A 71,400-nucleotide genomic window follows, 5' to 3' on the forward strand; every position below is an offset into this window, starting at 1 on the left:
AGAGGTAATACTTCATCAAGTTCTACTTTCCTCCCACTTACTTCTTTCGAGAGAAACTCTTTCTCTAGAAAGGATCCATTCTTGGCAACAAAGATCTTGCCTTCGGATCTGAGGTAGAAGATATACCCAATAGTTTCTTTAGGGTATCCTATGAAGACGCATTTTTCCGATTTGGGTTCGAGCTTTTCAGGTTGAAGTTTCCTGACATAAGCATCGCATCCCCAAACTTTTAGAAACGACAGCTTAGGTTTCTTCCCAAACCATAATTCAAACGGTGTCGTCTCAACGGATTTCGACGGTGCCCTATTTAAAGTGAATGCGGCAGTCTCTAAAGCATAGCCCCAAAAAGATAGTGGTAAACCGGCAAGAGACATCATAGATCGCACCATATCTAATAGAGTGCGATTACGACGTTCGGACACACCATTACGCTGAGGTGTTCCAGGCGGCGTGAGTTGTGAAACTATTCCACATTTTCTTAAGTGTGTACCAAACTCGTGATCAAGTATTCTCCTCCACGATCTGATCGTAGAAACTTGATTTTCCTGTCATGTTGATTCTCAACTTCACTCTGAAATTCCTTGAACTTTTCAAAGGTCTCAGACTTGTGTTTCATCAAGTAGACATACCCATATCTACTCAAGTCATCAGTAAGGGTGAGAACATAACGATAGCCACCGCGAGCCTCAACACTCATTGGACCGCACACATCAGTATATATGATTTCCAATAAGTTGGTTGCTCGCTCCATTGTTCCTGAGAACGGAGTCTTGGTCATTTTACCCATGAGGCATGGTTCGCACGTGTCAAATGATTCATAATCAAGAGACTCTAAAAGTCCATCAGCATGGAGCTTCTTCATGCGTTTGACACCTATGTGACCAAGGCGGCAGTGCCACAAGTATGTGGGACTATCATTATCAATCTTACATCTTTTGGTACTTACACTATGAATATGTGTAGCATTACGCTCGAGATTCATAAAGAATAAACCATTCACCATCGGAGCATGACCATAAAACATATCTCTCATATAAATAGAACAACCATTATTCTCGGATTTAAATGAGTAGCCATCTCGAATTAAACGAGATCCTGATACAATGTTCATGCTCAAACTTGGCACTAAATAACAATTATTGAGGTTCAAAACTAATCCCGTAGGTAAATGTAGAGGTAGCGTGCCGACGGCGATCACATCGACCTTGGAACCATTCCCGACGCGCATCGTCACCTCGTCCTTCGCCAGTCTCCGTTTATTCCGCAGCTCCTGCTGTGAGTTACAAATATGAGCAACGGCACCGGTATCAAATACCCAGGAGTTACTACGAGTACTGGTAAGGTACACATCAATTACATGTATATCAAATATACCTTTGGTGTTGCCGGCCTTCTTGTCCGCTAAGTATTTGGGGCAGTTCCGTTTCCAGTGACCCTTCCCTTTGCAATAAAAGCACTCCGTCTCAGGCTTGGGTCCATGCTTTGACTTCTTCCCGGCAGCTTGCTTGTCGGGCGCGGCAACTTCCTTGCCGTCCTTCTTGAAGTTCTTTTTACCCTTGCCCTTCTTGAACTTAGTGGTTTTATTGACCATCAACACTTGATGTTCCTTCTTGACTTCTACCTCTGCTGATTTCAGCATAGCAAATACTTCAGGAATGGTCTTTTCCATCCCCTGCATATTGAAGTTCATCACAAAGCTCTTGTAGCTCGGTGGAAGCGACTGGAGGATTCTGTCAATGACCGCGTCATCCGGGAGATTAACTCCTAGCGGAGTCAAGCGGTTATATAACCCAGACATAGTGAGTATGTGCTCACTGACAGAACTATTTTCCTCCATCTTACAGCTGAAGAATTTGTCGGAGACTTCATATCTCTCGACCCGGGCATGAGCTTGAAAAACCATTTTCAGCTCTTCGAACATCTCATATGCTCCATGTCTCTCAAAACGCTTTTGGAGCCCCGGCTCTAAGCTGTAAAGCATGCCGCACTGAACGAGGGAGTAGTCATCGGTACGTGCCTGCCAAGCGTTCATAACGTCTTGTTCTGCAGGGAGAACAGGTGCATCACCTAGAGGTGCTTGTAGGACATAATCTTTCTTGGCAACTATGAGGATGATCCTCAGGTTCCGGACCCAGTCCGTGTAGTTGCTGCCATCGTCTTTCAGCTTGGTTTTCTCTAGGAACGCGTTGAAGTTGAGGACTACGTTGGCCATTTGATCTACAAGACACATTGTAAATATTTTAGACTAAGTTCATGATAATTAAGTTCATCTAATCAAATTATAATGAACTCCCACTTAGATAGACATCCCTCTTCTAGTCATCTAAGTATAACATGATCCGAGTTGGCTAGGCCGTGTCCGATCATCACGTGAGACGGACTAGTCAACGTCGGTGAACATCTTCATGTTGATCGTATCTTCTATACGACTCATGCTCGACCTTTCGGTCTTCTGTGTTCCGAGGCCATGTCTATGCACATGCTAGGCTCGTCAAGTCAACCTAAGTGTATTGCGTGTGTAAATCTGTCTTACACCCGTTGTATGTGAACGTAAGGATCTATCACACCCGATCATCACGTGGTGCTTCGAAACGACGAACTTTAGCAACGGTGCACAGTTAGGGGGAACACTTTCTTGAAATTATTATGAGGGATCATCTTATTTACTACCGTTGTTCTAAGCAAACAAGATGCAAAACATGATAAACATCACATGCAATCAAATAATAATAGTGACATGATATGGCCAATATCACATAGCTCCTTTGATCTCCATCTTGGGGCTCCATGATCATCTTGTCACCGTCATACTCATCGACATGTAAGTTGTGATTCCTTTTACAATAGCATGAACATCTCATACATCACATATAGATCATTCATCATTCATCACAACTTTGGCCATATCATATCACAAAGCACTTGCTGCAAAAACAAGTTAGACGTCTTCTAATTGTTGTTGCAAGTTTTACGTGGCTGAAGTAGGGTTCTAGCAAGAACGTTTTCTTACCTACGTGAAAGCCACAACGTGATTTGTCAACTTCTATTTACCCTTCATAAGGACCCTTTTCATCGAATCCGCTCCAACTAAAGTAGGAGAGACAGACACCCGCCAGCCACCTTATGCAACTTGTGCATGTTAGTCGGTGGAACCGGTCTCACATGAGCGTACGTGTAAGGTTGGTCCGGGCCGCTTCATCCCACAATACCGTTGAAGCAAGATAAGACTAGTAGCGGCAAGAAATTTGACAACATCTACGCCCACAACAAATTGTGTTCTACTCGCGTAAGAAGAACTACGCATAGACCTAGCTCATGATGCCACTGTTGGGGAACGTTGCAGAAAAACAAAAAATTTCCTACGGTTTCACCAAGATCCATCTAGGAGTTCATCTAGCAACGAGTGATTAGATGCATCTACGTACTTTGTAGATCGCGAGCGGAAGCGTTCAAAGAACGTGGATGAGGGTGTCGTACTCGACGTGATTCGAATCACCGAAGATCCTAGCACCGAACGGACGGCACCTCCGCGTTCAACACACGTACGGAACAGCCACGTCTCCTTCTTCTTGATCCATCAAGGGGGAAGGAGAGGTTGAGGGAGATGGCACCAGCAGCAGCACGACAGTGTGGTGATGATGGAGCTGCAGAACTCCGTCAGGGCTTTGCCAAGCGCTATGGAGGAGGAGGAGGTGTTGGAGAGGGAGAAGGAGGCAACCAAAGGCGTGTTCTGAAAGCCCTCCTTCCCCCACTATATATAGGAGGGCCAAGGGGGGGCGCTGGCCCTAGGAGATCCAATCTCCTAGGGGGTGCGGCCAAGGAGGAGGAATCCCTCCTCCCCAAGGCACCTAGGAGGTGCCTTCCCCTCCTAGGACTCTTCCTCCTTGAAACCCTAGGCGCATGGGCCTCTTGGGGCTGGTGCCCTTGGCCCATGTAGGCCAAGGCGCACCCCCTACAGCCCATGTGGCCCCCCGGGACAGGTGGCCCCACCCGGTGGTCCCGGTACAATACCGATAACCCCGAAACTTGTCCCGATGGCTGAAATAGTACTTCCTATATATAATTCTTTACCTCCGAACCATTCCGGAACTCCTCGTGACGTCCGGGATCTCATCCGGGACTCCGATCAACATTCGGGTTACTGCATATACATATCCCTACAACCCTAGCGTCACCGAACCTTAAGTGTGTAGACCCTACGGGTTCGGGAGACATGTAGACATGACCGAGATTGCTCTCCGGTCAATAACCAACAGCGGGATCTGGATACCCATGTTGGCTCCCACATGCTCCTCAATGATCTCATCGGATGAACCACTATGTCGAGGATTCAAACAACCCCGTATACAATTCCCTTTGTCAATCGGTATGTTACTTGCTCGAGATCCGATCGTCGGTATCCCAATACCTCGTTCAATCTCGTTACCAGCAAGTCACTTTACTCGTACCGTAATGCACGATCCCGTGACCAAACACTTGGTCACTTTGAGTTCATTATGATGATGCATTACTGAGTGGGCCCAGTGATACCTCTCCGTCATACGGAGTGACAAATCCCCGTCTTGATCCATGTCAACCCAACAGACACTTTCGGAGATACCCGTAGTATACCTTTATAGTCACCCAGTTACGTTGTGATGTTTGGCACACCCAAAGCACTCCTACGGTATCCGGGAGTTACACGATCTCATGGTCTAAGGAAAAGATACTTGACATTGGAAAATTCTAGCAAACGAACTATACGATCTTGTGCTATGTTTAGGATTGGGTCTTGTCCATCACATCATTCTCCTAATGATGTGATCTCGTTATCAATGACATCCAATGTCCATAGTCAGGAAACCATGACTATCTGTTGATCAACGAGCTAGTCAACTAGAGGCTTACTAGGGACATGTTGGTGTCTATTATTCACACGTGTATTACGATTTCCGGATAATACAGTTATAGCATGAATAAAGACAATTATCATGAACAAAGAAATATAATAATAATAATACTTTTATTATTGCCTCTAGGGCATATTTTCAACACAACGAACAAGGCAATCGGACTATAATGCGTGAACACTCTCACTTAGCCATAGAATTCTATAATTTTAAATTTCAGCGAAGCCCCTGGTATTCGGAAGACCGAGTTTGGGGCGCTATCCACGCCTTGGCCAGACAGAGCCGACTCCTTGCTCTGAGCGGCATAAGTCTTTAGGGACTCGAAAAACCTCTCGAACAGCGACCGGCTCTCGCTTCATCATGACAGTCAGTTTTAGCTTTCTCTACTGAGGTGCTCGACCTAGCTCAACTGGGGCACAATCGCAGTAGTTCTCCCAGTGCTACCTTAGCCGATATAGCGGAACGTAAGGCACCAAAACATAGGAGCCGAGCAAACCCAACTATTGACCCAAGACATGATTCGGAGCCGATGCATATAATGCTATAAGTTCGGGGTGCCGCACTTGTTAAAGTGTTCGGACTTCTCACACCATATTGAGGGGTACTAAAGCCCCTGGCGCATTTTGGCCATACCAAAGTGTACGGGTGCAACATGTCGTTAAGGAACATATATTTGTAAAAAAAAGAGTAATGCAAAAATAGACAAAAGCTATGCATTATTTATTAAAAAGGGCTGCGATCAAAGCAGAACGATGCGAAATAATGCGATAAGCAAAAGGTTGGACTATTTAACATGTCCGTTCCAGGGGCAGGCTGCGGAATGGTATGCGAAACAGGTATACTGCTCGTGATAGAGACCACCTGGGAGTTCCGTAATGCGGCATGGCTTGTCTGCTTCCCTGGTTCTTGCATCGTTTGTGCGGCAATTGAACTGCCAAACAGGCCTTCCGAAGAATGGAGTCCTGAAAGTAAGAGAAAATTAAAAAATCAGCAGCCCCTGGTGCGGTTTAAGCCGTGTTTCGGGCGTGTCGTGATGGTGCCCCTCCCCCTGTACCCATGGTATTTCTAGAGCGTAGTTATGTACGCGAAGCACTGGCGTCGCATTTTTGCGAGGGCTGGGGTTGGGGCCGCATTGCTACGCCTACTCGGAACATGCCAGGCGGTCTTGTTGTAGGTTACTCCGGGCACGCTTGACGATGTCCGGACGTTTAATGGCCAGACTGGAGAACTGCCTGGAGAGGCCGCTTTGTACTTCCGCTGCAAGGGTCGCCGTGTGCTCCTCCGTTCAGAGAGAGCGTTCGGTGTTTCCATTGACCGTAATTACTCCTCAAGGGCCTGCCATCTTGAGCTTAAGGTATGCGTAGTGCGGTACCGCATTGAACTTGGCGAATGCGGTTCGCCCGAGCAGTGCATGATAGCCACTGCGGAATGGGACTATGTCGAAGATTAACTCCTCGCTTCGGAAATTATCCGGAGATCCGAAGACCACTTCAAGTGTGACTGAGCCTGTACAGTTGGCCTCTACACCTGGTATTACGCCTTTAAAGGTCGTTTTGGTGGGCTTAATCCTCGAGGGATCTATGCCCATTTTCCGCACTGTATCCTGGTAAAGCAGGTTCAGGCTGCTGCCGCCGTCCATAAGGACTCTAGTGAGATGAAATCCGTCAATAATTGGGTCTAGAACCAATGCGGCGAATCCGCCATGACGGGTGCTAGTGGGATGGTCCCTTCGATCAACGGTGATCGGGCAGGAGGACCATGGGTTGAACTTTGGGGCGACTGGCTGTACCGCGTATACGTCCCTTAACGCGCGCTTCCGCTCCCTCTTGGGGATGTGGGTTGCGTATATCATGTTCACCGTCCGCACTTGTGGGGGAAAACCCTTCTGTCCACTGTTGTTCGGCGGCCGGGGCTCTTCATCGTCATCACTATGCAGCCCCGTCTCTCTATTTTCGGCATTTAACTTGCCTGCCTGCTTGAACACCCAACAATCCCTGTTGGTGTGTGTCGGTGTCAAAACCGGCGGATCTCGGGTAGGGGGTCCCGAACTGTGCGTCTAGGCCAGATGGTAACAGGAGGCAAGGAACACGATGATTTACCCAGGTTCGGGCCCTCTTGATGGAGGTAAAACCCTACATCCTGCTTGATTAATATTGATGATATGGATAGTACAAGAGTAGATCTACCACGAGATCAAGGAGGCTAAACCCTAGAAGCTAGCCTATGGTATGATTGTTATATGATGAAGTTGTGCTACGGACTAAAACCCTCCGGTTTATATAGACACCGGAGAGGGTTAGGGTTACACAAAGTCGGTTACAATGGTAGGAGATCTTGAATATCCGCATCGCCAAGCTTGCCTTCCACGCCAAGGAAAGTCCCATCCGTACACGGGACGAAGTCTTCAATCTTGTATCTTCATAGTCCTGGAGTCCGGCTGAAGGTATAGTTCGGCTACCCGAACACCCCCCAATCCAGGACTCCCTTAGTAGCCCCTGAACCAGGCTTCAATGACGACGAGTCCGGCACGTAGATTGTCTTCGGCATTGCAAGGCGGGTTCCTCCTCCAAATTCTTCATAAAAGTTTGTAAACACCAAGAGTAGTGTCCGGCTCTGCAAAATAAGTTTCCACGTATTGCCACAGAGAGAATAATATTAACACAAATCTAATCCGCTGACGTATTCCGCAGCGTGACATCACACTACGGCCAAGCCTTTATTCGAATCGTTTTCACTTTTCCACCTCAGCGTGTTTTGCGAGGCGGTTTCCTTGGCACGTCTTGTCAAAGCAGAGATCGTGTCCCCTTTATTTACGGGATTCTCATCAATACAGACGTGGGTAACCCAATCATGCCCGTTAGCATGTCTTCTCGATTAAAGGCGAGTCCCAAACGGTTACGGGGAGGGCTCCTGGTATTCAATCTCTTATAAAGAGACCAAGGCCTTACTCCTTTTCTCCAATCTCAAAACAAGTTCGCCCGTCGCCTCGAGTTCCAACACCCTAGGCTCCAGATTCCAGGCGCTTCGGACCTTCGACAATGTCCGATTCCGACCTTCAAGGCCGATGGATGCCCTCCTCCGTCACGGAGGAGGACGTGCTAAAGTTGAGAGAGGCTAAGTTCTTGACCGCCGAAATTTTGCATAGGTTGCCTGCTCAAAGGCAGGCTATTCCCAGTCCCCAGCCCAGTGAGAGCGTAGTGTTCATGTCTCACTTCCTTCGGGGGTTAGGCTTCCCGATGGATCCCTTCGTGAGGGGGCTGATGTTCTATTATGGGCTGGAATTTCATGACTTAGCTCCGGAGTCCATCCTCCACATTTCCTCATTCATCGTTGTGTGCGAAGCGTTCCTCCATGTTACTCCTCACTTCGGATTATGGCTCAAGAATTTTGGAGTGGAGCCGAAGATGATCGAGGGACGGCACGCAGAGTGCGGAGGCGCTGTCATAAGTAAGAATGCTGATGCTCTATGGCCCGAGGGCTCCTTTCAAGAGGAGCTCGGCTTGTGGCAACGAGAGTGGTTCTATATCACTGCTCCTAGGAGCACCAAGTGGGTGGCGCCTCCTGCCTTTCGCTCGGGTCCCCCACCAGGGCTAGCGTCATGGGTCAACAAAGGATTAGATTGGGGGTTATCCAAAGATGTGCCCTTGTTGCAGGGCCGCATTAAGGATCTCTTAGAAAGAGACCTCAACCTGGTCAAGGTGACGCAGGTCATGCTGATTCGCCGAACACTGCCCGGCAAACGTCGCTCCCTTCGTCTGTGGGAGTTTAATCCGGAGGGACCACGAGCTCTCCAGCATTTTATGGGCGGAACGCCCGTGGAGATGTATAAAATGTTCTTCGGATCATGATCAATGTGTCCGGATTTGACCGAGGACGCAGGTTTAAGCTGCAATCACCCGGATACTCAAGTAAGTAACCTCGTGCCCGGACTCGCTATCCGTAAAATTGTCATAAACTCGCCCCTAAAAGAGTTGTCCTTTTAAACAGGAGTGGATAGCGAAGGCAAAGCTGATCCGGTGTCCGGCTCCCCTTCCTGAGACCAGGCCGGATCCCGTGCTAGTCAGGATGTTGAAGATCGTGCCTTTGGAGGGAAGTGAGGGGGAGGACAAGGAAACTATGGCCTCCTCGAAGGAGGCTGCTCCGAAGGGAAGAATCGACAATTCCTCTCCTAAGGGGAAGAAGAGGGCCGCCTCTGATGACCCGGAGACCATGGCCTCAAAGCGGGGGAAAAAGTCCTCATCAGAGGATCCGACGCCGGGGAGATCCTCGTCCGAACTACGCCCTCAAAGGGATCAGCCCTCCAGCGAGCCGTAAGTAGAGAAAGATTTTCCTTTAGAGGGATGAGAGAAATCCTTGCTTTTTATCTGAGAAGATTAACCAAAATTTTACTTTGTAGCTCGGACCTCAGCCCTTCTCAGCAGAGCTCGTCTTCGGGGGATCTACTTCCGGAGATGATGGAGAGTGGAACGCCTCCCCCTGCCATCGCGGAGGGTTTCTCCGAATCCAGCAGGGGTGGAAGGTAGCCATATGTCCCCCCAAGGTTCTCCGTGTCCGGCCTTTGATGGAGGTCATAGGACGAGTCCGGCACCATCCGATGCGCGGTCGGAGGAGCTGATGATTCTGCTGGGGCGAGCTTCTATCTCAAAGGAGCACCGTGCATTGATGGGTACGGTGATTGGAAGGATTTCGTCCGCGGAAAGCGGATTGCATGAGGCCGTCCGAAGTTTACTGACGGGTTTTGAGGTACGTTTGATAATGTACTTCTTTGTCAGTTGCGCATAAACAAGATGCACCCTGTGTAGATAGTAGCCCCTGAGACTCTGTGCGCTGTCAAAATTGACGGTGCGCAGAGGATCATAATCCTAGGTCTAAAATGTCGCCTTTGTATACAGGTGGCGAAGTGTCCGGAATCGAGCCGAACTGATGATTTTGCCAAACTAAAGCGGCAACTTGACATGGCAGATGCCAACATCGCGCTCGTCAACGAGCGGCTTGATGAGGCTCAGGGTATGCAATTCCTTGGGCGGCATCTGGTAAGAGGAGCTTTATGCCAGTATCTTACAATGTGTGTGCTCGACGCAGATGGTGCGGCCGCCGTGGAGAGTCTTCGGGCGGAACTTGCCCGAGCTAAGGAACAAGCCAGGAAAAGTGATGCGGCTGCCGAGAAGGCCCTTGGAGAGCTGACAGCCGAACAGGCTGCTCACTGCTGAAGCAAGAAGGAGATGGCCATGATGGCCGTGAAGTTAAAAAGTGCTGCTGACCGTTGCAAGTTTCTTGAGAAAGAAGACCGGGCGAGACAGACGGACTTAGAGAAGGCCATTGTTGATGCCAAGGACGCTCGCGCTGCGATGAGAGCTGCGAAGGAGGAGCTGCGTCAGGCCGGACATATTGCGGCTGGAAAGCCCTTTATGCTGCGGAGGAAGTTTTGCGATCCGAAGTTTGCTCCGTTGGACCGGATGTGGAGTGCGGAGGACACCTATATGGATTTGGCAGCGAGTGCTGCTGATGCGACCGAATACTTTCGAGATCAAGAAGATCGCGAAGTGGAAAGGCTTTTCTGGTCGCAGTTCCAGAATCCAAAGCATCCGCTGGCAGTGGACGATCGTCTAGCTCAATGGGTCGAACTGAATAGATTGTGCGGGCTCGCCATGAAGTACGTCATGGGTTATCTGTGGCCGGGGAGATCGGAGCCGAAGAGTTATTTCAGCTTGGTGCAACAATTCCTTGACGCGGTGCCACGTATCAATGCGATGAAGAAGTCAGCATGCATAGAGGGCGCACGGATGGATCTTGCCCGTATCAAGACATACTGGGCAGAGATGGAGACCACCGTTGTTGCATCCCGAGATTCAGACAAAAGCCGAGTACCCTCCGAGCACTATTTTCAGGAAGTCCTTGAAGGCGCTCGTGTAATAGAGACGCAGTGCTCGAAGGATGCTATGTTCTGATAGCATATGTAATTATAAAGCAATATTTTGATCAATTGTAGTAGCCTTTTATACTTGTGCCTTCAAGTATTTGGAACACCTCCTGTGCGGCCGTTTTAAGATATGTATACAAAATCTGAAAGATTGCAGTCGTTGGCTTCAGCCCCCACACACATAGTGCGGGGGTGCTCGCAGAAGGCGCATTTTCACATTTAATCCAACGTCTTGGTCCTACAAAGGAGGTGATAGCGCAGCGAGCTAGGCTACCGGACTATAATGCTTTAACACTTTCACTTAGCCATAGGAGCTTGACAATGGGACTATTTAGGTGGCCCCTGGTGGCGACTGCGCTCTCCCGAATTCGGGGCGCGTATGTGCCTGGTCGGGAAACGGCCCTTCGTTAATGCGGAGGAATCCTACAGATTCCGGAGAGTCATCGAGTGGTTGACCAGTCTCACGCCATATCATGACAGTCGATTTTCGGCTTTCTCTACTAAGGTGCTCGCCTGGCGGAACCAGGGCACAATCGCAGTAGTTCTCCTGGTGCCGCCTTAGCCGATAGAGCGGAACATAAGGTGGCCGAACACAGGAGCCGGGCAACCCAACATTTGACCAAAATCATGACTCGGAGTTGATGCATATAAGGCCAAACTCGCGACGCCGAACACTCCCTAAGGTATTCGGTCCTTATGAGAGCGGGCGAGGTAACGCTCTGAGGTATATGCCCCTAGTGTCCAGGTATGCGCAAGAATTCTGACGTGGCCACATGCCAAGACGCCAGCCTCCTCCTTGGTCATAGAACCAGGGGATGTGTATCAACAAGAGACAGTAAAAAAGGTTTACGCAGGGTCTTAATCTGAAAAGAATCCTTGGAACGGGTCCCTACTGCATGTCTACGCCTGTGTCTCCGTTGTGCCGTATCCTGGACAGGCGCAGCACGACGTTCATCTGTAAAAAGAGAGCAACTAAGTTGAAAAAAGGGGCGTGCCGAACAAAAGTTATATGAAATAAACAAAGTGTAAAGTAAAATATGAAAAATTGAGCTTTATTGTCTCTTATTTTATACGTGTGAAGCCCCTAGTGCAGGGTATATGGCCACTAAGCCTTTATCAACGATACTTTTGTGCCAGACTCGTCTATCCGTGTCCGTGGTCTTAATGACCTGTTCCGATGTTCTGGCTGGTGAAGCCATTGTATTGTGGGGCTGTTAAAGCGGCCACACAATCCTCCGCTTGGGGGAGGTGTTCTCACCGCTTCCCCTTTAAGGAGATGATGTCGCGTGGACCGGGCATCTTAAGCGTAAGAGATGCATAATCCGGTATTGCGTTAAAGCGGGTGAAAGCTTCGCGTCCCAGTAGTGCTTGATAGCGACTTGAGAATGGGACGATGTGGAAAGTCAGCTTTTCACGACGGAAGTTATCGGCAGAGCCGAAAATAACCTCGAGCCAGAGAAAACCCATGCAATGGGTGTCCGGACCTGGCGTTACTCCTTGAAAGGAGGTTTTGCTATGACGAATTCTTTTTGGGTCGATCCCCATGTGGCGGATTGAGTCCTGATATATCAGGTTGAGTCCGCTGCCACCGTCCATAAGGACATTTGAAAACTGGAGTCCGCCAATTATTGGATCGAGTACCAGGGCAGTCCAGCCTGGGTTCCTGACACTTCTAGAATAATCTAGATGATCGAAGATGATTGGTTTTGACAACTAGTGGCGGGATTCCTTTGGGATAGGCCGTGGGGCGCGTACCTTTATGGGCGCCGCACGTTTTGTTATGTGGAGTAAGTTTACTGTTTTTACTTCTTGTGGGAAATTCTTTTGTTTCCTGGTACTCTGCTTTTGGGGTTCGTCCTCGTCTTCGCTTGGTGTGTCGAGCCCCTTGTGTTCGGCGTTGAGTCTGCCGGATTGTTTGAAAACCCAACAATCTCTATGGGTATGGTTAGCAGGCTTTCCGGGAGTGCTGTGTATTTGACATATCCTATCCAAGATTTTGTTTAGGTTGGATAGGTCGTCCCTGTTATCTTGGAGGGGCGGCTTTTTCTGATTCTGTCGTGAGCTTTTGAATCCGGCGTTGACTGCCGCGCTCTTCAGATTTTTTTCCTTAGTCCGGCGACGGTCCTTATTGCGTCACGGTTTTCCGTTTCCATCCCTAGTTTCGGATGTACTTGGGTCACTGGTGCTGCATCTTGCCAACCAGATGTCCTCTCCTATGCAAAAGCGGGTCATGAGACTTGTTAGTGTGGCCATTGTTCTTGGCTTTTCTTGGCCGAGGTGTCTGGCGAGCCATTCGTCTCGGACATTATGCCTGAAAGCCGCTAAGGCTTCAGCGTCCGGACAGTCGACTATCTGATTCTTTTTAGTAAGAAATCTATTCTAGAATTGCCGAGCTGACTCTCCGGGCTGTTGAGTTATGTGACTAAGATCGTCTGCATTCGGAGGGCGGACATAGGTCCCTTGAAAATTTGCTCGGAAAGCGTCCTCGAGCTCTTCCCAACTTCCGATTGTGTTTTTAGGAAGGCTTTTGAGCCAATGCCGGGCTGGCCCTTTAAGCTTGAGGGGTAAGTATTTTATGGCATGGAGGTCATCTCCTCTAGCCATATGTATGTGGAGGATATAATCCTCGATCCAGACTCCAGGGTCTGTTGTTCCATCATATGCCTCTATGTTTACGGGTTTGAATCCCGCTGGAAATTCATAATCCAGGACCTCATCGGTGAAACATAGGGGGTGTGCGGCACCCCTGTATTTGGGTGTGCCGGATTCTGATAATGGCTTTATTGCATTGCTTACGAGAGCTTGCTTTCTTGGCCCGTAAATGGACCTGGCTGGGCCATGATGTGAATCCTTAAGTGGGTCGCATGCCGGCTTAAGTGCGGCGCTGCTTGCCGCTTTATGCTGGCCATGGGGTCGTCTATGCGACCGTGTGGCTTTCTCACTTTTGGAATGCGAGGGCTCTAAGCCCTCCTTGTCGAATTCAAGCAGTAGCTTTCTCTTCGGATAGCTTTCAGTGCGGCGACTGTCGCCGTATTTGTCTGCGGTATTGATTACTTTACTCCATCTGATCCTGAGTGCATCTTCTGCAGTTTTTAGCTTCCGCTTCTACTTTTTCAGGCTGCGAGCGGTTGCAACGAGCCGTTTGTGGAGGTTCTTCTGCTTCTTGGGCTTGTCCGGCGTAGGGTCGTCCACATTTTTCGAGAGATCGATTCCTCTTTCCATCCCCGTTTTCCTCGTTGTTGCTTCCTTTAGGGGTATCCACCATGTACACATCGTGAGATGAGGTGACTGTCCAATGCCCTATAGGCGTTGGATCTTGGTTGTCTCCTGCATCGTCGTCCATACCGTCGATGTCTTCGGAGTCGAAGTCGAGCATGTCGGTTAAGTCGTCGACAGTGGCTACGAAGTGGGTGGTGGGTGGGTTTTGAATTTCTTCATCATCCGAATCCCATCCTTGCTGATCGTAGTCCGGCCAGGGCTCTCCTGATAAAGAGAGAGACTTTAGCGAATTCAGGATGTCGCCGAAGGGCGAGTGCTGAAAGATGTCTGCGGAGGTGAACTCCATTATCGGTGCCCAATCGGATTTGATCGGCAGGGGCGCGGGGGGCTCGGAGTTCGGAAAGGAATCCGGCTCCTCGGAGTCACGGGCCATGCGGAGTGCGGGGCTGGAGTTCGGCTCGATCGCCTCTGAGATCGCAGCCCCTGAGGCAGCGTCCAACCGCTGATCCTCGATCGGCGCAGTAGGCTCCGTATCAATGGTCGGAACCGACGCGTGTGCGGCCTCCAAGGCGTTGTTCGGCGACAGAGCTATATCATGCCCATCGAGATAGTGCGGCGCGCTTGGCTGTGGCTCAAATCCGTCGAAGACCAAGTCCCCGCGGATGTCAGCCGTGTAGTTTAGGCTTCCAAACCTGACCTGATGGCCAGGGGCATAGCTTTCAATCTGCTCAAGGTGGCCAAGCGACTTGGCCCGCAGTGCGAAGCCGCCGAAGACGAAGATCTGTCCGGGGAGAAAAGTCACACCCTGGACTGCATCATTGTTGATGATCGAAGGAGCCATCGGGCCTAAAGGCGACGACACAGAGGAACTCTCAATGAAAGCACCAATGTCGGTGTCAAAACCGGCGGATCTCGGGTAGGGGGTCCCGAACTGTGCGTCTAGGCCGGATGGTAACAGGAGGCAAGGAACACGATGTTTTACCCAGGTTCGGGCCCTCTTGATGGAGGTAAAACCCTACGTCCTGCTTGATTAATATTGATGATATGGATAGTACAAGAGTAGATCTACCACGAGATCAAGGAGGCTAAACCCTAGAAGCTAGCCTATGGTATGATTGTTATATGATGAAGTTGTCCTACGGACTAAAACCCTCCGGTTTATATAGACACCGGAGAGGGTTAGGATTACACAAAGTCGGTTACAATGGTAGGAGATCTTGAATATCCGCATCTCCAAGCTTGCCTTCCACGCCAAGGAAAGTCCCATCCGGACACGGGACGAAGTCTTCAATTTTGTATCTTCATAGTCTTGGAGTCCGGCTGAAGGTATAGTCTGGCTACCCGAACACCCCCCAATCCAGGACTCCCTCAGTGTGATTGCTCGGCTTTTCGGGGGTGCCATGTATCTGGCACAAGTGGTCGAGTATTCGGTCCAAACTGGATGGCCCCCTAGGATTTCCTTTGAATGGCTTTTTCCGCTGACCGGATTTATAGCCTCTGAATCCGGCATTAACTGCCGTATCCTCAGCATTGTCGCCGTTAATGCAGCGCTTCTGCTTGTTGTGACGCGATCTGCCACTACTGTCCCTGGTATCCGAATTACCAGGGTTCTTGGTCATATTGTTGCTACGAGCAAGCCAGCTGTCTTCTCCCGTGCAAAAGCGGGTCATGAGTGTCGTGAGTGCTGCCATAGATTTCGGCTTTTCCTGTCCAAGGTGCCGGGCAAGCCACTCGTCACGGATATTGTGCTTGAAGGCTGCTAGGGCCTCTGCGTCCGGACAGTCGACTATTTGATTTTTCTTTGTTAGGAACCGTGTCCAGAATTGTCTGGCCGATTCCTCTGGCTGCTGAATTACGTGGCTTAGGTCATCGGCGTCTGGTGGTCGCACATAGGTGCCCTGGAAATTGTCGAGGAATGCGACTTCCAGGTCCTCCCAACAACCGATTGATCCTGCTGGCAAGCTGTTAAGCCAATGCCGGGTTGGTCCTTTAAGCTTGAGTGGGAGGTATTTGATGGCGTGGAGATCATCGCCGCGGGCCATGTGGATATGAAGGAGATAATCCTCGTTCCATACCGCAGGATCTGTTGTGCCATCATATGATTCGATGTTTACGGGTTTGAAACCGTCGGGGATTTGATGATCCATTACTTTGTTTGTGAAGCATAGTGGGTGTGCGGCGCCTCTGTACTGGGCTATATCACGACGTAGCTCCAATGAGCTTTGTCTACTGTGTTCGGCCCTACCGGATTTGTGTCTGGCGTGACGGTTACCATCTCGAGTTGTGGGGCGCCCACGCGATCCGTAGATCGATCTTGTTTGCCTTGCTTTGTCCTCCAACATATCTCGCAGGTCTGGCGCATTTTCCCGTGCCTTGGTACGGGGTGTGGCTTGAGTGGAGGGCCGAGAGGCCTCTCTATCGCGGCCATGAGGTGGCCGGTCAGCCGTATCAAGTGCTGGTGATGTAGGTTTAAGTGCTTCCTCCTCTAATCAGGGTAGCACCCTGCGCTTTGGGTAGCTCTTGGAGGAGCGTTCGAGTTTATGCTCTTCGGCCGCAAGGACTTCAGTCCACCTGTCGACTAGCAAATCTTGATCAGCTCTAAGTTGTTGCTGTTTTTTCTTGAGGCTTCTTGTCGTGGCCATAAGCCTGCGTTGAAAACGCTCTTACTCGACGGGATCCTCTGGCACGATGAATTCGTCGTCGTCGAGGCTTGCCTCGTCTTCGGAGGGAGGCATACAATTATCGTCCTCGACCTCTCTGTCTACCGCTCTTTCATGGGGGCTGGCTTCTCCATCCTCCTGTGCTGAATCTTGCTGGAGGTGGTTTTCTTCGGCACTCTCCGGAGTATTATTATCTCCCGTGCTGGAATCACCGTATTTGCTTTGGCGGGATTTTGAGCGACGCCGCTGACGCCAGCGCTTAGGCTGTTTCTTGGAGGGGTCATCCTCCGCTGTTCCATCGCCATCTTCTTCTTTTGGGGTGTCCACCATGTATATGTCATATGACGAGGTGGCTTTCCAGGGCCCAATAGGCGCTGGTTCTTCATCGTCTCCTGCATCGGCGTCCATACCGTCTATGTCTTCGGAGTCGAAGTCGAGCATGTCGGTTAAATCGTCGACAGTGGCTACAAAGTGGGTGGTGGGTGGGCTTTGAATTTCTTCATCGTCCGTATCCCAACCTTGCTGACCGTAGTCCGGCCAGGGCTCTCTTGATAAAGAGAGAGACTTTAGTGTCTTCAAAATATCACGGAAAGGCGAGTGCTGAAAGATGTCCGCGGCAGTAAACTCCATGATCGGCGCCCAATCGGATTTGATTGGCAGGGGCGCGGAGGGTTCGGAGTCCGGAGAGGAGTCCGGCTCCTTGGAGTTACGAGTCTCGCGGAGTGCGGGGCTGGTGTTCGGCTCGATCGCCGTTGGGATCGCAGCCCCCGAGGCGGCGTCCAACCACCCATCCTCCATCGGCGCAGTTGGCTCCGAATTAGGGGTCGAAGCCGATGCGGGTGCGGCCTCCAGGGCACTGTTCGGCGGCAGAGCTAGATCATGCTCGTCGTGACAGTGCGGCGCGCTCGGCAGTGGCTCGAATCCATCGAAGATCAAGTCCCCGCGGATGTCAGCCGTGTAGTTTAAACTTCCAAATCTGACCTGACGGCCAGGGGCATAGCTTTCGATCTGCTCCAGATGGCCAAGTGAATTGGCCCGCAGTGCGAAGTCGCCGAAGACGAAGATCTGTTCAGGGAGGAGGGTCTCACCCTGGACTGCATCGCTATTGATGATCGTAGGAGCCATCAAGCCTAACGGCGACGACACAGAGGAACTCTCAATGAAAGCACCAATGTCGGTGTCAAAACCGGCGGATCTCGGGTAGGGAGTCCCGAACTGTGCGTCTAGGCCGGATGGTAACAGGAGGCAAGGGACACGAAGTTTTACCCAGGTTCGGGCCCTCTTGATGGAGGTAAAACCCTACGTCCTGCTTGATTAATATTGATGATATGGGTAGTACAAGAGTAGATCTACCACGAGATCGGAGAGGCTAAACCCTAGAAGCTAGCCTATGGTATGATTGTTGTTCTGTATGTTGTCCTACGGACTAAAACCCTCCGGTTTATATAGACACCGGAGAGGGTTAGGGTTACACAAAGTCGGTTACAATGGTAGGAGATCTATCTATCCGTATCGCCAAGCTTGCCTTCCACGCCAAGGAAAGTCCCTTCCGGATACGGGACGAAGTCTTCAATCTTGTATCTTCATAGTCCAGGAGTCCGGCTGAAGGTATAGTCCGGCCATCCGGACACCCCCTAATCCAGGACTCCCTCAGGTAGCTTTTTGTTGGGCACTCGAAGCTGTATTCTTCGGCAGCCAGGACCTTGGTCCATCTGTCATTCAGTGTATCCTGTTCAGCTTGAAACTGTTGATGTTTCTTTTTCAGGCTCCTCACAATGGCGATAAGTTGTCGCTTGAAGCGTTCTTGCTCAAGGGGTTCCTCTGGTATGATAAAATCTTCGTTACCGAGGCTAACATCTTCCTCAGAGATCTGTAGATAGTTACTATCTTCCAAATCCTCGCGATCGACAGGTTCGTCTGGGTTGACTTGTCCTTCTTCCCATTCATCTCGCTCGAGGGCAGGCTCGATGGGGTGGTCAGAGTCTTCAGCGTTGTCCGGGGTGTTATTGTCTCCGGTGCCGGTATTACTGTCCTTTTCCCGACGTGATCGTGAGCGGCGCTGCTGACGTCGGTGCTTTGGTGGTTCTTTGATGGGCTTGTCCTCGATCGGCTCCTGAGTGCCATCGTCGTCCTTCTTTTTGGGCGTATCCACCATGTACACGTCGTATGTAGAAGTGGTCGTCCAACGTCCAGTGATGGGTCGGTTTTGGCCTGATTCAACTCCGGCATCGTCCACCATGCCTTCGATGTCCTCGGAGGCGTAATCCAGCATGTCGGTTAGGTCCTCGATAGTGGATATCAAGTGGGTGGTGGGTGGGACATAAAATTCCCCGCTCTCAGCCCCTAGTTCGGGCTAGGCGTAGTTCGGAGGTGATACTTCCGTAATGGCGAGAGATCGCATTAAGTCTAGAGCCTAGCGAAGCCTGGACGGGTGACTGAGGATCTACGGAGCTGGGCATGGCAAACGCCACCTGACTGTGCTCAATGGACGTAGACCTCGAGAGTTCGGAGTTAGCATTCGGAGGTGAGTCCGATTTCCTGATGACAGGGAGAGTCCTATTTGATTTCGGGCCTGCCGAAAATATGGTCACCTCTGGGTCTCCGACAAGGAGCTCCGTAGTAGGAGAGGGTCCGGCGGGGTTCATACTCCCGTCTTCGGACAGGGTGGTCCGCTCTGGATCTAAGGCCAGGGCAGGAACCGTAGTTGATCCTTGAACGGAGCTTGATGGTGGATCCGACGGGTTTCCTTCTTGCAGATGAGGAATAGCGATCGAGGTCGAGAACCCTTTGAAGATCAAGTCTCCTCGGATATCAGCGATATAATTCAGGCTTCCGAACCTGATCTGATGACCAGGGGCATAGCTGTCGATCTGTTCAAGGTGACCGGTTGAATTGGCACGCAGAGCGAAGCCGCCAAACACAAAGAGTTGATCAGGGAGAAAAGTTTCCCCGGAAACAGCATCGTTGTCGATGATCAAACGAGCCATCTAACCTTCTGCCGATGACACAGTGGAACTCTCAATGAAAGCACCAATGTCGGTCTCAAAATCGGCCGATCTCGGGTAGGGGGTCCCGAACTATGCGTCTGAGGATCGAAGGTAACAAGGGAACACGATGTTTACTCAGGTTCAGGCCCTCTTAATGGAGGTAAAAACCATACGTCCTGCTTGATTATATTTGATGAGTATAGGGGTTACAAGAGTTGATCTACCACGGGATCATAATGGCTAAACCCTAGATGTCTAGCCTATATGAATTCTGATAGCCTCCGCGGACTAAACCCTTCGGTTTATATACACATCGGAGGGGCCTAGGGTTGTATAGAGTTGGTTTGTAGAGGAAGGAAATTACATATCCGGACACCAATCTTGCCATCCACGCATAGGAGAGTCTTACCCGGATACGGGAAAAAGTCTTCCGCTTTGTATCTTCACGGTCCACCAATCCGGCCTATATCAAATAGCCCGGACACCCGAGGACCCCCTAATCTAGGACTCCCTCACACTGACATCAAATTGTCATGGTCCATTGTTCAATGCATGCTTCCAGCCCCCCTCACTCCCAAAATGAACAACGAAGATGTTGCCTCCTATATCCTTGAATTAGGCTTTATTTGTGTAGTCCCCATGCTTTTTGCATCACTATCTCGAAAGCACAAATATTCAATGGGCAGAAATAGAAAACTTTCCATACAACAGACCACTCCTTCGCCATAGGCGTTGCTGGACCTGAATCCATGAACACCAACCATCAAGATCGGCCCTTCCGACCTTGTTGAGAGCATCATAGCTTCCTCCAATTGTTTGCCTTCTACAGGAGATCTAGAAGGGGCCCTGTTGCAAGATCCAAACCCTTCAGGACCTCTTTGATTCACGGGATTCTCAAAACACGGGAATAGAAAAAATAAAGGGTTGGAGTGGCATGTCCACTTGAATCCCATAGGATTATCACAAAGTGTTTGATGCCAGAGGAAAAACAAAGAAAGTGAAAAAAGAGGTTGGAGTGGATGCTAGATTCCAATGAAATATAGTACACATGATTCCATAGGAAAAATTCCTATAGGGTTCAATCTTATGAATCAAACGACCAATGTAGGAAAAATTCCTAAGGATTCTAACCCTCCAAACATCCTATGAAATTCCTTTAAATCAAAGGAGCCCTCAGTCTTTTCGGGTTTTCACTTGGGGAAATGCTGCATGAACCTGTCGGTAACGACCAACAATGGTACGGGCCACTTGCCCGTGCGCAACGCGACAAAGCGCGCTCCAAAGCCAGACAAAATCCATGCGCAGCAGCAACCACCGTTCTGTTTTGGTCGGCAGGACAAGGATGGCGTTGAAAAAACCTCGGCCGTGAGACTAGCCACAATGGAGAGTAACATACACTAGTAACATACACATATCCCTAGACTATGTTACTACCTTCATATTGGGTAGTAACATAAGTGTGGTAACATATAAAGCTTCATTTATTAGGTTATAGACTCATATTGCATTAGAATATGTGATGTTACAGTAACTAGCTAGGTTACTGAGACTACCTTTCTCCTCATTAACTCATTGCTACATAAACAAATTTGCTGAATTAGACGCGATGTTACTGCTGAAGTTACTCCCATTGTAGCTAGTCTGATGGAGAAGCAGCAACCTACCTCTCTACCTGGATCAGCTGCACCTTGTCCCTCCCTCCCCGTCCCACCACCCCGGACAACCACGACGTCGTGCATCCGAATCGAGCCGAATCCTCCCGATATGTAGCTCATCACATCCACATTATCTCGCTTCCTCGAGAAGATGCGGCGCACGTCGCGGCGCCGCGCGTGGAGGGAATGTCCGGCGGGTACGTCAGGGGAGGGAACACCTGTCGTGCATGGCATGGCTTGGCGTGGACTCGGAGGCAGGCATCATCGTCACGTTGTCCGGCCTTTTGACCCAACTCCGTCGATCTCGTCAAACAATCCTTCGAATCTAGCGCTACCTTAACAACAAAACGATCGAGCACGACACCACCAGCTTTTAGTGCCAAGCAACGTACGGCACGTAGGACATGGTAAAAAAGTCACGGTGAAAAAACTTTCTTCTCAATCGCGTTCACGCGTTGTACAGTGTTTTCAAGGAAAATGGCGAAATGCTGGGAGGAAAAAAAACGATGTTTCTTGTTCTGCTAGGGCGGCGATCGCCGGGTTCGATGAGCATTTACCCGCTGTGCATGGCCGCCCTGGCGGTGCGGCGGCCGAAGTGCGACGTGGAGGACACGTTGAGGCCCTTGGCGAGCCGGTGCAGCCCGGGGTTCAGCCGGACGCACCCCATCAGGCTCAGCCCGGGCCGCGCTGCGCCGTCTTCTGCCCCGGCCGTTGCCCCGTACTTGCCCTGCTTCTTCTGCTTCCCGCCCGCCGAGGCGTCGCCATTGGCAGTGGCACCCACGGGTTCCGTCTTCTTGACCGGCGTGCCCAGATGTTGCACCGGCGAGTACTTGAACACCGGCTCCCTGCTGATGGTGCTGCCGCCGGCGCGTCCTTTGGCCGATAGCCTCCGGAACAGGAGCAGGTCGCTGAGCCGCCATTTCTTCCTGCCGCCATTGTTCGCGGTCGGTGGGACGGAGCGTGGCGACGCGACGGAGTCGGGATTCATCGGCGCGGTGTCTGCTGCGGTGTCGGGGGCTGCGTCCTTGACGCTGGGGCCGAGGGGGGATGGCGCGGCCGCCTTGGACGCGTTCGCCATGGCTGTGGCGAACGGGTCGAAGTCCGGACCGGGCCCGGCCAGGCCCCGAAGCCGGGGAGACCACATCGCGGACCTGGCCGACCGTGGCGACGAGCCGACGCTGCCACCGTCCAGCAGGCGAGGCGGCGGCTTCAGCGGGCGGATCTTGCCTTCGTCGAAGAGCTCGTCGGCCGTCGTCAGCTGATCCGGCTCCTGCGCGCTCCGGTCCAGCAGGACGCCGAAGTCGAAGTCTGCGTTCTCACCATCCCCGGTCGCCGTCGCCGTCGCACCAGAGCCGACCCCGGGCTTGGGTGTTCCCGGCTTCTCCTCCCAGTCGAACGGCACGGCGGATTCGACCGTGCGGCGCGTGGAGAATGACGCGCGGGGCTGGAAGCCGTCGCCACCGTCGCCCGCGCCGGAGAACTGCGCGTATATGGCGGCCGCGCGCTCCGGGCTGGCGGGGGCGCTGGCGAAGTGCTGGAAGAGGTCGAAGGGGTCGGCGCCGTCGGAGAGGCCGTCGGCGGAGACGTCGGGCGGGAGGAGCCCGAACGGGTTGGGCGACGGGGGCGCGGTCATCGCCGTGGTGGCCAGGAACGGGTTGCCGGTCTCCAGTTCATCGGCGTAGCCAAACGGGTTCCTGATGCTCGAGGAGCCCACGGGGTAGGCGTCGTCGTCGAGGACCGCGCCATCGAAGCGGAACTCCGGCGGCGGCGTGGCGATCTCCATCGATCACGTCCGGCCGGCTAGCTCTGGGTCCCGGCGTTTGCTGGTACGTGTGCGCGGCGTGGTGGCGAGGAGCGAGGTTGGGATCGAGAGACCGGCCGGGAAGTAAGTATAAGGAAGGAAGGGAGGGAAGGAGGGAGGGAGAGGAGGCGAGAAATGATGAAAATGACGAACGTGGCGGGGACTTAAAAGGAAGGACGGCGGGATCGTCGCCCGCCATGTTTTGGTTCAGCTCCCCGCAACCATCTCAACACTTGTCGCCTCGATCGGGGGGACAAAAATCAATTGCAAGTAGGTGGGGGCGGCACAATTCAGCGTGTTGCACTACTCGGTTCACGCTCTAATGATCTCCCATTTAAACGAGTTTACCCATCGAGGTGGATCTTGAATGCTGATCAGTATTTTTTTCTGATGAACCAAACTTTATTGTTGGAAAAGTTCAGGGCCTCTTTGATTCACATGAGTATTTTGAAAGCGCGAGAATAGAAAAGGTATTTAGGATTGGAGTGGCATGTTAAATCCAATAGGATTAGCAAGGAGTATTTGATGCCACAGAAAAAACAAAAAAAAATTTGTAAACAGAGGTTTGAGTGGATGTTAGATTTCCTACGAAATGTAGTACTCCAAGCATGCAAAAGATTCCACAGGAAAACCAAAAAAATTGTAAAAAAAGGTTTGAGTGAAGCTCAAAGAGGGTGAAGAGTACAAAATATTTCATAGAAATAAATTTCTATGGGATCCAATCCTATGAATCAAAAGGCCAATGTAGGAAAAAAATCCTATGGATATCAATCCTCCAAAAATCCTACATAATTCCTTTGAATCAAAGGAGCCCTCGGATGGTGTGGGATACAAAACGAATCATGGAGTTCGACCAACCAAACATGTCGACCCAGATCCAGAGAATGGGAAAACTTGCCTAAACTATCAGCATCGCCATTAACAAATTCTGCCTTCGAAACTAAAAATATATTTTAAAGAAGATCTCTGTCTAATCTCACTAATAATAGCTCCATGCCTTCCTTGACCAACTATTTCAATGTCATTGATCACCTGCTTGGAGTTCGAGGCAATGATAACGTTCCGAAGCATCAAATCCTCTGCAAGAGATAAACCTTCGCGGCAAGCTATTGCCTCGAGTGTCGTCACATCTATTATGCACATGCCACCAAAGCTGAGTTGCCCATATAATTTCCAGGAGCATCACGACAGACTGCAACAACAGATCCTCTTGCAAGCGATCATGAAATTCATGCATCAACGTGGATCTCAGCAAACCCGGGCGGGGCGCGCTTTAGGTCTAACTGTTACAACTTTGGGTACAACTAGAGCCTTACTCAACTTCGTCGACAATCCCTCGAGCATGCTGATCAGTAGAGGACATGTTTGATTACCTGCATCCCCAACCAGGCCCGAGATGTGTTTTGGCCCGCTTGTTTAGCTAAGCTGCATCCCGACCCTCCCGTTAAAGGAATTGCATCTTGACCCACATGAACCTCAAAGCACCTCACAGTCATGTCTGATAGAAACGTCTGAATCGACAGTTTTCACTCAATTCACTCGTCTTGTGAAGGCAGGGAAACGCGGCGCCGAGTTCGTGCGAGCAGCAAGATGTCGTGAGCTCGCACGTGTCCCAAAAAATTGGCGGGCGTAACCCAGTCACCTCCCGCCGACTGCCTCCACCTATTTAGCTCCCTTCAGGTCACCATCCAAACCCGTGCAATCACCCCCCTTTGAGCTCTCTGTGACCAGGTTGCTTCTTCACCAACAAGCATTTAAGCGATGACATCTCCCTGACTAGTTGTGGTTGGTGGCGGCGATCCTTCTTTCCCCTCTTCTCCAAGTTGTTTCCTGCCTCCTCCCTGCTACTCTGATGGTTGTAATTAACATCACTCCTATTTGTTTAGTTGTTGTCCTAATGCAACTTGCATTTTTTAGGCAACCAAACAACATAAACAACATGGCCTATAACCTATATTAGCTCAAACAGGGCCTACTGGGTCACTGATGTAAGCAAGAAAAATATGTGCATATAACCAAACATGCCCAGTGAGTACTACAAAAGGTGAAAGAATTCCCGTAATCACATACAGGAGGTCATATTGCCTAAAAAACATACGGGAGGTCATATACCTAGCTTTTAGCGATTCATAAGGGCACATACAATTGTGCTATCTTTAGAAGTGTCACATAGGATAAATGTTGAGGCGAAAGACAAAGAAGTCAGAATAAAAGACAACTTTTCTTATTTAAGAGATGAACTTTTAAAAAAATCAAATAGACTTCATTTCTCAGATAATAGCTAGATCATTTAAAAGGGGATGAGAAAAAAGTCAGGGAACATAGAGTCCTAGAAACCAGAATTTTTCTCACTACAAAGGTTCTTTGCTAACTCATTGGCTACTTCATTTGCTTTTCGGAGGCAGTGAGTGTATAAAACCTTTGCGAAGTCCAGGGCTTGCTCCTTATATTCAAGCACAATAGCCACATCAGAGCCCACATGATCTTCTGCGTGTTGCACTGCCTCCACTTCAAAGTTGATGTCTGATTCTATCAAGGTATTGCTCCCGATTCGTCCTTCTAGATATAGCCCGTTTAAGAGACGATCTCCTAGAAACAATACTATAATCACATATCTAGGGATATCTAGTTACCAGATATGACACTAAAAGATATCTCATCGTATACCATTTTTTGCTGCCACTTATACATTACGTGGCAACCTTACGATAAGACAGTCTTACCAAGGCAAGACCAACATCGATCAAACATGCACGCCTCCTTTCATTGACAAGCAACGAGCTTTGACAAAAGAAAAAAAAAGAGCGGCAAGCAAAATGCATATTTTTTTCTATTTCATCGTTTTCTACTTTTGTTTATATTTCAAAATTTAATTAATTTATCTTTAGCTCACATAATATTTATCAATGTTATGTAAAAACTTTGTTTGCGCTTTTTTTAAATCTTTGTACCATTCAAAATAATATCCGTGACATCTAAAGATGTTCAGACATTTAATTATTTTTTGCATGACATTGTTTTAAAAATGTTTATGAAATCATATAAAAATCATGTAATTTTAAAAAAAATGTTGATACGTTTACAAGTATGTTTTGTTTCATTTAAAACGAATGTGCCTGAATTGTAAAAAAATGTTCATAACATACAAAAAATGTTTGTGACATTTTAGAAAAATGTTCAATTTGTACACTGAAAATATTCAATGCGTGTTAAAAAAGTTAGCATGTATTTTTAAAAATAAAAAATAAATAAAAAAGAAAAAAATAGTCCGTCCCAAAGTTATTTTTCTTGAGGCGAGAGCAAATTTCATCTCAGGGATGTATGGCATCAGGATGAGACAGAAGGTCAATCCGCCTTCTAGTGGGCCGTAATGAGACAGGCAAGTCAGGCAGTCATTCCACAATAGGCTCAATGTATCCAAAAGTTCGACCCAAAGTGATTTTCATACTTTTCCCAAACCATTTCTTGGTGTTTTCACCAAGTGGCGCGCACCGCCAAAATGCTGCATTTACGCCACTTGCCGCAACTAGGAGCTTTTTTTTTTCTCATAGATTCGTTTATTCAAAATATTTTATCTTTTAAACCATGCGTTCAAATTCGGAACTATTTTTATCATTGGATTTCTCGCGTTGGGCTTCAAAACTACATCTCATGTTAATAGGTTTCGACGAACCTTTTTTCTCATGGAAAAAAACTAAAAGAAAAAACCGGAGCCGGTAGCATATTTGTTCCTACATTTTCTCCTTTCCGAGAGGCACAACTACGCCTCTCGCGGAAGCAAATCTGCGCCTCTTGCGGAAGCAAAAAAACATATTTTCCCTTTGCGAGAGGTACAACTGTGTCTCTCGGGGAAGAAAATACGTGCCTCCACGAGAAGCAAATATATGCCTCTCACAAAAGCAAAATAATAATAATTTTTTTCCTTTTCTGAGAAGCACAACTCTGCGTCCATGAGAAGCAAATATGTGCCTCTCATTGAAAATAATAATAATAGAAAACATGTTTTTTTCCTTTCCCGTGCCTCTCAGGAAAGCAAACATGTGCCTCACGAGAAGCAAATATGTTCTCCAAAAGTAAAATAAAACACATTTTTTCAATTTCCGATGCCTCTCGCAGAAGTAAATTTGTGCTTTTTCGCGCATTTTTTCCCCATTTTTTCATCAAAAACCTAGGAAAAACCAGGCAGAAACTGAAAATCCCCCGAAAACAACCCATCTAAAACCTAAAAACGCGTACATAAAAATAAAGCCCCGCAAGGGGTAACCATTGATTAGTTGCTCCGGGACACCCGTCCTACGCAAATGGGTCGTCCCATCTTATATCGCTAGTATGGCTGTAATGGCACCATAACATAATTTGTGGCACACTTCAGGTTTTGTGAAGCTTCTAGAAGCTTTTGAACTGATTTTTCCTTTCTTATGCCATTTGTCGTTTTATGTTTGCGTTTTTTTCTTTTTCGTTTTCCCTTGTTTTTATTTTTCTCCTTTTCTAAATTAGAGATTTTTTTTAAATTGGTGAACCTTTTGAATTGGTGAATATTATTCAAATGCGGGGTTTTTCAAATATATCAAAAAATGCCTAATTATTTTAAAAATCAGAATTTTTTTATTCTTTATATTTTTAAAATTAAGATCATTTTTCTGAAATTTGTGAACTTTTTTCAAGTCCATACACTTTCTCCAATTAATGAACAATTTTCAAATTTATGGCCTTTTTCCAAATTAGTGAACATTTTTGAATTCATGAACCTTTTCAAATTCACTTTTTACTTGTATTTTTCCAATTTCACATTTTTAAAAATCCCCGATCATTTTCCAATTTTGTTATATATTTTTTTTCAAAATTAAGTTTCCTTGTGGCCCGCTTTAGGCGCGTGTGAGCGCCAATTGTGTTTAGACCAGGAAACTTGAGTTTTGTAGTCTAGCATCTACAGAGTCGAGACTGGACTAGATATCGAATGGACACATTACAACGAGAATTCAACCAAGAGTTGCAAAGCTCCAGACTTCTCCAGTGTACACGCTACAAACACGTCCGTAAAACGCCAAAACTTCAAACGGGTGCACCATAGCTCACTCTCACACACCCCACGCCCTCCCAACCACACGATTTTTCCCCCGTCGAAAATCGATCCAGAGCTAAAAAAACCAAGGATTTTCCTCCTCGCCTCCCTTCTTCTTCCAGCCCAAGCAAGCAGGCAAAACCCCAGAGAAAAAGCCCAGCAGCAGGGAGAGCCTAGCCGCATCCATCGATCGAATCGAGCCGAGCTACCACGCACGCACGCACGCCGCCACGTCTGCCTTGTGCGGCCCTGCCCCCTCCCCCAATCCACCCCACCACAGGCAGAAGCAAATCCCAGCCAGAGCCGACGGCAAGCTGGACACCCACGCCATGGAGCGGGTGGCGCTGCTCCGCACCTCCGGCCGCCGCCTCCTCCAGCGCTGCGGCAGGCCCAGGCCCCTCGTGCCCGCCGCCTCCTCCTCCGCGCCGCGTCGCCGGTTGACCTCCTCCTCGTCGGCGGCGTCGTCCTGCTCCTCCTCGTCGCGCGGCGGCTCGTCCTGCCTCCTGGCCGCGGCCGCGCCGCTGCACCTGCACGCCGCGGGGCGGTACTGGCCGCTCACCGCGCCCGGCTTCGCGAGGCGCCTCTCCGTCCCCGCCGTCTCCACCTCGCCCTCCCCTGTGCCCAGTGGTGAGCTTTTGCCCCAACCCGTCTATCTGCTTATGGACTGTTTTACCTGCAGTTTCCATGTCTCTAGTAGCGTCTAGGTTGCATTGCGTTGAGTCTCGGATCTCTGCATCTGTATGCTGCTCTGCTCGTTTATTTGTTATGGGATAGCTGGAGATACACTGCTTGTTATTCAAGTAACCTCTGTTGGGAATATGATAAAAAGTTGTAGCTCGAGAATGAATGTGCCAGCGCATGACCTTTTTTCATTATTCCGTAAGCAGACACCGATGATGTCCATGAGTATGCGGCAAAGCTAGGCTTCGAAAAGGTATCTGAACAAGTCATAGACGAGTGCAAATCAGCTGCTGTTCTCTACAAGCACAAGAAGACAGGCGCAGAAGTGATGTCCGTGGCAAACGATGATGAGAATAAAGTGTTCGGCATTGTATTCCGTACCCCTCCGTAAGTGCATCTAGTCCTTGCCTCGTGGTGTCATTGATGTTATATTATCATGCAAAAAGCAAAGCAGGGAAACTTATTCACAGATAGGAAAGATGTAAACAGCATAGCATTGCATGCAAGCTGTTATGTGGTTTCTGAATAAGTTTCATTTATTACCAGGAAAAATTCGACTGGCATACCTCACATTCTTGAGCATAGTGTTCTCTGTGGATCAAGAAAGTACCCTTTGAAAGAGCCATTTGTTGAGCTCTTAAAGGGTAGTCTGCATACTTTCCTGAATGCGTTCACCTATCCGGATCGGACGTGTTATCCAGTTGCATCAACAAACACCAAGGTGACACCTATTCTATTAGTCACTGATTTGCTCCAGCCATTTATTCAGCACCACCTTTTGTAGCATTATCATAATTTCTGTTGTTGTTTTGCAGGATTTCTATAACTTGGTTGATGTATACCTTGATGCTGTATTTTTCCCTAAGTGTGTTGAGGACTTCCAAACATTTCAACAGGAAGGTTGGCATTATGAGCTTAACAGCCCCGAAGAAGAGATATCCTACAAAGGTTTGATTACTCAGGCTATTTTAGCGAAGCAAATACATTCGGATGTGAGCTAGGTCTGCTCATTCCTCAAAAGTCCCTGAATGCAATGCTTTAACATTTGACTGTAGGTGTTGTCTTCAACGAGATGAAAGGAGTCTACTCTCAACCTGATAACATAATGGGCCGTGTGTCTCAACAGGTTAGCGATTTGTTCGATTCTGTTTTTCAGTCTGTGACTTCTATTCAGTAGGAGAGTTTGCTTATGTGTTACTTTTATCATCCTTGGAATGATACTGCGTTAGAATCACCGTGCTGTTTATTCTAATGTGTTCAGAATCTTTTCAACACATTTATTCCAATGATTGTTTCACCGTATAGTTGATCGGATTTGGTCAATCCCTGTATAGTTTTATCAGTTAGGACTAAATTCAGGCTTTGCTGCTTGACAAACTGCACGCCTTTTTTATGAGGAGCTGCTTATCTAAGAACTGACATGCGGGTCCAGGCTGTTGCATTTCCACCTGCATTCATTCTGCTTTTCTGATTGCTGTTGCAGTTCCACCTGTACATTAGCAAGTTGTAGTTTCAACTGTCTCTAGTCTATACTTCTGTAGTTGATGCTTCCTTGTTTATTAGTTTGTGTTAATAGTCCCAGTGGTGAATATCCCTTTGCGCTGTTCTCATCAGATCCCAGTTCTTTTTGCCAGTTTCTCATATCATTATTTTAGATGCAGTTGCTACAAGAGTACCTAACATATTTGAGCTTTCTACAGGCACTTTCTCCTGATAACACGTATGGTGTGGATAGTGGTGGGGACCCAAATGATATCCCAAAGCTTACTTTTGAAGAATTCAAGGTTTCCTCGGTTCTAATTTTCTATTTTCATGAAATGATACTTAGTTTGTCATTTTGCTCCTCTAGAAAACTATAAGTTTCAGTGATTTTTTACTGGAAAGTAAAAGAGGAATGCTTCTAGGACCATCGAGTCCATTTTTCTATAGTAGTGCACCAATAAGCTAACATTGGTTAATTATTTTCTTCAAATTTTGAATCCCAACCTTTTGATATCATATGTTCAGGAGTTCCACAGTAAGTTTTACCATCCGAGCAATGCTAGGATCTGGTTCTACGGTGATGATGACACAAAAGAGCGACTACGAATTCTAAGTGGTAATGTGTCCATATAGTAGTTAGTCGTGCTTATTTACAGGGTTGTTTTTTGAGCCTTTGGCTGTATTTTCTTTTTCTTTTTTTGACACCATTGTTTTTTTTCTTGTCTTGCCTCCCTTCTGTAGAATACCTTGACCTGTTTGAAGCCAGCCCTGCTCGTAATGAATCAAAGGTTATGCCTCAGAAACTTTTCAAAGAGCCAGTGAGGATTGCAGAGAAGTATCCTGCTGGCCAAGAAGGTGATTTGAAAAAGAAATATATGGTTTGCACCAACTGGCTGTTGTCAGAGGAGCCACTGGACGTAGAGACAGAGCTTGCACTTGGTTTCCTGGATCACCTGTTGCTGGGCACTCCCGCTTCACCACTTAGAAGAATTCTTCTTGAAAGTGGTTTAGGAGAGGCTATTGTGGGAGGTGGTGTTGAGGATGAGCTTCTTCAACCCCAATTCAGTATAGGCTTGAAAGGTGTATCTGAGGATAACATTGAGAAAGTTGAAGAGCTGGTTATGCAAATTTTGAAGAATTTGGCAGAGGAGGGATTTGCACCAGAAGCAGTGGAAGCATCTATGAACACGATCGAATTCTCTCTCAGGGAGAATAACACGGGATCATTTCCTCGAGGGTTGTCACTAATGCTTCGTTCAATGGTATGAAATTCGTGATATGTAAAAAAAGAAACAGACACATATGTTTGGGCATATTAATATTTTCTTCAACTTCACAACAATTGCAGGGAAAATGGATATATGATATGGACCCTTTCGAGCCTCTGAAATATGAACAGCCATTGCAGCAACTCAAAGCACGCATTGCAGAGAAGGGATCCAAAGCAGTATTCTCCCCGCTCATCGAAAAATATATTTTAAACAATGTGCATCGTGTCACAGTTGAAATGCAGGTCTATAGAGAACCTTCCACCTAAGAGTTCTGTATGAAATGAGCCTTTTGTTGTTACCTCTAACAATAATTTGTTGTGCAGCCTGATCCAGAGAAAGCTTCACGTGATGAAGCCGCTGAGAAAGAAATTTTAAAACAAGTAAAGTCTAGCATGACTCAGGAGGATCTTGCAGAGTTGGCACGTGCTACAAAGGAGCTGAAGGACAAACAAGAGACTCCAGATCCTCCAGAAGCTCTGAAAGCTGTTCCTAGCCTGTCGCTACAAGATATCCCTAAAAAGCCTATTCATGTACCAATAGAGGTAATTTTTTGACTCACAATATCCTTACATCGGCTGAAAGTACTAGGCTAGGTTGGCTAAAAATTCTCGGTGAAGTTGTGCTATAGTAAATATGAATTCTACTTCAATATGAAGTCGGACCGTATCAGTTCTTAGTTTTCCAGATCCTGATTGGGAAAGAAACCAGAGGCCTGCTCACAGAGGTCAAAGTTCAGTGAAAATTTTCTGTCTCTGCATTACTTAGCAAGGTGCTTTGTTCTTTAGCTACTGATTTGGGTGATATGATGTTTCCCCCTCAAATAATCTAGCATTTGGAAGAGTTAAGATTACTGTTCAGAACTTGATTGCACTGTAATATATGTAACTACTAGTAGTGGCTGATAGAGTTGATATGTGGTGACACGGTGATGTGGTCTGTCAGCCTCCTTCCTCCTCTCCCAAACCTTGCTTGCAGAAAAATGGTGTTATGGCCGGCCGGCTTAGGCCCGCAAGTTATCTTAGTTTTTATTTTCAGATTAGGCAAGTTATCTTAGGCAAGTTATCTTAGGTTGATTCTTCTACAAGTTATCTAGGATATAAATATAGGTTGTAAGGCTCTTTTTGAAGGCAAGCAATAAGAAGAATATTATCTCCTATTGCCCGGCTCCCTGAGGAGCCGGAACCCTAGCCGCCAACAGCCCTAGCCACCGCCCTTCTCCTAGCCGCGACGGCGCCCTGCCGCCGGCGCGCCCGATCCTCACCACGTCTCCCTCCATCCTTCCCTTACCACCTACGCCCTAGACCTGGTAGAGTACTTGATCCTACCAATTTGGTATCAGGTAACCGGGTTTCGACCATGTCTCCGCCAATTCCACCGCCACCACCACCGCTGCCCGCCAACTCCTCCACCACCGCCGCCTCTGCGCCGGGCATCACGGCCTCGCTCTCGGCGGGCACCACTGCGTCGCTCTCAGCGCCGGTCCTAACGGCACCCGGCACCACGCCGGGCCAAGGGCAGCCACAGGCCCTCGTCCAACACTCGCCGCCGCCATCACCTCCCCCGCAGCCGCAACAGTTCACGCCGGAGGCCATGGCGGGTGTCCTCAACGACCTCGTCACCGCGGTTCAAGGGATCCGCCTCTACCTGGCAGGTCCGTACGGGCCGCCCCCACCACTCCATCCAGCCATGGCCGCGGATCAGCAGGCGCTTCCGTGGTACTCGGCACCGGGGGCCATCACCGGACTCCATCCAGCCATGGCCGCAGGTCAGCAGGCGCTTCCATGGTACTCGGCACCGGGGGCCATCACCGGAGGCTACCCGGCGCTCCCCGCCCCAGCGGCCGCACCGCCGCCTTGGGCGCAGTGGCCGCCGCAGATCGCGCCGGCAGCCCCGCCACTTCTCGCCACCACGGGGCCGCAGTGGCCCACTTGGACCGCGCCGGCCGCGCCGTCCTCCGTCGCGCCCTACCTTCCAGCGGCCTCGGAGCAGGGTCCTCCACCGGCCCCGCCCAGCCCTAACCTGGGCACCGGCGCCTCGGAGCAGGGTCAGACCCAACAGCTTCTTCTGGCGTCACCGCCGGCCCCCACGCCGCAGGCGCCGGTGCAGCTCCACCAGGCGCCGCCGCCATCGACAGTACCACCACCCGCGCCTAGGGCTACGGGTCGGCCCCTGCACCAGGTGCAGTTTCCACCGTCGCCATCGCCGATCCCCGCTTGGGCGACCGGCTCGTCTTCGGGGCCGGTCTACTCCACGGCGCCGGAACACCCGACGCCCTCCCTGCGGTTTGATCACCCCTCCAGCTCGGCGAACTACGCCCCGGCGCTTCCCAACCCAGCATACGCGCTGGCGGCGACTACGGCCGCCCCCGGGCACGGCGGGCCGACACCCCCTCGCTTCGCCAAACTGGACTTCGCCACCTACGAGGGCACGGAGGACCCCCTCAACTGGCTCAACCAGTGCGAGCAGTTCTTTCGAGGGCAGCGGACGCTCGCTTCGGATCGCACCTGGCTCGCGTCCTATCATCTTCGAGGCGCAGCGCAGACCTGGTACTACGCCCTCGAGCAGGACGAGGGCGGCATGCCACCATGGGAGCGCTTCCGGGAGCTCTGTCTCCTCCGGTTCGGGCCTCCTATCCGCGGGAGCCGACTGGCGGCCCTCGGCCGCTTACCTTTCACATCCACGGTGCAGGACTACGCCGACCGCTTCCAGGCCCTGGCGTGCCACGCGCCGGGCGTCTCCGCCACTCAGCGCGCCGAGTTATTTGTGGGCGGTCTACCGGACCATATCCGCGTGGGCGTGGAGCTTCGGGGACCCCAGGATCTCCAGTCGGCCATGTATTACGCCTGCGCGTTCGAGCGCCGCGCGGTGGCCATCCAGCAGGAATCACCGTCCCAGACTGCTGGGTCGCTACCCGGACCGGATTCCGCGCAGGGTCGGCCTGTGCAGGCTTCTGCGGCACCCCTCGCCGCGACCGCGGGGCGCCCGTTCCGCCGGCTCACCCCAGCTGAGATACTCGAGCGTCGCCGCCAAGGGTTGTGCTTCAACTGCGACGAACCCTACAAGCCCGGCCACGCCTGCCCGCGACTCTTCTACCTGGAGGTGGCAGACTACATTCCGGAGGACGCCGTCGCCGCTGACCTGGCCGCCCCAGATGTCGAGAAGGTGTTTGACGCTGGTTGATTACCTCGAAGAGTTCAAGCAAGCGCTTCCCCACCTTACAGCTCGAGGACGAGCTGTTTGTGCAGGCGGGGAGAAGTGTTATGGCCGGCCGGCTTAGGCCCGCAAGTTATCTTAGTTTTTATTTTCAGATTAGGCAAGTTATCTTAGGCAAGTTATCTTAGGTTGATTCTTCTACAAGTTATCTAGGATATAAATATAGGTTGTAAGGCTCTTTTTGAAGGCAAGCAATAAGAAGAATATTATCTCCTATTGCCCGGCTCCCTGAGGAGCCGGAACCCTAGCCGCCAACAGCCCTAGCCACCGCCCTTCTCCTAGCCGCGACGGCGCCCTGCCGCCGGCGCGCCCGATCCTCACCACGTCTCCCTCCATCCTTCCCTTACCACCTACGCCCTAGACCTGGTAGAGTACTTGATCCTACCAAATGGAAATTTGACTCTGTGTTGACACAAAATGTCCTTTGTTCAGCCTAGGTAACTTCCATAAACAATAATTTGTCACCACAGCAAAAGCTAACTAGAGACTAGCAAATAGCCTCCTTACCATACATGCTCATTGATTGCCTAACTGAACAAGACAACTGATGTTACAGATTCTGTCCTGTAAATAGGTCAGAAGCTACATGTTCTGCCATTTGTAGGCCAAAGTTCAAAGTTATCAATCTAAGATTCTAAATCTTTCAGGATTATACTCAATTTCTATATCCTAGAATTCAATCTGGAGTTCAGCCGAACTAGGCATTAGTATATAGAGAAGTTCCTTTCAAAAAGTAGAGAGGATGGTTTGACGATGTTGGATGCATGAACTATTTATTAGGAGGTTGCGTTACCATTTTGTTTCCCGAGGAGGCCTGTTTCTACCATCTCTTTACTTTATTGCTTTATCAGTTGAAATAGTATAATCTTCATTTCTGGAATTGTGTATTTAGGTGGGGGAGATAAACGGTGTCAAGGTCTTGCAACATGATCTCTTCACCAATGATGTAGTTTACTCCGAAGTTGTATTTGATATGGGTTCTATGAAGAAAGAACATCTACAACTGTTGCCTTTGTTCTGGTGAGATCCCCGAAGTCCGATCAATACATTATTTCTATTTACCATGAAATGCTGAATATATTTTGCTGTTCTCTCTGAAAATATACTACGTGGTATTTCAACTAATTGGATGTTCATTCTAGCCAATCCTTACTGGAGATGGGCACGAAAGACATGGACTTCGTGCAGCTTAATCAGTTGATTGGGAGAAAAACTGGAGGCATATCAGTTTACCCATTAACATCTTCAATAAAGGGAACAGATGATCCTCTTACTCGTATTGTCGTTCGGGGAAAAGCAATGTCAACGCGAGTAGAAGATTTGTTTCACCTGGTATGTTTATGATCTTTGTCTGTGTAGATCATACTACCAAAGGCAATGACAGGGTGGAGGACATGCTTAATCTGTTTAATGCTCATCCCAGTTACTGATCTTACATCTGCATCATGAAAATAAATCCTTATTCTGTTCTTGCAGATGAACTGTCTTCTTCAAGATGTTCAGTTCACAGAACAACAGAGGTTCAAGCAGTTTGTTTCCCAAAGTAAAGCAAGAATGGAGGTACAAAACTAGTATATTTGTGATTCATATTACTATACGCATGCATGCATTTTGTTGTCTAATGATTTCTCTGACACAGAATCGATTGAGGGGTAGTGGCCACGGTATAGCAGCTGCCAGAATGGATGCCAAGTTAAATGCAGCTGGATGGATTTCAGAACAAATGGGTGGTGTTAGGTAAGATTCTTTATGTTATATACACTCCATTTGCAGATTGTTAAGTCAGCTGGTTATTGAAATGATTATGGCCTTGTGAGCATACTTACATGACTACATGTAGTGTACCATAGTTTGCGCTTTTGATACTCAGTCTTGGTTGCTTAATATTAATATGCTTCATTGTGGTCTTAGCAACCCACCATTAGCTATTATTTTGATCCACATGGCATTCTGTTTTAGATTTCACATGTTGATTTATTTGTTGCCATTGCCAGTTATCTTGAGTATTTACGAGACCTGGAGACGAGGATTGATCAAGATTGGGACAGAATATCTGCATCACTCGAGGAAATGAGGAAGTCTCTATTTTCTAAGGAAGGTTGCTTGATAAACATAACCAGCGACTCAAAAAATCTTGAAAAATCTGGTCAACATATTGCCAAATTTCTTGATGCACTGCCAAGTGCCCCATCCCTGGGAAGTGATCCATGTCTCTCTCGACTGCCTTCTGTTAATGAAGCCATTGTTATCCCTACACAGGTAAGGATAATTTGTCTGGTTCTCTGACATTAGCTTTGAGCAGCTATTGGAAGATGATTATTCCCTCTTTGACATACTGAATGATCCTCAATTTATCTGTTGCCTGAAGGTTAATTATGTTGGAAAAGCTGGAAACCTATACCAAAGTGGATACCAGCTTAATGGAAGTGCCTATGTCATATCCAAGCACATAAGCAACACATGGTTATGGGACCGCGTTCGAGTTAGTGGTGGCGCATATGGAGGGTTTTGTGATTTTGACACTCATTCAGGTACTTTGATCTTATACCTGTTCTTGCCCCACTTACATTCATGCCAATAGTTAAGTACCTTACACACTCTGTGCTGGCTCTACATTATCGTAAATATTTTGTCTCCTTTTGGCTTTTGCAGGGGTCTTTTCCTATTTGTCATACCGTGATCCGAACTTGCTGAAAACACTAGATGTCTATGATGGGACTGCAAAGTTCCTCAGAGAACTAGAGGTAGATGATGATGCTCTCACAAAAGCTATTATTGGAACCATAGGGGATGTTGATTCCTACCAGCTACCAGATGCTAAAGGTTACAGCAGGTACATAATCATCCTCTCTATTTTGCATAGTGCACAATAACCAACCCCCATTCGATGATGTGGATATGGGCTTATGAAAACCAGTGGCTTATTGCTGGTCCATATTGCTTGAAATTGTGCCCACAAAGATTCTTTTATAAGAATATCGGTGTTGATACCCAACCTAGAACATTTGTTATGCATGTCCTTGCGTATTGATTGTTCTTTGTTGGAGATAACCCACCCTTTCTTAGTATTGTTTGCAACCAAGTTAAATCTTGACTTGGATCATGGTTGCAAACACATACATAAACAAGACAAAAATATGCATGCATATAATATCATAGGCCATGAAGGAATACATAGAGTAATAAATTGGATTTTGCTGTTTTCAGTCTGATGCGGTATTTGTTGGGAATCACTGAGGAGGAACGCCAGCAAAGGCGCGAAGAGATACTCGCAACCAGGTAGATATTTCTATGGTCTAAATTGCACATTCCTTGAGCACACTTTACAGAATCGTCCCAGGTATACGTTTTTGTGCAAAATCTCTTATCATGTTGTTTCTTGTGTGGCAGCGTGAAGGATTTCAAGGAGTTTGCCGATGCTGTCGAAATGATCAATGACAATGGGGTTGTGGTGGCCGTAGCATCGCCTGATGACGTCGAGGCAGCAAACAAAGAGAAGTCGTTATTTTCAGACATCAAAAAGTGCCTGTGAGGCCTCTCCATTCCCACCCAGGCAGGGTTCAGTCGGGGGCCTGCGCCGAGCAGAGGTTCTTCAGCGTTTTGCTTCACTGATGAAGAATGGTCTGGCGCTGTAACATGAGTTTGCGTGGCGAGAGCACTGATCACCTTGTCTGTAGCCCGGTTACGGTTGTTTATTTTTCGCGCCCATTTTTAGGGGAAATAATTAGTTGAGGGTGTTGAGCGAAGCACAATAGTTAAACAGAGTTCCATTGCTGCCTTTCCCCCTCTGCAATCAGTGCTCAAACAAGCCGGTTGTACACCAAGTTGCTGATAGGAGATTAAGAGCTGATGAGAACCTGCTCAAAATTTAGCTGAATATTCTGTAACTTGTTATACCAAAGATATAAATGTTTTCGCAGCTGGGTTGATCAAGGTCCTTTCTGAACATAAATCCCTGGAAATGCTAGGGATCACACTACTTTCTCTAGAAATGCTAGGGATCACACTACTCTCTGGGAACCGCTAGGGAACACTACTGATCCTTATCAGACCTTCTCGACCGTAAGATTAGAAGCATCACAGTTGTTGGATGAGTACGGTGGGTCCTATGCACCTCTCGTGGGCCTTTTCTAAAACTGAGCGCTAATTAAGTGGGATTGCTATTAACAACCGACCGATTTAACATCTCCTGATTTCTGCAAGAATTGAGGGCTCCTTTGATTCAAAGGAATTCTTTAGGATTTTTGAAGGATTGAAATTCTTAAGAATTTTTCCTATGTTGGCCTTTTGATTCATAGGATTGGATTCCATAGAAATTTATCTTATGAAACCTTTTGTACTACATTTCATAGGAAATCTAACATCAACTCCAACCTTTTTTTATAATTTCTTTGTTTTTCATGTGGCATCAAAACTCTTTGCTAATCCTATAGGATTCAAGTTAACATGCCACTGCAGTCCTATACTTTTCCTATTCCTACATTTTCAAAATCCTGTGAATCAAAGAGGCCCTGAATTGTAAAATTCCTGCCTCCGAAGACAGCCATCAAGGCAATAATAAACTTACAAAAGCGTCTGATCATTTATCTTATCTTCACTAGTATAACTCTCCAGGCAGCTATGGTTTACTATAGCGCTAATAATTACTTCTCCCAGTTAGTGACAACAATGATCGAATTTGAGGAAACAAGTTACATGTGTGACATACAACAGGGAACGAATTCGAGGAGAAACCAATCCTGCTGAGACGAACAGGCCGCTCTGCTGCTGAGCCTGTTCTGCTGCTCTGCTGAGCCTGGTGCTCTGCTGAGCCTGCACATATCGTCTCATTTCCTGCCGCTCTGCTGCTGAGCCTGGTGCTGCTGCCTGTGCAGCTGCGCGGACGCGATGGCCAGCATCGACCTCACCTTGGCGACCGCCGCGGCGTTCTCCGGCGGGCAGCTGGCCAGCGCCGCCCGCAGCGACCGCACGGCCGCGTCCGGCCGCCCGGCCCCGAGCGCCGCGCACGCCGCGCGGTACGCCTCGTCCGCGACCCGCGCGTCGTGGCAGGCGGCGGCAGAGGGAGGAGGCGCCCGCGCCGCGGGCGACGCCTCCTCCTCCTTCTCTCCCTTGCCGCGCGGAGGCCGCGAGGAGGTGGAGGCGGGGGCGGGGTCGAGGAGGGCGCAGGCGCGGGCGTACTCCGTGGAGGCGATGGCGGCGTCGATCTGGGACATGAGGGACTCGGGATTCGAAGGGAAGCTCCGGATCGCGTCGAACGGGCTCCAGCCCCGCCGCCCGCCGCCGGCGCTGCCCGACATGTCTGCAGCCGCGGTGCGGATTGGAATTGATGGGTAGTGGTAGTGGCGACTAGCGAGGAGGAAGAGGGATGAGGGGGGAGGTAGGTAGCTCGAGTCTAAAAAATAGTACTGCGTTGTGGTGCCTGATGTGTGGCCAAGCCTAAAAAATACGTACAAAACATTCTAATAAACATAATAAAATTATATTCCCCCCGTCCCAAAATTCTTGTCATTTGTCTAGATACGGATGTATCTAATACTAAAATATAGTCTCTTTTTTCTGAGAAGAAGATTATTTGATGTCCATGAACCAGCCATTGACACTACCGCCACCAGCGCGGGCCGCTGACGTGTTATTGTTGTCCTTCCCCTATCAGAGTCGACCGTGGCAGATCTAGATTAGGACATTAGGCATGAGGCCCAAATCCTTCACATACTGTAGCAGGATCCGTCCATGAGAGTTGGCCTGCCATTATTGATGACAACCGGGAAATCACAGTGCACGTGTGCTAACAACCATTGCAGCCGAAGTTGTCACCGTTGAACCCTTAAATCAATCTAAAGCGTATAACATCAGATCTTGTCATCGCGCACACATGACAAACCTTAGCCTTATTGCTCCAAGGAGGCAGCAATAATCTACGACGAAGCTCCATTGACTCTGTCCCGAAAGACGAACTCAAGAAGGATCAAAGCCCATGAGACCAACTTAAAAGTGAATCGTTGACATTCGCCCGAGCGCTCTTCCTGCAAGGACTAAAATCTCCTAATCTAGACTACTAGCCAAAACAATAGCATCAGTACTCTCCTTCCGACCACCGCGGCCACAGAATGACAAATAAAGGAGAGGTGAATCCTAGGCTCATTGATGAAGCTTAGAGGGGACAAGGTCTTTGCCCTAGCCACCACTGTCGTGACGGGAAAGGAAAACAAGTTTCGAATTATTGTATGTCTAAAAAATAATAATCTGACTAGGCTGAGCTGGGCCACTTTTATTTAATGAATATGTCAAAAATGTCAAGAAAAAGAAAAAGAAATAAAATGAATGTAGTCTCATGTAAATGAAAATCATCCGTTTGTTTAAATCTCATTTGAAATGTATGAGAACGGGTTAGACGCGGACAAATACAGTGTTGAAGATAAGCTAAGTTGCTCAAAGAAAATATCTACATTAGTGTCAAAATAATGCCTTACGGATTGACACTTGTGCCCATCTCCCCCGTGCCGCTCCCGCGAGCGGCCCGGGCGGATCCCTAATCCCCGCCGCCGCCACCCCCCACCTCCCCTCCCCTCCCTCGCCGCTGCCAGCGGACGCCGTCGGGCAAAGCCCGTGCGCGCGTCGGCGGCGGCGGGGTCCCCCCTTCCCTCGAGGCTCTCCGGCGGCGCGGGACGCCTTCCTCTTGGGGTCAGGCAAATCGGCGGCGGCGCGCGTCTGGCCTGTGTCAGCGTGGTCCAACGGTGCTGGCTGGAGCGGGGCGGTGCTCCGGGATGGCGCGGCCTGGCATGGTCCGGCCGGATCTGGCGGCCACGGACCGCGACGCTCGGAGGTTGGAGCTGGGCGCTGCTCGGGGGATGCGGCGCGCGGCGGCGGGCAGCGGTCGGTCCTATGGGAGCTGGCGGTACAGGGACCGGTGGTGCCGCGGCGACTCGCCCCCGGCGGTGGTTGGCTAGGGGCGGGTCAGTGGTGCAGGCTGGCGGCGCGGGTCCGGGGATCTCGGCCCGGATCTGGTGTGCGTTGGTGCTGGCAGGCGTCCTTGGGGTGCTCACGGCAGGGAGTGCGGCGGTTGTCCCCGAAGCTTTACGTGGGGCGTAGCAGGATGGAGGATGCTGGTGGTACACCGACACTGGCGGTGGTGGCGGTGCGAGCGCAGCCATGGCGGCGGCGGCGCTGCAAGGCCTGGCCAGGAAGGGTCTTGGCGGGCGGGCGTTCGGCTGCTGCCGTGTGAGGCGTGCGGCGATGCCTCGGCGGTGTGGGTGCCGGAGTGTGGTCGGAGGTGCAGGTCGGATCCATTCTGGTGGCAGTCCCCTGGCGCGGGTGAAGGCCACCGTGGCGGATCTGGCTGTGCACCGCTCGGTGGTTGCTGCGGTTCCTAGTCGAGGTTGAAGGTGATGGCTTTAGGCGTGTTCCCTCAGCAGTGAGGGGGGCTTCGATGGCAAGTTGCTGCGGTGACGGCGGTGTGAGGCATCTGATCAGGACTGGCCGGGATCTTGGAGACGTAAATCAGTAAGAGACATCGTAGATCACAACATATCTAATAAAGTACGATTACGACGTTCGGACACACCATTACGCTGTAGTGTTCCATGTGGCGTGAGTTGCGAAATTATTCCACATTGTTTCAAATGAAGGCCAAACTCGCAACTCAAATATTCGCCTCCGCCATTAGATCGTAGAGACTTTATTTTCTTATTACGATGAGTCTTAACTTCACTCTGAAATTCTTTGAACTTTTCAAACGTTTCAGACTTGTGTTTCATTAAGTAGATATACTCATATCTGCTCAAATCATCTGTGAAGGTCAGAAAATAACGATACCCATCGCGAGCCTCAACACTCATCGGACCGCATACATCGGTATGTATTATTTCTAATAAGTTAGTGGCTCGCTCCATTGTTTCGGAGAACGGAGTCTTAGTCATCTTGCCCATGAGGCATGGTTCGCAAGCATCAAATGATTCATAATCAAGTGATTCCAAAAGTCCATTCGCATAGAGTTTCTTCATGCGCTTTACACCAATATGACCTAAACGGCAGTGCCACAAGTATGTTGCACTATCATTATTAACTTTGCATTTTTTGGCATCAATATTATGAATATGTGTATCATTGCGATCGAGATTCAATAAACCATTTATATTAAGTGTATGACCATAGAAGATTTTATTCATGTAAACAGAACAACAATTTTTCTTTGACCTAAATGAATAACCATATTGAAATAAACATGATCCAATCATATTCATGTTGAAAGTGCGTTAAGTCGACTAGAGGGGGGTGAATAGGCGGTTTTTATAAATTCTTCACTAAGGAATTTCAGGGTGAGGAAATTCTTAAGCGAAGAACTACTTACAGCGGAATGAGTACTCAGATGCAGACATGACATAGCATAAGCATGGACATCATGATGAATTGAAAACAAAACACAGAGTACAGAAAGCGTAAGCACAGGATAAAATAGAACGAAGACAAATAGACTGAAGAAATTGAACTGTGGAAATAGAGAATGTCTTCAGTCAAAGTCTTCAAACAGATATGAACAGGTACACAACACAGTAATGAAGAAATAAAAGGGTTGAGGACATAGAACGAGTAATCTTGGTGAAGACAATGGTTTGGTAGACCAGTTCCAACTGCTGTGACAGTTGTACGTCTGGTTAGAGCAGCTAGGTATTTAAATCTGAGAACACACAGTCCCGGACACACAGTCCTCACCGTATTCTCCTTGAACTAAGGTCACACAGACCTCGTCCAATGACTCGTGGTAAGTCTTCAGGTGACTTCCAAACCTTCACAGACTCGGTCACTCGGCGATCCACAATTCCTCTTGGATGCTTTAGACCATGACGCCTAACCGTATGGAGGATGCACAGTCCTCAAAGGTAACAAGCATCGGTTCCACACATGAACAATCTCTTCGGTGATGCTCAATCACCTTGGGTTTGTAGGTGTTTGGTTTGTGGTTTTGGGTTCTTCCTCACTTGATGATTTTCGCTCAAAGTCCTTGGAGGATGGGATGCTCTCAATGACAAGTATATGTTTCTCGCGGAGCAGCCAACCATCTAGTGGTTGTAGGGGGCGGCTATTTATAGCCTAGGGAGCAGCCCGACATGATAAGACATAAATGCCATTCAATGATATGACCGTTAGGTGGGTAGATATTTTTGGGACAGCTGGCGCATAGCACAGCAACGATCGGAAATTTGACTATCAAATTCCTTAGGGCTATCATGTTCGTCACTTGTAGGCAATCTATGTTGGGGAACGTAGCAATAATTCAAAATTTTCCTACGTGTCACCAAGATCAATCTAGGAGATACTAGCAACAAGAGAGAGGGAGTGCATCTTCATACCCTTGAAGATCGCTAAGCGGAAGCGTTCAAGAGAACGGGGTTGATAGAGTCGTACTCGTCGTGATCCAAATCACCGATGATCCTAGCGCCGAACGGACGGCACCTCCACGTTCAACACACGTAAGGAATGGAGACGTCTCCCGCGCCTTGATCCAGCAAGGAGGAGGGAGAGGTTGAGGAAGAGAGCTCCAACAGCAGCACGACGGCGTGGTGGTGATGGAGTGGCAGTTCTCCGGCAGGGCTTCTCCAAGCTCACGCGGAGGAGAGGTGTTGGGGAGGGGAGGGGCTGCGCCTTGGATGTGGTGGTGCAGCCCTCCCCTTGCCCCTCTATTTATAGGGGAAGGGGGAAGGGGGCCGGCCCCCTCTAGATGAGATCTAGAGGGGGGGGGGCGGCCAAGGGGGAGGGGGCTTGCCCCCCAAGCCAAGGGGGGGCGCCCCCTTTAGGGTTCCCCCAACCCTAGGCGCATGGGCCCTTGGGGGGTTGGCGCCCCAGCCCACTTGGGGCTGGTTCCCTTCCCCTTACAGCCCATAAGGCCCTCCGGGAGAGGTGGCCCCTCCCGGTGGACCCCCGGAACCCCTCCGGTGGCCCCGGTACAATACCAATATGCCTCGAACCTTTCTGGTGACCGTATGACAACTCCCCACATATAAATCTTCACCTCCGGACCATTCTGGAACTCCTCGCGACTTCCGGGATCTCATCCGGGACTCCGAACAACATTCGGTAATCACATACAAGTCTTCCTAATAACCCTAGCGTCATCGAACCTTAAGTGTGTAGACCCTACGGGTTCGGGAACCATGCAGACATGACCGAGACAACTCTCCGGCCAATAACCAACAGCGGGATCTGGATACCCATGTTGGCTCCCACATGTTCCACGATGATCTCATCGGATGAACCACGATGTCGAGGATTCAAGCAATCCCGTATACAATTCCCTTTGTCAATTGGTACGTTACTTGCCCGAGATTCGGTCGTCGGTAATCCCAATACCTCATTCAATCTCGTTACCGGCAAGTCACTTTACTCGTTCCATAACACATCATCCCGTGACTAACCCTTAGTCACATTGAGCTCATTACGATGATGTCTTACCGAGTGGGCCCAGTGATACCTCTCCGTCATACGGAGTGACAAATCCCAGTCTCGATTCGTGCCAACCCAACAGACACTTTCGGAGATACCCGTAGTGCACCTTTATAGTCACCCAGTTACGTTGTGACGTTTGGCACACCCAAAGTATTCCTACAGTATCTGGGAGTTGCACAATCTCATGGTCTAAGGAAAAGATACTTGACATTAGAAAAGCTTTAGCATATGAACTACACGATCTTGCGCTATGCTTAGGATTGGATCTTGTCCATCACATCATTCTCCTAATGATGTGATCCCATTATCAATGACATCCAATGTCCATGGTCAGGAAACCATGACCATCTATTGATCAACGAGCTAGTCAACTAGAGGCTTACTAGGGACATGTTGTGGTCTATGTATTCACACATGTATTACGGTTTCCGGTTAATACAATTATATCATGAACAATAGACAATTATCATGAACAAGGAAATACAATAATAACCATTTTATTATTGCCTCTAGGGCATATTTCCAACAGTCTCCCACTTGCACTAGAGTCAATAATCTAGTTCACATCACTATGTGATTGTAATGAATCCAACACCCATAGGGTTTGTTCATATCTTGCTTGTGAGAGAGGTTTATTAGTCAATGGGTCTGAACCTTTCAGATCCATGTGTGCTTGCAAATCTCTATGTCATCTTGTAGATGCAGCTACCACGCGCTACTTTGAGCTATTCCAAATAACTGCTCTACTATACGAATCCGGTTTACTACCCAGAGTCATCCAGATTAGTGTCAAAGTTTGTATCGACGTAACCCTTTACGACGAACTCTTTTACCACCTCCATAATCAAGAAAATTCCTTAGTCCACTAGTTACTAAGGATAAGTTCGACCGCTGTCATGTGATCCATTCCTGGATCACTCTTGTACCCCTTGACTGACTCATGGAAAGGCACACTTCAGGTGCAGTACACAGCATAGCATACTGTAGAGCCTACGTCTAAAGCATAGGGGACGACCTTCGTCCTTTCTCTCTCTTCTGCCGTGGTCAGGTCTTGAGTCTTACTCAATACTCACACCTTGTGACACAGCCAAGAACTCCTTCTTTGCTGATCTATTTTGAACTCCTTCAAAATCTTGTCACGGTATGTATTCATTTGAAAGTACTATTAAGTGTTTTTGATCTATTCTTATAGATCTTGATGCTCAATGTTCAAGTAGCTTAATCCAGGTTTTCCATTGAAAAACACTTTTCAAATAACCCTGCATGCTTTTCAGAAATTCTACATCATTTTTGATCAACAATATGTTAACAACATATACTCATCAAAAATTCTATAGTGCTCCCTCTCACTTCTTTGGAAATACAAGTTTCTCATAAACTTTGTATAAACCCAAAATCTTTGATCATCTCATCAAAGCGTACATTCCAATTCTGAGATGCTTACTCCAGTCCTTAGAAGGATTGCTGGAGCTTTGCATACTTGTTAGCATCTTTCAGGATTGACAAAACCTTCTGGTTGTATCACATACAACCTTTCCTCAAGAAAATCGTCAAGGAAACAATGTTTTGACATCCTATCTGCAAGATTTCATAAATAATGCAGTAACTACTAACATAATTCCAACAGACTCTTAGCATCGCTACGAGTGAAAAAGTCTCATCGTAGTCAACTCCTTGAACTTGTCAGGAAACATCTTAATGACAGGTCGAGCTTTCTTAATGGTGACACTTACCATCATTGTCCGTCTTCCTTTTAAAATCCATCTGCACCTAACAGCCTTACGACCATCAAGTAGTTCTTTCAAAGTCTATACTTTGTTTTATACATGGATCCTCTCTCGGATTTTATGGCCTCGAGCCATTCGTCGGAATCCGGGCCCACCATCGCTTCTCCATAGCTCGTAGGTTCATTGTTGTCTAGAAACATGACTTCCAAGACAGGATTACGTACCACTCTGAAGTAGTACACATCCTTGTCGACCTATGAGGTTTGGTAGTGACTTGATCTGAAGTTTCATGATCACTATCATAAGCTTCCACTTCAATTGGTGTAGGTGCCACAGGAACAACTTCCTGTGCCCTGCTACACACTAGTTGAAGTGACGGTTCAATAACCTCATCAAGTCTCCACCATCCTCCCACTCAATTCTTTCGAGAGAAACTTTTCCTCGAGAAAGGACCCGTTTCTAGAAACAATCACTTTTGCTTCCAGATCTGAAATAGGAGGTATACCCAACTATTTTTGGGTATTCTATGAAGATGCATTTATCCGCTTTGGGTTCGAGCTTATCAGCCTGAAACTTTTTCACATAAGCATCGCAGCCCCAAACTTTTAAGAAATGACAGCTTAGGTTTATCTAAACCATAGTTCATATGGTGTCATCTCAACGGAATTGTGTGGTGCCCTATTTAAAGTGAATGTGGTTGTCTCTAATGCCTAACCCATAAACGATAGTGGTAATTCGATAAGAGACATCATGGTATGCACCATATACAATAGGGTGCAGTTATGATGTTCGGACACACCATCACACTATGGTGGTCCAGGCGGTATTAGTTGTGAAACAATTTCCACAATGTCTTAATTGTGTACCAAACTTGTAACTCAGATATTCATCTCTATGATCATATCATAGACATTTTATCATCTTGTCACGACGATCTTCAAATTCACTCTGAAATTACTAGAGCCTTTCAAAAATTCTGACTTGTGTTTCATCAAGTAAATATACTCAGCATCTACTCAAATCATCTGTGAAGTAAGAACATAACGATATCCACTGCGCGCCTCAACACTCATTGGACTGTACACATCAAAATGTATTACTTCCAACAAGTTGCTTTCTTGTTCCATCTTACTGAAAACGAGGTCTTTCAGTCATCTTGCCCATGTGGTATGATTTGCATGTCTCAAGTGATTCAAAATCAAGTGAGTCCAAACGATCCATCTGTATGGAGTTTCTTCATGCATGTCTACCAATAGACATGGTTCGCATGTCTCAATCTTTTCAAAAATGAGTGAGTCCAAAGATCCATCAACATGGAGCTTCTTCATGCGTTTTATACCAACATGACTCAAATGGCAGTGCCACAAGTATGTGGTACTATCATTACTATCTTATATCTTTTGGCATGAACATGTGTATCACTACGATCGAGATTCAATTAACCATTCATTTTAGGTGTAAGACCATTGAAGGTATTATTCAAATAAACAGAGTAACCATTATTCTCCTTAAATGAATAACCGTATGGCGATAAACATAATCCAATCATGTCTATGCTCAACGCAAACACCAAATAACAATTATTTCAGTTTAACACCAATCCCGATGGTAGAGGGAGCGTGCGATGTTTGATCACATCAACCTTGAAACACTTCCAACATATCGTCATCTCACCTTTAGCTAGTCTCCGCAGCCTTTTGTTTCGAGTTACTAACACTTAGCAACCGAATCGGAATTTATTACCCTGGTGCTACTAGGAGTACTAGTAAAGTACACAATAATATAACGTATATTCAAAATACTTCTGTCGACCTCGCCAGCCTTCTCATCTACCAAGTATCTAGGGTAGTTCTGCTTCAGTGACCGTTCCCCTCATTACAGAAGCACTTAGTCTCGGGTTTGGGTTCAACCTTGGGTTTCTTCACTAGAGCAGCAACTGATTTGCCGTTTCATGAAGTATCCCTTCTTTCCCTTGCCCTTCTTGAAACTAGTGGTTTAACCATCAACAATTGATCCTCCTACTCGATTTCTACTTTCGCGGTGTCAAACATCACGAGTTGCTCAAGGATCATCATGTCTATCCCTGATATGTTATAGTTCATCACGAAGCTCTAATAGCTCGGTGGCAGTGACTATGGAGAACCATCACTATCTCATCTGAAAGATTAACTCCCACTCGATTCAAGCGATTATTGTACTCAGACAATCTGAGCACATGCTCAATGATTGAGCTTTTCTCCCTTAGTTTGCAGGCTTAAGAAACTTGTCAGAGGTCTCACACCTCTTGACGTGGGCACTAGTCTGAAATCCCAATTTCAGTCTTTGGAACATCTCATATGTTCTGCGACGTTTCAAAAAAACATCTTTGGTGCCACAATTCTAAACCGTTAGCATTATGCACTGAACTATCACGTAGTCATCAAAACGTGTATGTCAGATGTTTCCCAACATCTACAGACGACGCTCGAGGTTCAGCACACAGAGCGGTGCATTAAGGACATAATCCTTCTGTGCAGCAATGAGGACAATCCTCAGTTTATGGACCCAGCCCGCATAATTGCTGTCGGCGTTCTGGGAACGGGGGTCCCCAGACTTGCCTGCCTGCGGTGTGGCTCGAAAGGGGGCCCAGCGCGGCCCATCTTCACCAACACCAACCCAAGACCCTCGCGAGGGGCCAAGCCTCGCGGGGCGGACGACGCAGAGCTTCCTCAGGCGCGGCCTCGTCAGGCTGGCTCACGAGGAGGCGGAGAAATCAAGGCGGGGTACCTCACGAGGTGCCCGTGACGCAAGCCATGACGACCGGGGGCGCCAGGCGGGTGCCAGCCCGCGCAGTGTCCTCTCTACCTCTTTGGTGCAAAGGGGGCAAGCGCAGCCACGGAGTACCGAGGCATCAGGCAAAGGTTGCCATTTCGGTGCAACGAGACCAAGACCAGGAGGACTACGAGACGGAGGTCACCGTGGAGCCCAAGACGGCGTCATCACCAGAGCTTTGCGCAGGCGAAGACTACTTTTGTCAGGGTAGCTGATACTAGCTGCCCCCCTTCAAATTAGCCCGCCATTGTTGGCTCCCTTCCCGCTCGATATTTGGGAAGAGGACTAGGGCCTCTATAAATAGAACCAGCCACCCACAGAGCAAAGGGGGCTGAGAGAGAGAGGCAGAGAGAGAGGCAGAGGCAGAGGGAGAGAGAGAGAGAAGGGTGACTGAACTCCTCCCAGCAGTTCATCGCCCCAGCCAAGAACAGACCCTCGCGAGGCTGTTCTTCCTTGTATTGTTCATCATCATCAGCCCAAGAGGCAATCCACCACACCACACACTGGAGTAGGGTATTACACCACAATGGTGGCCCGAACCAGTATAAACCCCGTGTCTCTTGTGTTGTTCTTTCCATAGTTTAGATCCTAGCAAGGCGGAGGAGTGCAGGTAGGTAGGAGGCGAAATCTCCGCGCGCACCCCAGTGTTCGAACCTCAAGGGTCTGCCGGAACCCGAAATGCGACATTTGGCGCGCCAGGTAGGGGTGCGCCGGGATTCGTCTTCCACCACCCCGTTCTCCTCCGACCATCACGCCCATGTCTGACGCTCGTCGGGCCCGCGCCGAGTGCCGGGCCGCGCTCGCTTCCCGCGTCGCCCAGACGGCCCCTGTCGGCGGGCGTCCTCGCCGTTCCCCATCGCCTGCCGTCAACGCCGCCACCGGCCCGGCGGGGGACGAGCAGCAAGCATCGTCCCAGCATCCGTCCGTGCGGCAAGACGGCCGCACCGCAACTCCCTCGCTCACCCCAGCTGGTTCTTCGTCCCGCGCGCTCCGCGCGCCCATGGAGGCTCGGGCTGCACTCATCGCAGCGAACGAGCTCCTGCACTACCGTCCCGTCGACGACGTCTACGAAGAATGGCTCGACCGCGTCGCCGAGCTCATCCGCGCCGCAGGGGGCTCTCCTGCGCCGTCCGTTCCGCTGCAGCGCACCCCGCCCCACGCGGGCAATGAAGCTCCGGCGGCGCCCCGGCCGCCTCCTCCTCAGGAAGGCGCCATGGCTCCAAGGCGCGTGGCCCCTGGGCGGAACCCGCTCCGTCAGGCGCCAGCGCAGCAAGAGCAGAGCTGTCAAGAAGTCCCTCACCCGCAAGAAGCTGCCCGGGCGCTCACTGCTCCAGCATGTCGCGACCATGCTCCTGCTCCCGCGCGTCAAGACCCCGCGCTGCTCCCAGCTACAGCGTGTGGGGACATGAAAGACCAAGCTCCCCGCCATCCAAGGCCTCCCGTGGCCACGGCAGGCTGCCGCGCCTTCACTGCCGAGCTACGCAGCGTCGCGTGGCCCGGCAAGTTCAAGCCAGACTTGCCTCCTCGCTACGACGGCAAGGCTGACCCCGCGGAGTTCCTCCAGCTCTACGATCTGGGCATCGAAGCTGCCAACGGAGACGAGAAGGTCATGGCGAACTGGTTCCCCATGGCACTCAAGGACGGGGCCCGCACCTGGCTCCTGAACCTGGCTCCAAGCACAATCTCCTCCTGGGACGAGATGCGCACCCGCTTCATCGCCAACTTCCAAGGCACTCGCGACCGGCCACCCGCCGTGAGCGACATGCGCCGCATCAAGCAACAGCCCGGGGAGACCCTGCAGAAGTACATCCAGCGCTTCAACAACGCGCGCCTCAAGATTCCCAAGGTGACTGAGGAGGCCATCATCTCGGCCTTCTCCGACGGCGTGCGCGACGTCAAGATGAAGGAGGAGCTGGCGATGCATGAAGACCTGTGCACTTCCTTGGAACTGTTCAACCTGGCAACCAAGTGCGCCAGGGCTGAGGAAGGGCGTCTCTCCCTCCTCGAGCTGCCTGCCGCAGACCCAGAAGAGAAGAAGCCCAAGGCCAAGGATGTGAAGCGCAAGGGGGCTGCCGTGCTCGCGGCAGAACCAGACACCAAGCGGGGCAGAGATCAGCCCGAACCTTCCAAGGGCAGCCAGTACTGTGTGTACCACGACCTCCACACCCACAACACCAACGAATGTCAAGAGCTCCGAGCCGTGCGAGAAGGAAGGATCGGCCGTCGCCCTGACCGCAGTGACCGGGGCTACGGCCAAGGAGGAGGAAGGAACGCAGGACGCTAGGAAGACCGTGGCCTGCGCCAAGGGTGGCGCGATCAACCTCACGAGGATCACTGGCAAGACCCGCCTCGCGAGGGAGGCTGGAGGGATCAGCCTCGCGAGGGAGACTGGAGGGATCAGCCTCGCGAGGATCGCCCGCAAGGCAACGTAGGCCTCCCACCGCTGCCGCCGTAGCCAAGGAGAAACGAGGACCGCCACCAGGACGAGGGGGCTGGGGGCTTCCAGGAGCCGCGCGCGATCGCCTGCATCCTGGGCGGGGCGCAAGCCCCAGCCTCTCAGCGCATCTTCAAGCAGTTCGCCCGAGAAGTGAACGCAGTCCTCCCCAGGCTCGAAGCCACGCGCCCTCTCAGGTGGTCGGCGTGCGCCATCACGTTCAGCTCAGCAGATCAGCTCAAGTGTGCGGCTACAACCGGAGTCCTCCTGATGCTTTGTTCCCCAATCATCAGCAACGTGGTGGTCACCAAGACCCTCGTCGATGGCGGGGCAGGGCTCAACGTCCTGTCCGTGGAAACATTCAACAACCTCCAAGTGCCCTACAGCCAGCTTCAGCCAACCAAGCCTTTCTCCGGTATCACCGACGGCTCCACAGTCTCGATTGGGCAGGTCCGCCTCCCTGTCACCTTCGGGGCACGCGACAACTACCGTACCGAGCTCATCGACTTCGACGTCACTCACATTCGCCTTCCGTACAACGCCATCCTTGGGTACCCAGCGCTGGTCAAGTTCATGGCCGTAACTCACCACGGCTACAACGTCCTCAAGATGCCAGGAAGCGGCGGAGTCATCACGGTGCCCTGTGAAGAGAAGGACGCGGTGTGTTCCCTCGAACGAGCCTTTTAGGCCGCATCACTGGAAGACCTGGATCATGGAAGCAGGAGGCCTCCCGAGACCGCCCCTAAGAAGAAGAAGACATCGTCTGACCCGACCACTCAGGAGGCAGGCCCCTCTAGGCCCGCGCCTGCCCAGGGGGAACCTCCTTCCATCGCATAGGAAAGTGCGCCCGGCGCCCTCCTCAGGCAGGGCTCGGGGGCTCTCCCCTGGAGGGCCACCGACCTAGCTAGGGTCACGAGGGAGGCGCTTGGGCACCACATGGAGGTGTGTTCCGAAGCACGTTTCCCTCAAGAAGGAGCAAGGCAAGGAGACCCAGACCCTCAGGAGTTCGTCGACAAGGCCATTCAGGAACAGCAGGAGTCAAGAGTCATGAAAGGCGGCCGCCGCCTACCAGCAGTGGCTCCCCATCCAGGCAAGGATGGTGGGCTGCGCGTCTGCATCGACATACCAGGGCTCAACCGAGTCGCCTCTCTGGAGCGCCTCTGGCCCTCGCGAGTGGGACGCTGCGGAGGCCCACCCCACAGCTACGTTCGCATGCCTTACGGCTTGCCGAACGCGGCTGACACGTACGAGCGCCTCATGAGGGGCATCACGGAGGCACGAGAGGCTAGGCGTTCCGCAGCCCTGGCAGGGATGGAGATGGCCCATGAGGAGTCGCCAGCGCCTCTGGAGCCTCCCGAGGCCCCTGGGCTGGGGGCTCGTGAGGATCGGCTTCCGCAGCCCACCAAGCATGCTACATCAACGCCCCTTTGTCCTCAACATCATCAGGTGACATCTTTCGAGTTTTATTTCTAGCTGGGAGCGCCCCCCGGGGCTGCATTATTCCCAGGCCGCGTGGGTCCATCCCTGCGGCGTGTATCCCTTTTTTATTCCATGTTGTTAGCTTACCTTGTTGGGGGCGCCCCTCAGGCTACATGACCCCCCAAGTCGCTCGGGCCTGACCCAGTGATGTCCGCATTCCCAGCATCTATTTGAACAAATCCACTCCTTCGCGGCTAATGTGTTTTACCTAGTTGCCTACTCAGCTGACGCCAACTAACGGAGCTGCTCCCAAATGGCACGACGCTTGCGCATGGGTCCGTCCCTGCAACGCCGACAAACCTGGATGGCTGAGCTCTGGCCGCGGCAGCCCCGCATAGCGTCACCTCGTCAAGCCTTCAGTGCCTCACTACCCCTCGGAAGCAACCAACGGCTGACTGTCAATTGTCATGGCAACCCCTTGTTTTTTCTATGATGGACCTGTAGGACCTCTTGAAAGGGGCTGCGTCAGGCGAGGCCCTCGCGGTGTCACCTGCGCTCTCGTCCGCGCGAACCGCTTGCACGTTAAAGGGGGGTGCCTAAGCATTGCGACTCAGGGCTCCTAGTGGCTCTCCAGCCGCCACCCTCCGGCCTTGACCATGGCATCATGACCTGGCATACCAGCGACGGCTGAGACTCGCTCGAGGGCCGGGACCCGAGGACGTAGAGCAAAAAGGGGAGCAAAGGCGAGAGGGGAGAGACACACGAGGACCTCGCCGAGCAACCTCGCGCCTGCCGATGCACGGACTCGGCGACACACTAGAGAGCGGCCCCTGATCCTCGAGATAAGTCATCACCCGGAAGCGCCAACTGCCGTGGCACCATCCCCACACCTAATGCTATCCCGTGTTAGCGATGCCGCTCTCCTTTCTCACCAAACGACGGCTGCTTGGGCGCCAAAGGGGACCTCCTGAGCATCGCGACTCAGGGGCTCTTACCGGACTCCGGGTTGCTCACCTCCTGGCCTTGACCACGGCATTGTGACCTGGCATACCAGCGACGGCTGAAGCCGCCTTGGGACTGGGACCTGTCGGCGCAGAGCACCAAGCCCTCGTGAGGTTCGAAAGGGAGGACTGAGCTGAGGCGGAATGAGAAACTCGCGCAATTCTACGACAAGGGTTATATTAACAAACAGGATCACAGGCACCTTACAAGCCCCCACGGGACGCGTTTTTGATTCCTCGCAGGAAACAGATCCTAAAGGGACACAAACTACGCACGACCCTACAAAAGACGCCATCATCAATAGTGGGCCGTCAAGCACCGACGCCAACCCCATCTAGATCAGAGTCGGCGGCGGCCTGACGAGCCCGCCCTGCTCCAGGAGCGGCGCCGGCTCGGGGGCTCGTAGCTGTCGTCGCTCGTCTCTGGAGTCGCGAAGAGCTCGCCGGAGTCGCTGGAACCTCCGATGCCTCCACCGCCTGAGGATCCGCCAAGGGAGCGGTTGGCGGGCCCAGTCCTCGTCGCGGCAGGGTCCTGGCCACCTTCCCCGGGGCAGCACTCCAGCCGGCGCCCGCTCGCATCGAAGACCTTGAAGAGCATCACCGAAGGACCGTCGTAATCCAAGTGGACCGCGAAGACGCCCCTTACCCTGCAAACCCGGGCGATCTCTCTCCAGCCCCGAGTCATGAAGACCTCGCCCGGGGCAACGACCGCGACCTCTGCCTCGGTCGCGAGGGTGCTGCAGCCGGTGTGCTGCAGCCAGAGCACCAGGGGCTCCCCCTGCGGGATGATGGAGGCGAAGAAGGGAGGAAGGCGGATCCAAGAATGAAGAGGAATGGCGACGTGGAGCACGAAATCTTGGGAGGAGCCCTCGGTGTGGACCCCAGGGGGGACGACCCACACCTTCGTGACCCGCCGGCGCCGACGGCGGCGCTGCCCGTGGCGGTCAGCATCAGCTCCTCTAGGGCCCTCGACGTGGGCGTACAATGGCAGCGGGAACCCCGGCGGCACCCGCTTGCACCAAGGCCTCGACACCACCTGAAGGGCCCCCTCGTCCGGGCCACGGGGGGCGAGCCGTTTCTTCGGCGGGAGTGGGTCTGGTTCCTCTCGGGGAGCCTTTCCCTTCTCTGCCATCAAGAACCGGCGGATCGGAGCCATTGCAGCAAGACAGAGCAAGGATCGGGAAGAAGGAGAAGCAAGGAGGGATGGACTGGAAGGGCGCGCGCTGTTCCGTACTTATGGCCAGCGAAGGCCAACCGCCGATCTCCACGATTGCAGGTAATCATGACCCACTTTGCATGCAGGGACTTGTCCAATCCGTGCAGTTGCCGAGGCGCCATGGGGAAGTGGAGGCGCCCACGTCCAACCAACCGCCACGCGGCGCCCAAGGCCGCAGGCTGTTAGGGCCCGCGGCGCTTCGCTCTTGCCCTTCCGCCTCCCTGCACGGCCAAGTCCGAGCGCGCCTTGGGCCCGGGGGCTACTGTCGGCGTTCTGGGAATGGGGGTCCCCAGACTTGCCTGCCTGCAGCGTGGCTCGAAAGGGGGCCCAGCGCGGCCCATCTTCACCAACACCAACCCAAGACCCCCGCGAGGGGCCAAGCCTCGCGGGGCGGACGACGCGGAGCTTCCTCAGGCGTGGCCTTGTCAGGCTGGCTCACGAGGAGGCGGAGAAATCAAGGCGGGGTACCTCACGAGGTGCCCGTGACGCAAGCCATGACGACCGGGGGCGCCAGGCGGGTGCCAGCCCGCGCAGTGTCCTCCCTACCTCTTTGGTGCAAAGGGGGCAAGTGCAGCAGTGGAGTACCGAGGAATCAGGAAAAGGTTGCCATTTCGGTGCAACGAGACCAAGACCAGGAGGACTACGAGAAGGAGGTCACCGTGGAGCCCAAGACGGCGTCATCACCAGAGCTTTGCGTAGGCGAAGACTACTTTTGTCAGGGTAGCTGATACTAGTTGTCCCCCTTCAAATTAGCCCGCCATTGTTGGCTCCCTTCCCGCTCGATATTTGGGAAGAGGACTAGGGCCTCTATAAATAGAACCAGCCACCCACAGAGCAAAGGGGGCTGAGAGAGAGAGAGGCAGAGAGAGAGAGGCAGAGGGAGAGAGAGAGAGAAGGGTGACTGAACTCCTCCTAGCAGTTCATCGCCCCAGCCAAGAACAGACCCTCGCGAGGCTGTTCTTCCTTGTATTGTTCATCATCATCAGCCCAAGAGGCAATCCACCACACCACACACTGGAGTAGGGTATTACACCACAACGGTGGCCCGAACCAGTATAAACCCTGTGTCTCTTGTGTTGTTCTTTCCATAGTTTAGATCCTAGCAAGGCGGAGGAGTGCAGGTAGGTAGGAGGCGAAATCTCCGTGCGCACCCCAGTGTTCGAACCTCAAGGGTCTGCCGGAACCCGAAATCCGACAATTGCTACTGTCAACTCTCAATTAAATTTTCTCTAGGAACATATCTAAAACAGTAGAACCAAAGCGTGAACTACGACATAATTTGCAAAGACCTTTTGACTATGTTCATGATATTTAAGTTCATCTAATCAAATTATTCAATGAACTCCCACTTAGATAGACATCCCTCTAGTCATCTAAGCGATACATGATCCGAGCCAACTAGGCCATGTCCGATCATCACGTGAGATGGACTAGTCATCATCGGTGAACATCTTCATGTTGATCGTATCCACTAAACGACTCATGTTCGACCTTTCGGTCTTCCGTGTTCTGAGGCCATGTCTGTAAATGCTAGGCTCGTCAAGTTAACCTAAGTGTAATGCGTGTGTAAATCTGGCTTACACCCGTTGTATGCGAACGTTAGAACCTATCACACCCGATCATCACGTGGTGCTTCAGAACAATGGACCTTAGCAATGGTGCACAGTTAGGGGGAACACAATTCTTTATATTTTAATGAGGGATCATCTTATTTATGCTACCGTCGTTCTAAGCAAATAAGATGTGAAAACATGACAAACATCACATGCAAATCATAAAGTGACATGATATGGCCAATATCATCTTGCGCCTTTGATCTCCATCTTCGAGGCGCGGCATGAACACCATCGTCACCAGCATGACACCATGATCTCCATCATCGTGTCTTCATGAAGTTGCCTCACCAACTATTACTTCTACTACTATGGCTAATGGTTAGCAATAAAGTAAAGTAATTACATGGCGTTTTCATTGACACGCAGGTCATAAATAAATTAAGACAACTCCTATGGCTCCTGCCGGTTGTCATACTCATCGACATGCAAGTCGTGATTCCTATTACAAGAACATGATCAATCTCATACATCACATATATCATTCATCACATCCTTTTGGCCATATCACATCACAAAGCAAACCCTGCAAAAACAAGTTAGACGTCCTCTAATTGTTGTTGCATGTTTTACGTGGCTGCTATGGGTTTCTAGCAAGAACGTTTCTTAGTTACGCAAAACCACAACGGTGATATGCCAATTGCTATTTACCCTTCATAAGGACCCTTTTCATCGAATCCGATCCGACTAAAGTGGGAGAGACAGACACCCGCCAGCCACCTTATGCATCAAGTGCATGTCAGTCGGTGGAACCAGTCTCATGTAAGCGTACGTGTAAGGTCGGTCCGGGCCTCTTCAACCCACAATGCCGCCGGATCAAGATAAGACTAGTAACGTTAAGCAAATTGAACAAATCGTCGCCCACAACTGCTTTGTGTTCTACTCGTGCATGGAATCTACGCATAGACCTATCTCATGATGCCACTGTTGTGGAACGTAGCAATAATTCAAAATTTTCCTACGTGTCACCAAGATCAATCTAGGAGATACTAGCAACGAGAGAGAGGGAGTGCATCTTCATACCCTTGAAGATCGCTAAGGGAAGCGTTCAAGAGAACAGTCTTGATGGAGTCATACTCGTCGTGATCCAAATCATCGATGATCCTAGCGCCGAACGGACGGCACCTCCGCGTTCAACACACGTATGGAACGGAGACGTCTCCCGCGCCTTGATCCAGCAAGGAGGAGGGAGAGGTTGAGGAAGAGAGCTCCAACAGCAGCACGGCGGCGTGGTGGTGATGGAGTGGCAGTTCTCCGGCAGGGCTTCGCCAAGCTCACGCGGAGGAGGAGAGGTGTTGGGGAGGGGAGGGGCTGCGCCTTGGATGTGGTGGTGCAGCCCTCCCTTTTCCCCTCTATTTATAGGGGAAGGGGGCCGACCCCCTCTAGATGAGATCTGGAGGGGGGGCAAGGGGGAGGGGGCTTTCCCCCCAAGCCAAGGGGGGGGGGGCGCCCCCTTTAGGGTTCCCCCCAACCCTAGGCGCATGGGCCCTTGGGGGGTTGGCGCCCCAGCCCACTTGGGGCTGGTTCCCTTCCCCTTACAGCCCATAAGGCCCTCTGGGAGAGGTGGCCCCTCCCGGTGGACCCCTGGAACCCCTCCGGTGGCCCCGGTACAATACCAATATGCCCCCGAACCTTTTCGATGACCGTATGACAACTTCCCACATATAAATCTTCACCTCCGGACCATTCCGGAACTCCTCGTGACGTCCGGGATCTTATCCGGGACTCCGAACAACATTCGGTAATCACATACAAGTCTTCCTAATAACCCTAGCATCATCGAACCTTAAGTGTGTAGACCCTACGGGTTCGGGAACCATGCAGACATGACCGAGACAACTCTTCGGCCAATAACCAACAGCGGGATCTGGATACCCATGTTGGCTCCCACATGTTCCACGATGATCTAATAGGATGAACCACGATGTCGAGGATTCAAGCAATCCCGTATACAATTCCCTTTGTCAATCGATACGTTACTTGCCCGAGATTCGATCGTCGGTATCCCAATACCTCGTTCAATCTCGTTACCGGCAAGTCACTTTACTCGTTCCGTAACACATCATCCCGTGACTAACCCTTAGTCACATTGAGCTCATTACGATGATGTCTTACCGAGTGGGCCCAGTGATACCTCTCCGTCATACAGAGTGACAATTCCCAGTCTCGATTCGTGCCAACCCAACAGACACTTTCGGAGATACCCGTAGTGCACCTTTATAGTCACCCAGTTACGTTGTGACGTTTGGCACACCCAAAGTATTCCTACAGTATCCGGGATTTGCAAAATCTCATGGTCTAAGGAAAAGATACTTGACATTAGAAAAGCTTTAGCAGACGAACTACACGATCTTGCGCTATGCTTAGGATTGGGTCTTGTCCATCACATCATTCTCCTAATGATGTGATCCCGTTATCAATGACATCCAATGTCCATGGTCAGGAAACCATGACCATCTATTGATCAACGAGCTAGTCAACTAGAGGCTTACTAGGGACATGTTGTGGTCTATGTATTCACACATGTATTACGGTTTCCGGTTAATAGAATTATAGCATGAACAATGGACAATTATCATGAACAACGGAATACAATAATAACCATTTTATTATTACCTCTAGGGCATATTTCCAACAATCTGCACTGGTGAATTCCTAACTCCTCAGTCAGAACAAATTCCCCAGAGACCAGAAGAACTTCATCTCTGTCACTGAAGAAAATGACTGAACTGCATGAGATTTCCAATGGCTTCACTCGAAGGGATTAGTAGGTGTAGGATTTTGAGACGAGCATCACTTGGAAACTTTTCCTTAGTTTTACCTCGACCCCTGATGACCCACAAGTATAGGGGATCTATCGTAGTCCTTTTGATAAGTAAGAGTGTCGAACCCAACAAGGAGCAGAAGGAAATGATAAGCGGTTTCCAGCAAGGTATTCTCTGCAAGTTCTAAAATAAGTGGTAACAGATAGTTTTGTGATAGGATAATTTGTAACGAGCAACAAGTAACAAAAGTTAATAAGGTGCAGCAAGGTGGCACAATCCTTTTTGTAGCAAAGGACAAGCCTGGACAAAATCTTATGTGATGTAAAGCGCTCCCGAGGACACATGGGAATATCGTCAAGCTAGTTTTCATCATGCTCATATGATTCGCGTTCGGTACTTTGATAATTTGGTATGCGGGTGGACCGGTGCTTGGGTACTTCCCTTACTTGGACAAACATCCCACTTATGATTAACCTCTATTGCAAGCATCCGCAAATACAACAAAAGTATTAAGGTAAACCTAACCATAGCATGAACCATATGGATCCAAATCTGCCCCTTATGAAGCAACACATAAACTAGGGTTTAAGCTTCTGTCACTCTAGCAACCCATCATCTACTTATTACTTCCCAATTCCTTCCTCTAGGCCCAAACAATGGTGAAGTGTTATGTAGTCGACGTTCACATAACACCACTAGAGGAGAGACAACATACATCTCATCAAAATATCGAACGAATACCAAATTCACATGACTACTAATAGCAAGACTTCTCCCATGTCCTCAGGAACAAAAGTAACTACTCACAAAGCATAAACATGTTCATAATCAGAGGGGTGTTAATATGCATATAGGATCTGAACATATGATCTTCCACCAATTAAACCAACTAGCATCAACTACAAGGAGTAATGAACACTACTAGCACCAATCCCGAACTTGGAGACAAGAATTGGATACAAGAGATGAACTAGGGTTTTGAGATGAGATGGTGCTGATGAAGATGTTGATGGAGATTGCCCTCTCCCGATGAGAGGAGCGTTGGTGATGACGATGGCGATGATTTCCCCCTCCGGGAGGGAAGTTTCCCGGCAGAACAGCCCCGCCAGAACCCTAGATTGGCTCCGCCAAGGTTCCGCCTCGTGGCGGCGGAGTTTCGTCCGAGAAGATGGCTTATGATTTTTTCCCATCGAAAGAGTCCATATAGCAGAAGATGGTCACCGGAGAGCCATCAAGGGGCCCACGAGGTAGGGGGGCATGCCCAGGGGGGGTAGGGCGCCCCCACCCTCGTGGGCAGGGTGTGCCCACCCTGGTGAAGTTCTTGTGCTCAATGTTTTTTATATATTTGGAAAACATCATCCATGAAGTTTCAGGACTTTTGGAGCTGTGCAGAATAGGTCTCTAATATTTGCTCCTTTTTCCAGCCAGAATCCCAGCTGCCGGCATTCTCCCTCTTTATGTAAACCTTGTAAAATAAGAGAGAATAGGCATAAGTATTGTGACATAATGTGTAATAACAGCCCATAATGCAATAAATATTGATATAAAAGCATGATGCAAAATGGACGTATCAACTCCCCCAAGCTTAGACTTCGCTAGTCCTCAAGCGAAAAGCCGAAATCGAAAAATATGTCCACATGTTTAGAGATAAAGGTGTCGATAAAAATAAAATACGGACATGAGGGCATCATGATCATTCTTAGAACAACAACTTATATAATTCTTGTCATATGACATCTTATGCTAGAGTAATAATTCAATCACAATATCAAGTATGAATCGTAAACTTCATTGAAAACTGATAAACTATAATCTCAGTCATTGAGGCAATTGCAATTTATCATAACATAGGAAAGAGTCAATGTATAAGAGCTTTTCGGCAAGTCCACATACTCAACTATCATATAGTCTTTCACAATTGCTGACACTCACGCAATACTTATGGGTATGGAGTTTTAATCGGACACAGAGAAAGATGGGGGCTTATAGTTTTGCCTCCCAATGTTTTACCTCAAGGGTAATGTCAACAGTAATAGTTCATGAAAACCCACATCCAATTAGCCATATATACCAGGATCTTTCCAACATATTGTGCTTGCCAAAGGATAAAATGTAAAAAGGGAAGGGTGAAGATCACCATGACTCTTTTGCAGTAAAGGAGATAAAAGTAAAAGATAGGCCCTTCGCAGAGGGAAGCAGAGGTTGTCATGCGCTTTTATGGTTGGATGCACGAAATCCTAATGTGAAAGAACATCACTTTATATTGCCACTTGTGATATGGACCTTTATTATGCAGTCTGTCGCTTTTATTACTTCCAAATCACACGATCGAATAAAGCTTATTTCTTCCACACCAATCAATCATACATATTTAGAGAGCAATTTTTATTGCTTGCATCGATGACAACTTACTTGATGGATATTACTCAATCCCTAGGTAGGTATGGTGGACTCTCATGGCAAAACTGGTTTAAGGGTATTTGGAAGCACAAGTAGTATCTCTACTTGGTGCAATGAATTTGGCTAGCATGAGGGAGAAAGGCAAGCTCAACATGTTGGAGGATCCAAGACAATATAATTTATCTCAGATGTAAGAAAACATAACCCATTATGTTGTCTTCCTTGTCCAATGTCAACTCTTTAGCATGTCATATTTTAATGAGTGCTCACAATCATAAAAGATGTCCAAGATAGTATATTTATATGTGAAGACCTCTCTTCCTTTATTACTTCCTATTAATTGCAATGATGACCAAAACTATGTTTGTCAACCCTCAATAACTTTTATTCATCATACTCTTTCTATGTGAGCTCATTACTCTCCATAAGAGTCACATGATCTCTTTGTTTCTTTTTATTTCTTTCTCTTTTCCTTTATTCACTTAGGATCATGGCAAAATAATCAAGCCCTTGACTCAACACTAACCTTTATTATATAGCTCACGGACTCAATTACATAGAAGGATAATAAAGCAAAACTCACAACTAGATCATACTAAGAACTTTTATTCTACTAGATCAAAATATTACCAAGAGGATCGAACTAAGAAAAATGGTAAAGATAAAAATGATGGTGATACGATACCGGGGCACTCCCCCAAGCATGGCGGTTGCCAAGTGGAGTGCCCATACCCATGTGATTATGTCTCTCTTTTCGGGGATGGTGATGTGATGTCCTTGGCGATGATGCCCTTCAAAATACGATTCTCCTCCTCAAGCTTGTTGACTTGATGCTTGAGATCCATTATTTCCTTTCGGAGTTTTCCTGTAACAGCCAAAGCTCCCTGCACCCAAGGGTGCTGCATAGGTGCGGGAGAACCAATGACACTCCTTTTCATATTCTCATAAGAAAGAAATCTAACATTGGAAGGGATAACCGAGTTTGGAATAGCTGAGCTCTACAGTTCTCCGATTGTGAATCCAGCTTGGAGGCGGGAAGTGACTTCTTGATCCTCCATGGCATCTATCCTCATCAAGTCAGCCTCCATCTCTTCCTCCGTTGCTGGTCCAAAGGGGTCAACATGATTGTTTGTCGTTGATCCCAGTGCCGGATGAGACACCCGGCTCTCCCAGACTGACTCTTGCGAAGACATCCTACTCTAATCTGCAGCAACAATAGCTCGAAACACAAACATGAGATTTTTGCGTGATACGGGAGTCAAAACCCCCGGGAGGTTATATAATGAATTTTTACCGACCAAATTACGTGTTCTGTAAGAAAACGGAGTTCGGAGAGCACACGAGGTGCCCACGAGGTAGGGGGGCGCGCCCAGGGGGTAGGGCGCGCCCTCCACCCTCGTGGGGCCCTCGTGTCCTTTCTGGACTGCTGCTTATTTTTCTATTTTTCTAAATATTCCAAAACGAAGAAATATTGCCTTAAAAACTATTTTGGAGTCGGTTCACTTACCGTACCACATACCTATTCCTTTTCGGAGTCTGAAACGTTCCGGAAAGTGTCCTTTATGTACTCCTCCGGGGTTATGGTTTCAATAACATTGTTTTCAACATTTATGGGATTACCTGAGATATAATGTTTGATTCTTTGACCATTTACTACCTTCGGATTTGTGCCTTCGAAGTTGTTGATTTTTATGGCACCGGAACGGTAGACCTCCTCGATAACGTAGGGACCTTCCCATTTAGAGAGAAGTTTTCCTGCAAAAAATCTTAAACGAGAGTTGTATAGCAATACATAATCACCTACATTAAACTCACGCTTTTGTATTCTTTTATCATGCCACCTTTTAACCTCTTCTTTAAACAACTTGGCATTTTCGTAGGCTTGGGTTCTCCATTCATCAAGTGAGTTAATATCAAATAACCTCTTCTCACCAGCAAGTTTAAAATCATAATTTAGTTCTTTAATAGCCCAATAAGCCTTGTGTTCTAGTTCGAGAGGTAAGTGACATGCTTTTCCATAGACCATTTTATACGGAGACATACCCATAGGATTTTTATATGCAGTTCTATAGGCCCATAATGCATCATCAAGTTTCTTGGACCAATTCTTTCTATACCTATTAACAGTCTTTTGCAAAATTAATTTGAGTTCTCTATTACTCAATTCTACTTGACCACTAGACTGAGGATGATAAGGAGATGCAATTCTATGATTAACATCATATTTAGCAAGCATTTTACGGAAAGCACCATGAATAAAATGTGAACCACCATCAGTCATTAAATATCTAGGGACTCCAAACCTTGGAAAGATAACTTCTTTAAGAATTTTAATAGAAGTGTTATGATCAGCACTACTAGTTGGAATAGCTTCTACCCACTTAGTAACGTAATCAACAACAACTAAAATATGTGTATAACCATTAGAGGAAGGGAAAGGTCCCATATAGTCAAAGCCCCAAACATCAAATGGTTCGATAACAAGTGAATACTTCATAGGCATTTCTTGATGTCTACTAATATTACCAATTCTTTGACATTCATCACAAGATAAGACAAACTTACGGGCATCCTTGAAGAGAGTAGGCCAATAAAAACCAGATTGTAGTACCTTATGTGCAGTTCTATCTCCAGCATGGTGCCCTCCATAACCTTCGGAGTGACACTTGCGTAGGATCTGTTCCTGTTCAAGATCAAGTACACAACGTCTAATAACACCATCTACTCCTTCTTTATAAAGATGTGGGTCATCCCAAAAGTAATGCCTCAAATCATAAAAGAACCTTTTCTTTTGCTGGTATGTGAAACTAGGTGGTATAAACTTAGCAACAATGTAATTAGCATAATCGGCATACCATGGAGCAGTATGAGAAGCATTTATGACATTTAATTGCTCATCAGGAAAGCTATCATCAATAGGTAGTGGGTCATCAAGCACATTTTCTAACCTAGACAAGTTGTCTGCAATGGGGTTCTCAGCTCCTTTTCTATCAACAATATGTAAATCAAATTCTTGAAGCAAGAGAACCCATCTAATAAGTCTAGGTTTAGCATCTTTCTTTTCCATAAGATATTTAATAGCAGCATGATCAGTGTGAATACTTACTTAAGAATCAACAATATAGGGTCTAAACTTATCACAAGCAAATACAACTTCTAAGAATTCTTTTTCAGTAGTAGCATAATTTCTTTGAGCATTGTCTTGAGTTTTACTAGAATATTGAATAACATTTAGTTTCTTATCAACTCTTTGTCCTAGAACAAAACCTACAACATAATCACTAGCATCACACATAATTTCAAAGGGTAAATTCCAATCAGGTGGCTGAACAATAGGTGCAGAGATCAATGCTTTCTTAAGTATTTCAAATGCTTCTACACAATCATCATCAAAGACAAATGGTATATCTTTTTGTAATAAATTAGTCAGGGGCCGAGAAATTTTTGAGAAGTCCTTAATGAACCTCCTATAAAACCCAGCCTGACCAAGGAAACTTCCTATACCTTTGATGTCCTTGGGACATGGCATCTTTTCAATAGCACCAACCTTGGCTTTATCAACTTCAATACCTCTTTCAGAAACTTTATGCCCCAAGACAATATCTTCATTGACCATAAAGTGGCACTTTTCCCAATTCAAGACAAGATTAGTTTCTTCACATCTCTGCAAAACTCGATCAAGGTTTCTCAAGCAATCATCAAAAGAAGATCCATAGACGGAAAAGTCGTCCATGAAAACCTCACAAATCTTTTCACAAAAGTCAGAGAATATAGCCATCATGCATCTTTGAAAGGTAGCAGGTTCATTACATAAACCAAAAGGCATACGTCTATAAGCAAAAGTACCAAAAGGGCATGTAAAAGTAGTCTTTGATTGATCTTTGGCTGACACAGGTATTTGAGAGAAACCAGTATAACCATCTAGAAAGCAAAGTTGTGTATGTTTGGATAATCTTTCTAGCATTTGATCGATAAAAGGTAAGGGGTAATGATCCTTTTTAGTAGCCTTATTTAATTTGCGGAAATCAATTACCATCCTATAACCAATAATAATTCTTTGAGGAATCAATTCATCTTTATCATTAGGAACAACACTAATACCTCCCTCCTTAGGGACACAATGGACAGGACTTACCCACTTACTATCAGCAACGGGGTAAATTATACCTGCCTCAAGGAGCTTTAGTATCTCCTTTCTTACCACTTCTTTCGTTTTAGGATTCAGTCGGCGTTGATGATCACGGACTGGTTTAGCATCTTCTTCCAAATTAATTTTATGTTGGCATAGAGTGGGACTAATGCCCTTAAGATCATCAAGAGTATACCCAATAGCAGCACAGTGCTTCTTCAGAATTTTCAATAATCTCTCTTCTTCATGTTCTGAAAGGTTAGCACTAATAATAACAGGGTATATCTTTTTCTCATCAAGATAAGCATATTTAAGAGTATCTGGTAAAGGTTTAAGCTCAAACACGGGATCACCCTTGGGTGGAGGAGGATCTCCTAGGATTTCAACAGCTAAATTATGTTTCAAAATAGGTTCCTGTTTAAAGAATACTTCATCTAATTCCCTTCGTTCATTCATAAACATATCATTTTCATGGTCTAGCTAATATTGTTCTAAAGGATCACTAGGAGGTACGACAATAGAGGCAAGACCAATAATTTCATCTTTACTAGGTAATTCTTCTTCACGATGTTGTCTACTAAATTTAGAAAAATTAAATTCATGAGTCATATCATCTAAACCGACAGTAACAACATCTCTTTTACAATCTATGGTAGCATTAACAGTATTTAAGAAGGGTCTACCAAATATAATGGGACATAAGCTATCTTGTAGGGAACCAAGAACAAGAAAATCAGCAGGATATTTAGTTTTCCCACACAATACTTCAACATCTCTAACAATTCCCATTGGTGAAATAGTATCTCTATTAGCAAGTTTAATTGTGACATCAATATCTTCTAACTCAATAGGTGCAATGTCATGCATAATTTCGTTGTATAAGTCAATAGGTATTGCACTAGCACTAGCACCCATATCACATAAGCCATGATAACAATGATCTCCTATTTTAACAGAAATAACAGGCATGCCTATCACAGGTCTAGGTTTATCTGTATCGCGGGGTTTAGCAATTCTAGCAGTTTCATCACAGAAATAAATAACATGCCCATCTATATTATCAGACAAGAGATCTTTAATGATAGCAATATTAGGTTCAACTTTAACTTGCTCAGGAGGTGTATATGTTTTAATATTGCTTTTACGAACCACAGTTGAAGCTTTAGCACGATCCTTTATCCTAACAGGGAAAGGTGGTTTCTCAACATAAGAAGTAGGAACAATAGGATCATTATAAGTAATGTCTTTTCTTCAACTTTAATAGGTGCAGCTACTTTTACTTCTATGGGAGGATGATATTTAAACCACTTCTCCTTGGGGAGATCAACATAAGCAGCAAAAGATTCACAGAAAGAAGCTACTATCTCAGAGTCAAGTCCATATTTAGTGCTAAATTTACGAAAAATATCAGTATCCATAAAATATTTAACACAATCAAAACTAGGTGTCATACCTGACTCGTTACCATTGTCGAGGTCCCAATCTTTGGAGTTGCGTTCAGTTCTTTCCAATAAATCCCATTTGAATTCAATAGTCTTCATCATAAAAGAGCCAGCACAAGAAGTATCAAGCATGGTGCGATTGTTATCAGAAAGCCGAGCATAAAAAATTTGAATAATCATTTCTCTTGAGAGCTCATGATTGGGGCATGAATATAACATTGATTTAAGCCTCCCCCAATCTTGAGCGATGCTTTCTCCTTCGCGAGGCCAATATATATATATATATATATAATTGCGATCACGATGAACAAGATGCATAGGATAAAACTTTTGATGAAATTCCAATTTCAATCATTTGTAGTTCCAAGACTCCCTATCGTCACATAGCCTATACCATGTTGATGCATCTCCCCTCAAAGATAAAGGGAAGACCTAACATCTCCGGGTACACCTGCAAGCTTAAATAATCCACAAACTTCATCCACATATATTAGATGTTCATCAGGATGTTTTGTTCCATCTCCTAAAAAAGGATTAGCTAGCAGTTTTTCTACCATACCCAAAGGAATTTCAAAGCAAGCATTTTCATTTTTAGTAGGTTCAGTAGGTTGAGGAGCAACTCTTTGCTCTACTGGTCGGGGTGAAGATACCCCAAACAAGCCGCTCAGAGGATTACTTTCCATAGTAACAAGTGACAGTAAATTTCAGCACACTATATAAAATTTTCCTTACCAAATTCCACCTACCAAAGGCGCTTCACTCCCCGGCAACGGTGCCAGAAAAGAGTCTTGATAACCCACAAGTATAGGGGATCTATCGTAGTCCTTTCGATAAGTAAGAGTGTCGAACCCAACGAGGAGCAGAAGGAAATGATAAGCGGTTTCCAGCAAGGTATTCTCTGCAAGTTCTAAAATAAGTGGTAACAGATAGTTTTGTGATAGGATAATTTGTAACGAGCAACAAGTAACAAAAGTTAATAAGGTGCAGCAAGGTGGCACAATCCTTTTTGTAGCAAAGGACAAGCCTGGACAAACTCTTATGTGATGTAAAGCGCTCCCGAGGACACATGGGAATATCGTCAAGCTAGTTTTCATCATGCTCATATGATTCGCGTTCGGTACTTTGATAATTTGGTATGCGGGTGGACCGGTGCTTGGGTACTTCCCTTACTTGGACAAACATCCCACTTATGATTAACCTCTATTGCAAGCATCCGCAAATACAACAAAAGTATTAAGGTAAACCTAACCATAGCATGAACCATATGGATCCAAATCTGCCCCTTATGAAGCAACACATAAACTAGGGTTTAAGCTTCTGTCACTCTAGCAACCCATCATCTACTTATTACTTCCCAATGCCTTCCTCTAGGCCCAAACAATGGTGAAGTGTTATGTAGTCGACGTTCACATAACACCACTAGAGGAGAGACAACATACATCTCATCAAAATATCGAACGAATACCAAATTCACATGACTACTAATAGCAAGACTTCTCCCATGTCCTCAGGAACAAAAGTAACTACTCACAAAGCATAAACATGTTCATAATCAGAGGGGTGTTAATATGCATATAGGATCTGAACATATGATCTTCCACCAATTAAACCAACTAGCATCAACTACAAGGAGTAATTAACACTACTAGCAACCTACTAGCACCAATCCCGGACTTGGAGACAAGAATTGGATACAAGAGATGAACTAGGGTTTTGAGATGAGATGGTGTTGATGAAGATGTTGATGGAGATTGCCCTCTCCCGATGACAGGAGCGTTGGTGATGACGATGGCGATGATTTCCCCCTCCGGGAGGGAAGTTTCCCCGGCAGAACAGCCCCGCCAGAACCCTGGATTGGCTCCGCCAAGGTTCCGCCTCGTGGCGGCGGAGTTTTGTCCGAGAAGGTGGATTATGATTTTTTTTCCCATCGAAAGAGTCCATATAGTAGAAGATGGTCACCAGAGGGCCACCAGGGGGCCCACGAGGTAGGGGGCGCGCCCAGGGGGTAGGGCGCGCCCCCACCCTCGTGGGCAGGGTGTGCCCCCCCTGGTGAAGTTCTTGTGCTCAATGTTTTTATATATTTGGAAAACATCATCCGTGAAGTTTCAGGACTTTTGGAGCTACGCATAATAGGTCTCTAATATTTGCTCCTTTTCCAGCCAGAATCCCAGCTGCCGGCATTCTCCCTCTTTATGTAAACCTTGTAAAATAAGAGAGAATAGGCATAAGTATTGTGACATAATGTGTAATAACAGCCCATAATGCAATAAATATTGTTATAAAAGCATGATGCAAAATGGACGTATCAACCCCCTTTAACAGTACGGTGTTTCCTATGACTCACGAAAGAGAAAATGAAACTACGAAAACAAAAGTCTTCACACTTCATGTTCCTCGTATGAATAACAAGTATTCACGGTCACACCAATTTCTTCACTTTCAAAGTCTTCAAAAAGTCTTCAGAAATCCAAAGTCTTCAGTCGAAGACATTCTTTTTTAGGGGTTGACTTTCTCTGTAAATATCAAACTCCTCATAGACTTATAGACCTGTGTACACTCACAAACGCATTAGTCCCTTAACCTATAAGTGTTCAATACATCAAAATCACTAAGAGGCACTAGATGCACTTACAATCTCCCCCTTTTTGGTGATTGATGACAATATAGGTTAAGTTTTCAACGGGGATAAACATATGAAGTGTAAATACTGATATTGAGTAATTTGATTGCAAAATATAGAAGAACTCCCCCTGAAGATGTGCATAGTGAGGAATTTGCTTTTGAAGCAATGCACATTTGAAGAGTTGAATCATGGAGATCTCCCCCTATATCTTGTAATTCATACACGCATTTTAACATATGATATGAAGAATTTGAAATGCATGATGAAATATGGTGACTGGTGTGACTCACATGCGTGCATTAACATATATGAGGAAATACCATGCAGAAGAACATTGCAACAATATCAGACCACCGTCGGGTTTAAGTTTACAACTCAATCCAATAAATCTTCAGAAGAACGGGAGTTGTAACTTAGAAAAAACGCCCATATATAGAGACCTGGTTGAAGACTAACTCAAATTTCTCCCCCTTTGCCATCGAATGACTAAAAGGGATGAACAGTGAGGACTAACGCCCCTGAAGAATATCATCACTGAGT

General features: G+C 48.5%; 4 protein-coding genes across 4 annotated transcripts; 2 read left to right on the plus strand and 2 right to left on the minus strand.

The window, feature by feature from the left end:
* Positions 1 to 21,448: 21,448 nt before the first annotated feature.
* Positions 21,449 to 23,321, minus strand: LOC125512563 (uncharacterized). Its single transcript, XM_048677657.2, has one exon. The coding sequence runs from the start codon at positions 23,111 to 23,113 to the stop codon at positions 21,884 to 21,886; it is 1,230 nt and encodes a 409-aa protein (XP_048533614.2). The 5' UTR covers positions 23,114 to 23,321; the 3' UTR covers positions 21,449 to 21,883.
* A 4,988-nt stretch (positions 23,322 to 28,309) lies between these two features.
* LOC125514680 (presequence protease 1, chloroplastic/mitochondrial) lies at positions 28,310 to 38,773 on the plus strand. The gene is made up of 19 exons (XM_048680020.2): positions 28,310 to 28,820; positions 29,081 to 29,261; positions 29,421 to 29,595; positions 29,690 to 29,822; positions 29,930 to 30,000; positions 30,575 to 30,658; positions 30,882 to 30,972; positions 31,098 to 31,618; positions 31,705 to 31,869; positions 31,951 to 32,169; positions 35,733 to 35,860; positions 35,983 to 36,172; positions 36,317 to 36,400; positions 36,480 to 36,577; positions 36,835 to 37,099; positions 37,209 to 37,371; positions 37,493 to 37,673; positions 38,048 to 38,119; positions 38,231 to 38,773. The coding sequence occupies exons 1-19, from the start codon at positions 28,523 to 28,525 to the stop codon at positions 38,370 to 38,372; spliced, it is 3,261 nt and encodes a 1,086-aa protein (XP_048535977.2). The 5' UTR covers positions 28,310 to 28,522; the 3' UTR covers positions 38,373 to 38,773.
* Positions 32,176 to 35,717, plus strand: LOC147966088 (uncharacterized). The gene has a single exon (XM_087528629.1). It carries the CDS (start codon positions 32,984 to 32,986, stop codon positions 34,805 to 34,807), a length of 1,824 nt encoding a protein of 607 aa, XP_087384755.1. The 5' UTR covers positions 32,176 to 32,983; the 3' UTR covers positions 34,808 to 35,717.
* Positions 38,774 to 39,336: 563 nt separating the features above from the next.
* Positions 39,337 to 40,309, minus strand: LOC125514681 (uncharacterized). Its single transcript, XM_048680021.2, has one exon. It carries the CDS (start codon positions 40,135 to 40,137, stop codon positions 39,667 to 39,669), a length of 471 nt encoding a protein of 156 aa, XP_048535978.1. The 5' UTR covers positions 40,138 to 40,309; the 3' UTR covers positions 39,337 to 39,666.
* Positions 40,310 to 71,400: the final 31,091 nt, after the last annotated feature.

This window comes from Triticum urartu, chromosome 6A, assembly GCF_056163025.1.
Source record: "Triticum urartu cultivar PI428250 chromosome 6A, HENAU_Tu73, whole genome shotgun sequence".
Classification (NCBI taxonomy): domain Eukaryota; kingdom Viridiplantae; phylum Streptophyta; class Magnoliopsida; order Poales; family Poaceae; genus Triticum; species Triticum urartu.

Excerpts from the sequence above, each read along its gene's own strand:
- LOC147966088 (XM_087528629.1), top strand. The coding sequence starts at position 32,984 with ATGTCTCCGCCAATTCCACCGCCACCACCACCGCTGCCCGCCAACTCC.
- LOC125512563 (XM_048677657.2), bottom strand. The coding sequence starts at position 23,113 with ATGGAGATCGCCACGCCGCCGCCGGAGTTCCGCTTCGATGGCGCGGTC.
- LOC125514680 (XM_048680020.2), top strand. The coding sequence starts at position 28,523 with ATGGAGCGGGTGGCGCTGCTCCGCACCTCCGGCCGCCGCCTCCTCCAG. Across the intron at positions 30,001-30,574 it reads TGGGCCGTGTGTCTCAACAG|GCACTTTCTCCTGATAACAC; the intron begins GTTAGCGATTTG and ends AGCTTTCTACAG. Across the intron at positions 36,578-36,834 it reads GAACAAATGGGTGGTGTTAG|TTATCTTGAGTATTTACGAG; the intron begins GTAAGATTCTTT and ends TGCCATTGCCAG.
- LOC125514681 (XM_048680021.2), bottom strand. The coding sequence starts at position 40,137 with ATGTCGGGCAGCGCCGGCGGCGGGCGGCGGGGCTGGAGCCCGTTCGAC.